At 44.5% G+C, this 72,089-nt stretch overlaps 3 protein-coding genes across 5 annotated transcripts in view; 2 read left to right on the top strand and 1 right to left on the bottom strand.

Annotated features, from left to right (window-relative positions):
* otud6b (OTU deubiquitinase 6B) overlaps positions 1–4,468 on the top strand; it is a 6,119-nt gene extending 1,651 nt beyond the window's left edge. Inside the window, exons 5-8 of the mRNA XM_079750009.1 lie at positions 2,707–2,827; positions 2,985–3,046; positions 3,136–3,242; positions 3,902–4,468. Coding sequence (XP_079606135.1) covers positions 2,707–2,827; positions 2,985–3,046; positions 3,136–3,242; positions 3,902–3,986 — 375 coding nt within the window. The 3' untranslated portion in view covers positions 3,987–4,468. The remainder of the gene's footprint in view (positions 1–2,706; positions 2,828–2,984; positions 3,047–3,135; positions 3,243–3,901) is intronic.
* Positions 4,469–4,657: 189 nt separating this feature from the next.
* On the top strand, positions 4,658–14,061 carry lrrc69 (leucine rich repeat containing 69; the record flags this gene model as incomplete). The annotated part of the gene is made up of 9 exons (XM_079749875.1): positions 4,658–4,903; positions 5,000–5,126; positions 12,192–12,264; positions 12,477–12,672; positions 12,752–12,823; positions 12,989–13,090; positions 13,236–13,415; positions 13,686–13,796; positions 14,014–14,061. Coding segments are annotated over 9 exons (1,155 nt in total), but the record flags the coding sequence as incomplete, so codon positions are not given.
* Positions 14,062–40,867: 26,806 nt separating this feature from the next.
* Positions 40,868–68,535, bottom strand: runx1t1 (RUNX1 partner transcriptional co-repressor 1). 3 transcript variants are annotated; one of them, XM_079750003.1, is made up of 10 exons: positions 68,403–68,535; positions 65,057–65,298; positions 60,201–60,290; positions 54,897–55,078; positions 51,274–51,536; positions 49,435–49,523; positions 48,685–48,883; positions 45,980–46,051; positions 43,238–43,494; positions 40,868–41,574 (listed from the first exon to the last, which is right to left on the bottom strand). In XM_079750003.1, exons 1-10 carry the CDS (start codon positions 68,515–68,517, stop codon positions 41,239–41,241), a joined length of 1,845 nt encoding a protein of 614 aa, XP_079606129.1. In that variant the 5' UTR covers positions 68,518–68,535; the 3' UTR covers positions 40,868–41,238. The 3 variants fall into 3 exon arrangements, with proteins under 3 accessions (XP_079606129.1, XP_079606127.1, XP_079606128.1); XM_079750001.1 differs by having other exon boundaries at positions 43,238–43,470; positions 68,403–68,523; XM_079750002.1 differs by having other exon boundaries at positions 43,238–43,428; positions 68,403–68,523.
* Between the last annotated feature and the right edge of the window lie 3,554 nt (positions 68,536–72,089).

Genomic DNA, 72,089 nt, shown 5'->3' with positions numbered 1-72,089 from the left:
TTTAAAGAATTTATTTGCAAATTATGGTGGAAAATAAGTATTTGGTCAATAACCAAAGGTCATCTCAATACTTTGTTACATGCCCTTTGTTGGCAATGACAGAGGTCAAACGTTTTCTGTAAGTCTTTACAAGGTTTTCACACACTGCTGCTGGTATTTTGGCCCATTCTTCCATGCAGATCTCCTCTAGAGCAGTGATGTTTTTGGGCCACACGGACTTTCAACTCCCTCCAAAGATTTTCTATGGGGTTGAGATCTGGAGACTGGCTAGGCCACTCCAGGACCTTGAAATGCTTCTTACGAAGCCACTCCTTCGTTGCCCGGGCGGTGTGTTTGGGGTCATTGTCATGCTGAAAGACCCAGCCACGTTTCATCTTCAGTGCCCTTGCTGATGGAAGGAGGTTTTGACTCAAAATCTCACGATACATGGCCCCATTCATTCTTTCCGTCATACGGATCAGACGTCCTGGTCCCTTGGCAGAAAAACAGCCCCAAAGCATGATGTTTCCACCCCCATGCTTCACTGTAGGTATGGTGTTCTTTGGATGCATTCTTTCTCCTCCAAACACGACGAGTTTAGTTTTTACCAAAAAGTTATATTTTGGTTTCATCTGACCATATGACATTCTCCCAATCCTCTTCTGGATCATCCAAATGCTCTCTAGCAAACTTCAAACGGGCCCGGACATACACTGGCTTTAGCAGGGGGACACGTCTGGCACTGCAGGATTTGAGTCCCTGGCGGCGTAGTGTGTTAGTGATGGTAGCCTTTGTTACTTTGGTCCCAGCTCTCTGGAGGTCATTCACTAGGTCCCCCCGTGTGGTTCTGGGATTTTTGTTCACCGTTCTTGTGATCATTTTGACCCCACAGGGTGAGATCTTGCGTGGAGCCCCAGATCGAGGGAGATTATCAGTGGTCTTGTATGTATTCCATTTCCTAATTATTGCTCCCACAGTTGATTTCTTCACACCAAGCTGCTTACCTATTGCAGATTCAGACTTCCCAGCCTGGTGCAGGTCTACAATTGTGTTTCTGGTGTCCTTTGACAGCTCTTTGGTCTTGGTCATAGTGGAGTTTGGAGTGTGACTGTTTGAGGTTGTGGACAGGTGTCTTTTATACTGATAAGGAGTTCAAACAAGTGCCATTAATACAGGTAACAAGTGGAGGACAGAGGAGCCTCTTAAAGAAGAAGTTACAGGTCTGTGACAGCCAGAAATCTTGCTGGTTTGTAGTTGACCAAATACTTATTTTCCACCATAATTTGCAAATAAATTCTTAAAAAATCAGACAATGTGATTTTTCTGGATTTTTTTTTTTTATTTTGTCTCTCATAGCTGAGGTTTACCAATGATGAAAATTACAGGCCTCTCTCGTCTTTTTAGGTGGGAGAACTTGCACAATTGGTGGCTGACTAAATACTTTTTTGCCCCACTGTATGTGTGTATATATATATATATATATATATATATATTAGTGCTGAGAGTTTAATGCGTTATTAATGGCGTTAACGCAAACCAATTTTAACAGCGTTAATATTTTTATCGCGCGATTAACGCTCTTTTGGCTTGGCAAACGTTGTCAAGCCAGAAGAGCGTTAGAAAAACTAGAACACCATAGCGGATCTACACCGGAAACAAAGCAGCAAGCACGCCGCACAAACTTGTTGGGGCAAGCAAGGATACGGAGCGGGTGAAAAACCCCTTAAAAGTGTGTGTGTGTGTGTTTGTGTGTCACTCTGTTCGAGCCTGCACGAGAGTTCAATGTTGTCATTAGCTGTTATGTCTTTCTGACCAATCGCAGTTCAAGGCCCACCTGGGCTGTACCACTTCGGGAGGGGCCGCTCAGTAACTCCCCTCTAGACAAAATCGACTTGGTTGCGATGTTGACAGTTTGTGAATGTCGCGTCTGTAGAGTGAGTGAGAGGTTGCGGGCGCACAGCTCAGGCTGCCGGACGGCGCTGCAAGGAACTTTTATAAACGCAATATCGTTACCCCCAATAATCAGCCCGACAGCCCCGAAACGTTAACGGCCCACCGGGAATTCTCCCGACTCTCCCGATTACCACTCCGCCACCGTGTGTGTGTGTGTGTGTGTGTGTGTGTGTGTGTGTGTGTGTGTGTGTGTGTGTGTGTGTGTGTGTGGCGTTATTCGATAGCCTGGTAATGTGTATAGGCCTACGTATGGTAGGAATATTCATACTGGTTTAAATAATAAATGTTATAGTATTTACCATCTTTGCTGAGCAAGAGTTTTGTTCGAAAGTTCAGTGATTGAAACAAATAAAAGCCTGGGCTATTGAAGTTTTACGGTAGGCCTACCACTGTCCTACCCGATGTCACGTTAACCGGGTTGAATTCACTGCGGGTCTCTCTTCTTACTGTCCTTCTCAAAACTCTGATCTCACTAAAAGGCTAGCAGCATGAAATCAAGGGATATTTAGATTATAAAAAGAATGTGCGATTAATCGCGAGTTAACTATGACATTAATGCGATTAATTGCGATTAAATATTTTAATCGCTTGACAGCACTTATATATATATATATATATATATATATATTGCGATACCGATTTATTATTGACAAATGTATACTGCTTTTTCTGCCATTTGTGATGAATTGTTGCCTTCATAAATTATGAGATCTCAAATGTGTTGACAAAAGTGAACATCCATGAGACTGAAGCTGTTTTTGTATTGTCTTGAAGCCAGGCTTAACCCTGAGCCTAAAGGGACTACGATCGCGCACCGCCGAGCACATGAGAGGTCATACTGACGACTTCATCCCATTCCTCACCCACCCCAACACGGGTGACATGTACAGTGCAGGTACAACTGTTTTAACATGTTCATTTTGTTTTGAATCCTTTGTTTGTGTGTTAGAGGCATGTCAACTGTTTCACTAAGACATAAGAAGGATTAACTAAAGTGTGTGTGTGTGTGTGTGTGTGTGTGTGTGTGTGTGTGTGTGTGTGTGTGTGTCCAGAGGATTTTGAGAAGTACTGCAATGAAGTTGATCACACTGCAGCTTGGGGCGGACAGCTGGAGGTATAAGCACAATGTCAATTTGGTGTTTTACCATGAATGTAGTTTGTAGTAGTAAAACATGCTGTTCTGTTGTTTTGTTCTGCCCCCAGCTGCGAGCGCTTACTGAAGTCCTTAAGCTTCCCATAGAAGTGATCCAGGCGGATGCGTTGGATATAAAAATAGGAGAGGAGTACGACAGTCCCCCTATCACGCTTGTGTGAGTTTATTTTGGTCTAATTGATGGAAGTCATGTTGCATTGCTTGTTGGGTTTAATGACGCAGACACACCTAGTGACCATATTGGTTCTAAATGCTAGCTGGGTCAGGAACTGAGATAGCTGTGGGTGATTCCAAGGGCCCATGGATGACAAATACTGAACATTTCATGTTTAAATTCAAACTAAGACTGTTACATTTCTTGGCAAAATAATGTTTATAATAGATCCGATATCATCAGTTTTGACTCGCATGGACAAGAAACATTCTGATGTAATGGCTTATACAAGCAATTTTAGATTTACATTTCTGGGCAATATTTCCGTAGCCAATGCTGCAATTTGGTATTGGTTGGTAATTCTATCGAGGTCTAGCGAAAATAAAAGCTTCAATAATACTCCTCTCCCTTCCAATTACTCTGGTTATGTGCAGATGATTCCCTGAATCCTTTTAATTTCTATATTTCAGGTTTTAATGGGTTATTAAATAATAGCATTCACATTCCCCTTCCTGTCCTTTTTAAATGACTTGGTTAATGAAAGCTATCTTACTGGCCAACAGATGCAAATGGTATTTCATAACAAGGAGAGCTTTTGTTTTACCATTCGCACTCTGGTTGAATTGTACTTATTATAAAGACGTCTACTTTTTTTTTTTCAGCTACATGCGTCACGCTTACGGCCTGGGAGAGCACTACAACTCTGTGGAACATCTGAAGGAGCCTGCCAACGAAGAAGATAGCTGAGCTACTAATATATCAGTGCTTCAAAAGTTACTACTGTGACACTTTTGGAAGCATGGCATCTCAAGGCAGTGTCTTAATGAGGCTTAGTGTGTTGCATTAGGAGAAAAAAAGTGTATCGCTTGCTTGGTATAAAGGGAACAGTATGTATAATTAACTTTCCCAGGTTGTATCAGATGAGTGTGACTGAATCTAGCTGAGGCTTAAGATTAAACATTCAATGGATTTTTTGTGAACTCATGGAGAAATCCTAAAAAAAAACATTCTACCATTTATGAAAGTGTAAGGCATGTTGAAAAATTGTATTTATATTAGACACTGACTGAGATGTTTAGTTTATCGCTAAACAAACTTGAGAATGAATAGATAGTTCCTTCTATTTTGTGAATGTGTATAGGCCTACTAGAGGTGCGTTGTGTTTACGGCCAGAAGATGTAAGTGTATGTGTGTGCACAAGGATTTTGTGAACCCATCATTGTAATGCATAAAATATAACGGACATTCGTGTATTATTTGGATCTTTTAATGAAGTTTAGTTATGTTGAATTACACGTAGAGTAAAGTTGAACCATAACCTTATATAATATTATATATATATATATATATATACGCCATAGAATCATATATATATATATATATATATATATATATATATTATATATAGTTATACGAGGTTAGAGGCCGCCAGTGTCCACATTATGAACACCTCGGGAGTCTCCATGGGAACATCACCTGCTAAAACAATGGCTCATAAGTTGGTTATTAGAGCAATTCGAGGAAATGCCAAGTCTTATGATTTATCTGGTAAAGAGATCACCAGCGTGCCAACATCGATTTCGGAAATACAAAATCTGTGTGTCCTACGTCTCCAGAATAACTTCATTAGAGCCCTGCCGGAAGAGCTGACGTTCCTATATAATGTGAGTTATAACGTTAATACTTCAAATAGACAATGGAAAACGGTTATATTTCTGAACTTAAATACAATGTTTCCCTCATTACATATTGTCTTCAAGCTGACTGAACTCCATTTGGATAACAATGCGTTCGGAGAGATCCCGTCGGTTTTGGGCCACATTAAGTGGTTAAAGAAGCTGTATCTGTCCGGTAACCAAATCACGGCCCTGTCACCACTGGTTTGTGGTGAGTAACATTAACATTAACTTTACAACTGTAGGTAACATTAACATAAATAAAAAATGAACATGGTGAGTAAAATTAACACACTACTGGTCTCGCCAAATTTTAATGCGTAGACAAAATATCACAGCGCGCTTTACGGGGCGATCAACGGGCGCATCTCCACGTGCGTGACGTAAACAGCGCGTTCTAGCGCTCGAGCTGCTCGGACCTCCCCGTGGGTTTAGTTCTCTGGCGATAACGTAGAGCAGGCATCTCCAAACGGCGGACCGCGGTCTGGGTCCGGACCAAGTGACGGTCCTATCCGCACCCATTACCAATTTAAAATAATATTTCACTATACAAAGCATGATTATGTTAATAAAGACATTTCTCACTGAAATACAAATTGAAAGGCATAATAGTCCGTAATACAGCATAAAAACAGCAAAAAGTAATGATCTTCACAGAGCGAAGATCATGCATTCGAACTCCCCCCCTCCCTCCGTCTGTCACGGCATGTGCGTAATAGCGTCACTCAAAAAATAACCAATCAAATCGTTTATTTACCGGAAGAGCGATTTGGAATGAAAAAATGGCTTGCTCGAAAATTAGGAAAGTTGACCACGAAAACAGACATTTTAAAGATGAATGGACTGACCAATTGCATGTTCATTCTCCTTCTAGGCAGTAGTACTAAACCTTTGTTGTGTCTTTTAAGTGTTGAAACCATGGCACTGATAAAAAGCGGGAATATCAAGCGGCATTACGAATCCAAACACAGATCCTTCGAGGAAAAGTATCCCCAGAAGTCAGAAGTAAGACCATGGAAAATATCCGAGCTGAGAGATCAGTATGAGAGGTCTACGCTAGTCTTCACACACTCATTAACAGGCCAGCAACGTGCAAATTAATGCTCACTTAAGATTGCATGGATTTTGGGGTAACATAAAAAACTTTCAGTGACCGACTGTTGTGAAGGAGTGCTTGAAAGCCGCTGCCGAGACGTTACTTGAAAGTAAACAAAGGAAATGAATTGTGTGAAAAAATAAGCAAATCCCGATGTCAGCTGCAACGACAACCAGAAAATCCGAAATGTTATCAGATGACGCACTGTCACAGCTTGATGCGGCTGTTCAGAGTGCCCCATCCTTAGCCATTGATGAGTCTTCAGATGTAACGGATAATCGCCAGCTTTTGGTTTATGTGCGATTTTTTCATCAAGACAAGAAAGAGATCTGTGAGGACCTGTTGGGTCTAACACCATTTGAGGCACACACAAGACAAGAAGATATTTATGAGGCTATTAAGGAGATGCTGTCAAAGAGGGGGATTGATCTAACAAAGGTTGTCTCAGTCACTACAGATGGGGTACCTGTTTTGCTTACTTGAAATGTAGGCCTAGTGTACCTGTTTTGCTTATTTGAAATGAAGGCCTAAAAGAGCACAACACAAAAAGAGCATTCTTTGTGTGTTTATTTGAAATGTAGGCCTGGTGTACCTGTTTTGCTTATTTGAAATGTAGGCCTGGTGTACCTGTTTTGCTTACTTGAAATGAAGGCCTAATGCTATTTTTGTGTTTATTTGAAATGTAGGCCTGGTGTACCTGTTTTGCTTACTTGAAATGTAGGCCTAATGCACTTTGTGTTTATTTGAAGTGTACGCCTAGTGTTCCTGCTCTGCTTACTTGACATGTAGGCCGTATGCACATTTTATGTTTACTTGAAATGCAGGCCTAATGTACCTGTTTTGTTTACTTGAAATTTTAATATGCGTTACATGGTTACTTTTTTCATGGTTAAAAGTAAGCTATTTGGAAATTGAAAATAAATACATCTGAAATTATAAGGAAATATGCTGTGTTGATTGTATTTGACAAAAGTAGGCTATTAAGACGTGGTAGGTTAGAGGAACGGACCTGTCTTGGAAGGAATTTTTAGTAACTGGACCTTGTTCAATTTTAATTGAAGACCCCTGACGTTGAGGCTCTGACTCAGCTCTCTCTACTGCCGTCACTCCAGCGCAACACACGCACGCACGCACGCACGCACGCACGCACGCACGCACGCACGCACGCACGCACGCACGCACGCGCGACTAATTCCGCCGCTAATAACAACTGGTGGCGTGGACTCTGGAGAGTCAAGGTCGACACTCGCCGCTGATAGATTGAAGTCTTTGGAGACTTACGCTTCACACGCACACGCACTCTCACACAAACAGGCAGACAGACAGACAGACAGACACACACACACCACTCCATCGCTCTCAACGCTAATCGGTGATCCGGTAGAAAATATAGTAACGCACATGTGTATGTGACTTTGATGTGTACCTTTAATCTGATAACTGGTTTGGAAATAGTCGTTACTGAAAAAAGTGGTCCGAGGCCAGTAACGCATTATTGGCATCACTGCTGGTCAGTAACATTAAAGGGGACATATTATGAAAACAACACTTTTCCTGGGATTTGGGGTGTTGTTTTGGGTCTCTGGTGCTCCCACACGCATAATATCTTTGAAAAAAGTCTGTACATAATTTTTTGAGTGAGATACGCATTTCTGAAAGCACCCCGCCTACAGTTACCAAACGAGCGAGTTGGCACACTTGAATATTACCTCCCAATTCCCCACTTCCCTCCAATCAGAGCAAAGCTAAGATTTTGTGGACCAGCGGACGAGCAGCTCCGGCGGGTAGTAATGGCAATTTCGGCTCTATTCAGGAAGCCGGATCATTTGGATCAGCTCACCAACAAGAGCCGGCTCTTTCGGCTCCCAAACGGCTCTTCATATTACCACTTATACCTTTTACAATTCAGCCAAATGTAGCCCGTTTTGACTTATGATCCGTATATGTAGGCCTATATATCTCTCAATTATTCAATACATCGTATTAGTATTTAAAAGTAAAAATGACATTTTCTAATATGATAATCAAGTCAGCAAACACCGCCTCGAATGGGGTGGAAGGTGGTGAGGATGGTAAGGGGGGGCGTGGCTGCCTGTGACGGAGCATTGCGGTTACAGTCCGAACATCCATACCTGGTGGTCCGGATGTCCCTCGACATCCCAGGCCAGAAGATGGTGGCACGGACGTGCTGCTCCATCGCAGAAGCTCCTTGGTGGGCGGCGTAGAGGTGCCGAAAGACTCTCTCATGGAGGGACGGTGGAACCACAACATGGTCGTAATATATGAGTATGCCATCCTGCGCGTAGATGGACCCACAGACTGGCGACAGACTCGCTAGGACAGGGTCATTAACATCAACCCTACCCTCATGCTCGATCAGGTACAGAAGGCGGCCGAGGCACGCGTCAGCTGCCGTCTCGTGCGAGAAGGGACCATGAGATGGCTCCTAGTCCTTGTGCATCGTCACGGATGGAAGCCATAAGTGCTGATTCGTCAGTGCGGCGTCAGGTACGCTTAGCGATCCCAACGAGGATCGTCAAGCGTACGTTTGCAGAGCCCGAGAGGGATGGATTCCTCGAAGTCGCATCAGCGCCATGGTTGCTCTTGCCAGGCAGGTACACAATAACAACGCCATGGGAGCGCTGCTTGAGTCTTAACAGGCGTGAGTTTGTTATCTCATCTAGCGTGCGGTCGCCGAAGATCTTCACAAGGGGCTTATGGTCGGTGACTACGACGAGGTTGTCTCATCCTTGTGTGAAATACCGTGTCTGCTCCAGGCCCGAGGCCACGGCCAGGGCCTCTCCTTCGATGGCCGCATAGCGTTGCTCCCCCGAGGATAGGAACCGTGAACCGGCGAGTGTGATCCGCCATCCTCCTGGGCAACATTCAGGTATGCCAGAAGTGCAGCTACAATGTTGTTGGAGCAGGAAGTAGCCAATGCCACGCCTGGACCAGTCAGGGCGGAGGCAGGTGCGCCTCCGCATGTCGTAGACCTCCACACCCTCATGGATGGCTCTAATCATGGCTTGTTTAGACGCTTCGAAAGCTTCCTCCAGTTCAGGGGACCACGAGAATTTGCAGTGTGGGCTGAGGAACGGCCTGAATAGCACCATAGTGTCGCACAACTGGGCGTAGTTCGCCACCTGGTTGATAAGGCCAAACCAGCTTCCGATATCTGTCGTGGAGTTCGGGGTGGGGAAGTCCCGGATGGCGTCCAAGTACTTCAGGAGTGTCTATGGTAGCATCTGACACCCTGAACCGAGCAAAATCTACACTCCTCTCCGCAAATTGAAACTTATCTGGGTTCAACACAATGCCCGAACGGCCGACACATGTCAGGGAGTCGATGGTCCTCCACCAGTGATGCTCTAGGTCAGTGTCATAGTGGACAGTGTCATCCACACAACGTTCTTTGCGCTCGAAGTCCGGAGAGGACAGCGTCAAAACGACGTCCCCAGATGACAGGAAACCTTGCGGCGCCCTGGTGTAGCGCCAGCGGCCGAAGGGCGTGATAAAGGTGGTCAGACGACAATCCGATACACGCAGGGGCACACTATGGTAGCCCTTCCAGGCGTCCGTGACGGTTTTCCAGGTGTCCCCCGGGATGCGACGCGCGAGGTGGAATGGGTATTCAGTGGCGAAGGTTTCACGTTGGCAGAACTTGTTGAGAGGTGAGAGGTCCACGGTCCTGTGGGGGTAGCCGTCATGCTTCCATGTGACTACCATACGATGGCACCATGTCACTGGTTCGCCATATGGCACACGTTCAATGACTCCAAGGGCTTCATCCCGAGGGGGTCGTCATAGACTCTTTGCCGCCAGTGCAGAGGCACAATGGCCGCAGTGTGGCATGCCTTTGGCGTGGCTGCTGGGTCCATGTGCATCTTGATGGGTGGCCCCACCATGCAAGGCAAAGCTTGATGAGGGCAAGTGTTGAATGTAGATGAGGCGTATCTCTCTAATAGCCAATCTCTCATCCGACCGTTGTTCTCCGTTGTGCGAGGGAACGGCATTGCCTGAGGCAGTGGTGGAGGGGCTGTACGCTCGGGGCATGAGCACTGAGCATCCTGGGGATTACTTTGGTCTATGCAGCCACTGTCGGCAGACCTCGTAGCATTCACATACAAGGGCTTGATCGGTGTGTCACGAGCGCCAGGGCCATTCTCGTCTCTGGGTCCTTCTCAACTGTTACTCGATGGGAAGTCCGCAGTTAAGAGGCCGAGGTTAAGCAACGGCTCGTAGGAGAGGTACATTGCCCGAACTGAGCTGCTCACGTACACCATCGAGCCGCAGGATGTAACACCACTGTCGCTGGGGGCTGTTGAGAGCCTAGCGAAGAATGCTCCCTCAATGGCTATGGGGGAGTGGTTGGCAGCTGACTAAGAGGCCAACCGCAGTGAATGGTGCGGTTGGCCTCGCCCTGGCCACCGCAGTGTCGGCCAGGGCGTGCTCTGAGTAGAGAACATTGCGGGCCATTTCCTTGTTTTCAATGACTGCAATTACATTGTTCACTGGTTTCGTCAGAATGTCAGGCATCCCCAGTGTCTCACGGCATATGTCTGAGTCATAAATCCTGTTGATCAGAACATCACGGATAATGTGGTCGGTATAGTCTACATCCTTGCCACACTCGCATACCGCAATGTAGGCACATGTCTCCGCCTTCTCTCGCACCCTGGCGGTGAAGGCACGGAATGCTTTATCACGTCCCTGGTGCAACTGAAGCAGCTTGGTGCGTAGGACACATGTGGCAACCAGAATGACGGCTAGTGAACGCATGGCAGCGATCAGATCCACCAAGGGTCCGGAGGCGATGTTGGGATTGGCTTTCAACATGCTGTCTCTAAGTTCAGGCCCAGCGCACTGAAATAACTGATGACAGCGAACTGGAAAGGGGCTTGGGCAGCTCCGACGCCTGAGCCGGTCGAAAGACATCCCAGCGACGGATGAACACGTTCCATTCCTCTATCGTTCGCCAACATCGACCTTAGGCCGATCAAGTTTCGGGCCATGTGGAGTCGGGATTTGGGCCGGCGGGTTCCGATGGACAAGTCTGTGATTCGCCAACAGATCAATGGCGAGTGCTTCAGACACATCCCCAGTCTCGAAAGCGCAGCCAGGAACAGTACATCCAACGACATCCATGGCTTCTTCATGAAGAAATACACTCCTCGATGTCAAACTTCTTATTCAATGACAATGATGAAGAAGCCCTGCAGACATGTTAGACATGTTAGACATGTGCAAGTAGGAATTACTGGTTGTAGCTTATGTTGTTATCTTGTGTATTGACACAAGATAACGGCGGGTGTACTCCGGTAGCTGAACTGCCGTCGAAGCTGGCAGCTCCGGTGTGGGGAGCTCGGCGGCAGTCCGGCAGCTCAGCTCCCGCAGTACAATCTCCTCCCGGGCCAAAGTTCCTTTCCCCCAATTCTTCTCAACCATGGCCGAGATATCCCCCACTACAAGTCTTTACTTGTTGTGGAAGTACCAGAGACGTCATACGCAGTCTTTATGATTCATAATATCATCCGAGGCGCACATAGCTTTTGACCGTGATATTAGATATAATATTATATAAATACCCATGTATAATATTATTATTATTATGTTATATTATATTATATAGATATAGAGCTCCAGCAGTCCCCAAACGGCAACAATCCCTTCTCCTCCATGCTGTGGTTCAGTCAGACAGCTCATTGGTCTATGGGCAGCAGCTCATTTGCATTAAAGTTACACCAGAGACACCAGAAACAGCGCATTCTGAGGGGAATAGCGGTAGGTACGATTTTTTTTTCCTAAAAGCTATTTCCAGCAAACAGCTTCAAAAACATGTTCTACGGAACTCAAATGCTATTTTCACTTGTTGGGAAAACACCATAATATGTCTCCTTTAACATTAAAATTATCATACTACTGGTCTCATTAACAAACGACTGGTTGCATTAACACACTACTGGTCTCATTTACATACTACTGGTAACATTAACACATGACTGGTTTCATTAACACATGACTGGTCTCAGTAACACACTACTGGTCTCATCAACACCACTGGTCTTATTAACGTACTACTGGTAACATTAACACACTACCGGTCTCAGTACAACTGTCACCACGAGTCTGTGGTGAGTAACATTATTGGCTGCAACATAAATGATTGTCGTCTCATTTCAGCTGGTTTGCGAAATCTTGTTGTCCTCAATCTGAACCACAACAAGATTCAACATCTTCCGCCTGAGATTAAAAGGTAGGTTTATATCTATGGAAAAGGAAAATGGCCATGTGATATTTTTTTGGAGTTCTGACTTTAATCACAAAATTCTGAGATTAAAGTCAGAACAGGAAGAGTTCTGATTTTTAAGTCAGAATTCTGAGATAAAAGTCAGAACTCCAAAAATAGAATCACATGTGGCCCTTATACTCTTCCGTTTATAACGTACAACTCTTATTGTCTTTTAGTTTGGCTAAACTTGAGCGTCTCACCATGACTGACAACAAACTGGAAGCTCTTCCTCCAGAGTTTGGACGGCTCTCTAACCTGATCCAACTGAACCTGAGCAGAAACCACTTGTCCTGGCTCCCTGGGGAGCTGTACAGCTGCAGAGAGCTCACCAAGTTGTATGTGGCCAGAAACCGAATAACGGTTCTTCCAGAGGTATCACATCTTTTCTTTTCTTCTCCAATTGTTCGGAAAAACAAATGCTGTATCCCTGAATTGATGTCTTCCACGACAGGGTATCAGGGCATTAGCGAAGCTGAAGACTCTAGACGTTGCTGGAAATGAATTGTCCATGTTCCCTGTTGAGGTAGGCCTTTATCCTCTTATGAGTCGGTCGGTCTGTCGCTTTGTCCTCTTAAGAGCACTCACATTTTTGGGCATTTGGGTATATAGTTGATTAACTTCATGATGGAATAAAATATGGCCTTTACAATATTGTAGTAGAGTAAAATGTGTTATTGTTGTGTTACAGTTTCATATGCTGCCGCTGCAAGAACTTTATTGTGAAGGGAACCAATTTGTCCATCAACTACCAATAACTTCTGTGCAGGTTAAAACCGTTTTTTCATTAAAGGTGAAGCAAAACATGTCTTTCTCTTTCTTTGTATATTTGTTTGATTTTATTGAATGTGTACAGGTCACTGGATGAAATTATATTTATATCAATGAATTAGTAATAATTTCTCTTTTACCTCTAAATATATAACCTGCTGTTGTAGGAGCTGGCCGCTAGATTGGTGCTGTTGGAAGACAGAAACAAGCATTCTATGGTCCATAGGGCCCTTCCTATCTACCCCTGCCTGGAGGCCATATTAGCTGACTGGGGCCACTGCGCTCTCTGCCTGGGCCCCATCCTCAACTTCTGGTTGGAGTGTGTGCACTTTCTCCCTGTAAGAAAGGTATGGGCCCCTTGCCACTACTCATCAATGTACGCAGGAACAAAAACATAAAAACAAGGTTGTCTTCTCTACTTTGTCTGGGTTTCCCCCTGGGGTAAGTTTGGAGACAAATGGCTTTTCAGAAGAGAGTGCGTGTGTGTGTGTGTGTGTGTGTGTGTGTGTGTGTGTGTGTGTGTGTGTGTGTGTGTGTGTGTGTGTGTGTGTGTGTGTGTGTGTGTGTGTGTGTGTGTGTGTGTGTGTGTCTTTTTGTGTGTGTGTCTTGTGTTTCAGGGCATGAAAATGAGTTTGCGGACCGTTCCGGTGAGAGCTGTACTATGTTCATACAAGTGCTTCAACAGGAAAGGCCACTCCTACTATGGCGTCTCTTTGCATAGTGATGAGCTCAATTAAAAGGTAATGAGCGTCAAGGTTAGTTTTATAGTCCCAACATTTCTAGCATATCCTCGTAAATTAGTTTATTTGCAAAGACTTGATACATTTGGTGAGGAATGTGACTATATTGTATCATGACATTATTATTAATTCACAAAAAGTTATGTATTATTAACAATTACCAATTGAAATACTGAGACTAAGGAACATTGTTTTATGATTTCAGAACTTATGCCAACCTATGCAAAGATGGTCACTAGAGGGCAGTAGATAACCACCACAGCGCTTCTGAAAACAACATAGAATGTATATTAGCAATAATACAGCATGTACAACACAAATGTATCACCTAATATCAGTTTTTAGTTTTGTAAACCTGCCTTTTTATTTGGGCAATGACTATTTTTTGCGTTTTTGTAAAAATAAATCAATAATTAAAAATGAAAACTATTCATTTATATTTGGTTGTGATTTGTTGTAGAAAAGTTCAATTGGGGCTTAGTAGTAGTACCCAACAATGAATAGCTACGATTGCAAAAAGTGGCATATTGCAAAAAAAAAAGGGCTGAATAGTTTTCATCATGATCCGAGAATAGTCAAACCATTCGTCAAAATGAAATATAATGTATTGGTCGTAATGTGTGTGTGTCTGAAGGGAACCCTGTACTGATCTACCGCCACAGAGGTCCCAGAGATTCAAACGCCCTCTATCCAGAGATAGGAGCATCTGTTCAACCTGCCAATGAGAGAGAGACATAGCAAGAGGAAGAAGGAGAGGGAGAGACATAGGGAGAGGGAGATGGAAAAAGAGAGGGAGAGAAGAGTGAATGGGAGAGAGGGAGGGTGTGTGTTTGTGTGTGTGGATGGGTAAGGAGGAAGGGAGGAATGGGACGGGAGGGAGAGGAGGTGAGGGAGGGTGAGAGAGTGAGGAAGGGAGGCAGAGGGAGGAAACAAGGAAGAGAGGGAGAGAACTTCATTTCAGCAAATTAATTTCCTATCCACGCCTCTAGAGCTTGCAAAGCTTCGTTCCGTAGCCGTGGCCATGGCCGCCGCAGAGCGCCGGAGCCTCATGCATTATGCATCAGGTTTAATTGCAAACCCAGAAACTAATGACTTTGGACTGGTTAACAGCAGGGGATCCATACATCTCAGGCAAACTGAATGAAAAGTCTGCTTGGAGGAGAGAGGGAGTGAGAGAGAGAGAGAAGGGGAGGGAGAAAGGGATTGAAAAGAGAGACCGGGCCCTAATTGATGAATAATTGAAGCGGCAAGCTACAGGGCATAATTGTGACATTTTGTTTCAATCAATTTCCAAGTGATGTGGGCGAAAGAGCACTTAGAGGGAGCGGTGGTGACAATGAGCGAGACGGAGAGGAGGAGAGACAGAGCTGCGGCCCTGATGGACATGGACATCAGGTCCTCACTGAGGACCTGATGTCCATGTCCATCAGGGCCACTGTGACTGAGGACTCCTCAGTCACAGTAAAGACACATTCTGGTTGGGGGGGGACAACGGACCAGGTACAAAGAAGGGCACTCTTTTCCTTCCTCTCTCCTATTCTTACTCGGGTTTCCATATTTCTTTAGATGATGTAGATTAAACTCCCTGTAGGGAACTTGTCCATTCCGTGCTTAAAGTCTGCCATTTGTTATTTGTCTTTTTTTTATATTGTTTTTTTTTTTATATAGATGTCCAACATAATGTTTTAAACAACCAAAAGATATGCGATTTTGCCTGACTTCAGTTGTCTGTAGAACTGAATAATGGCTGCAGGGGCAAGGTGAGACTCAGAGACGACAGACAGAGGCTGATGGTCATCATTAAGAGAATGAGGGATATTTAATGCTTGTGGTAAATAAGTTAAGTGTTTGGATGCACATCTGATGTACTGTAACTGTACATTACACTAATTAATTTGACATGTTTCATCCCCTTGATCACAGAAAAGGTATCTTCAAATCCAACTTGACAAGGTCACACATCCTCTTAGCATTAGCGGTATGCTACGTATGAAAAAGTGTATACTAGTGTATACTATTAAGACATTTAGATTTATTTAAATGGACTTACAGTTGATTATTTCCTCAAAAGTCTTGACTTTATTACATAGTTGAATTAATATGATTAATTGATGTTAACTGATGATGATAACTTTGCCATTCACCTCCATGCCCATTTAGAAATCAGGTACATCTTTTATGATAATTTTCATTAGTATAGGCTACTCGTGGCCCTCCTAAGATGGCGCAATTTGATTGTGTTTGCTTTCTTGGGATATTGGGCAATATCCCATGATTGAGATCTCAAACTCAGGATATTGGGCAATATCCCATGATTGAGATCTCAAACTCGAGATATTGTTTTCATCGCAAAATATCCAGCTTTAAGAACGAATAAACTGCTAATAAAAAAAAAAGAAGATCCCAGCAGAAAGTGTTATCTTGTTTATTTTTGCAGTGCTCACGTGTTATATATTCGATAACAATTATTCACCACAGGCTCCGTGAATAGTGGGGAATAGCCCCTATCGGCTATTCCCCACTATTCACTAATTATGATCATTTGGTCAGAACTCATCTGCTTCCGTTTTTTAATGATACCATTTTTGAAATAATGCATTTTATCACAGATTGATGACTGCTTCCTGTCTGTGTGGGGCAATATGACTAATAAAATGACCTAAGCTGGAACTATGGCATCAAGGCAAGTTGTTTCTATTTATTCAAACTATTCATGCATCATTGTTTCTGAACAGAGAAACATTCTACGTTCACAACACCATTCATTAGCTGGATTTAGCTTGGTGTTGGAGATCAACGGTGCTACACACATAGCATATGCACCCTTAGCTGCTGTAAATAGGTCAGTGCACGGAAGTGTCTCCGTGATAATAGCTGTGGGGTTGAAAGGCCACCAGATCTGGACGGGTCCTCTTGACGCCAGATGCTGGGTTCCTCAAGCGTTCCTGGGGGGGTGGGGGGGGAGGAGGGATCGGGCACTAGCAGCCCGATGGCCCCAGGCCGAGCCTGTCGTCTGTCGCTTTGGTGTCCAGTGTTTTGTGAAAAAGACTGAACACAATCATACACCCACAAACACTCTTTGGGGACACTCACACCGATTTATTTCCACACAAACAAGGTCCAAAACTCACTTTTGAATGAGGTATTTTTGACTGCCAGAGTGGAAGCCATTGTTTTCATATGTAACCCTGAGATTTTTAGATAATGCCAAAAGGACAAATCTATTCGCAATTGGCTGGTGGCGGGCGTCCATTTCGAATTCTGGCCGCACGCACACACACACACACACACACACACACACACACACACACACACACACACACACACACACACACACAGGGTCAACTATGTGCACATTTGGTGTAAGCCTAATGCCATGCTCTACAAGTTGGATCGAGAAAGGACCTCAAATACACACAGTCTCCCATGAGCATGCATTATAAATAGCCACGCACACGGATAGCTACACACTAGCATGTAGAATAATGCCTAAATCCATTCGAGAACACTTTAACTAATGCGATCACAATCAGTTCCAGGCGGCGACCGCCCACGCTGCCGGGATAATGACGGTTTGCTAGCGCTCCCCTGGCCCTCCCCCTCCTATGCATTGTGTCTCTCCCATATATTCGACACTAACATAAACACTGGTGTGCTCTTAAACACATTCACCTTCTACACCAGACGACCTTCCTGACCACCACGTCCAGAGGGATAGAGAGCGGGAGGCAGAGAGAGTGAGATTGTGCTTTTCGATAGTGTGTATCTATAATAAACAAATTCTGGCTTGATTGACGTGTATGCAAATGAGGAAGTGGCGTCCTCAGAGGAGGCGGCATAAGGACGAGCAGCACGCTGACAGCGTCGACAAAAGGGGCGCTTGTACATTCCTGACATGCCCAGCATATGTTAATGAACTCATTCTCCCGCTCTGATATAATTACTGGGAGAGGGGAGGGGCGTGGAGGTGGGGTCGGGATGTTGGAGGGGGGGTCAGGGGCTGGAAGAAGATCTCTCACATGATGCTACCTCACGGGATGGTGGTGGTGGTGGTGGTGGATGAAGGGAGGAAAGAATGATAAAGTAGCTGGTGCATAAATTGTCATTTACCATGGGTGGCGCAGCGCGGAGGGGGCGAGCGTTCAATCAGGATGATGTATGGAAGAAGAGCGATGCCGCGGTAGCTTCATTACATACCGTCTTTGTTAGAGTGTTATCTCCGCACCATGACTGCTATTATCTTGTTGGTATGTGGGTATTTTGTTTTTCAGTCTTGTCACTGGAAAGGCTTAGTGCTAGAAAGTCTTTAGAGTGATGGGTTTCAGATTCATTTTGGTGCAATAGCAGGAGATGAAGTTCTCAAAGGTTTTAAGAGCCTCTAAAACACAAGATCTTTAGCGTTTACGGTACGGTTCAAAAGGACAACGTTTCCTTTTCATCATACATCGATATTATGACTACATTCAGGCATCTGGAAGGCAATTCATCTCTCCAACGGAAGCTCTCGGATGAGAACAATCAAAGCATACAATCAATAATAATTAAAAATAAACAACCAGCCAGAGTGCAGAGTAGCTTCAGAACTAATAATCAAGGTTATGATCATTTTAATAAGCAATATATGTGGGTTATTGACAGAAACTCAAGGCCCAAAGTTGAATTTGCTTAATGGAGAGAATGGAAAACACTTCTTAGCAGCTTCAAATATTAAGGTGACGTTCTGTATTTGAACATTGGTAAATTGTGTTCGGCTGCAGTCAAGATGTCTTCCATAGGCCTCTGATTTCAAACTGGTTTCAAACAAATGTTTCTATGGAGATGGTTGACCTTAATGTATCATTGGTGTGTACCTCTGCTACCTCTCCGGTAGGCACATTCTTATTTACCAAAAATTTAGCAAGTACGTATATTGCTTGTTTGACACTCATAAGCCGGGGTAATACGTTTTTCTTATCAATAATATGTCTTAAATGGGACATTTAACCTCTCCCTTTTCAGATAGACCCTTGCGGGTCCCCACACAAAACAAATCTATGATTGCTGACTTGACTCTGGTCTCTATGTATCTATCTGCTATATTCTCCTCTCCTCGCACACATGCACACAAAAAGACACAAACACATAAGTGGTGCTTTTCAAATGAGTAGCATTGATTGCTGTATTAGCTGCCCTGTGGCTCTGAGGAGGATGAGGAGGGAAAAACAGCCATTCGATTTTCAGAGCTCAGAGCCAGTGTCACAGCCACAAGAGTCCACCACTCCAATCAGGGGAATCTATTGTCTCGCTTGGCTGCCTCTGACGTATCGCTGTATCGAGCCGCTGCTGGCACACGGCCAGGGTGTTGTCTGTTTGACGGCTACTGGCGTCAATTCCTTTGTGTTGGTTTATCGCACGGCCGCCACTCGAGGGCAGTGTTGCTCTCTCGCTCGCTCGCTATATATGTATATCCCCCACCCCTCCCTAAAAATTGAACAATGCGCGAAATCGTTGAGGTATGTCTGATGAACTGAGGCGATAATGCATGTGGCGAAGTCAGGAATAATTTGTCCTTATTACAATTCATAGGCATAAATAAATTCTAAGCATCTTATCAGATGGGTAACAACAGATGTGTGACCATTAAAGCTAATAAGTGTAACCAAATATGAGAAAGGAGATGAAAGGACCAACCCTCCCCCCTTTCAGTCCTTGATGCATATCAATAAAGAGATGGCAGAGATTGTGCAAGACAACAACTCTTCAGACTTCCCTTCATCAAGCTAGCCTGACCTGAAAGTTCTGACCTGAAGCAATAGTGACTATCTCATACGCACTAGCTATATCTTTTTTGATTTTATATCTATTTTCTTCCCCGTCCCTATAAATAATGGCCCTGAAAGAGAGCTGTCCTCTAAGGGTTGGGAGGAGGAAACGGCGCCATTATGGAGCCATTGCTCATTAAGGGGAGCAAGGGGACTAGAACCCGGTCAGCAGGACGGCCTCTCTCTCTCTCTCTCTCTCTCTCTCTCTCTCTCTCTCTCTCTCTCTCTCTCTCTCTCTCTCTCTCTGGCAGTTTTGGGTCAGTACCACTTATGTCGCAAACACACCACCCTTACCATCCGCCCTTTGTTATCGAAATAACAGCAACCAAAAAATATATTAAATAAACACACACAATCACGCATCGCTGAGACTTCAAATGGAACACATCTGTTTATCTTGAGAGGTCTTCAAATATTTTTAAAATTTCCCCGGGATTTGATATTATTAGGGAAGGAGTAATGTATGCTGCTGCTTGTTTTTATGAGAGAGCTAAGTGATTATTCTGGGAGCAAAAGCATAGGCATGGGAAGCTGAAAAGGAGGACTTTTTGATGTTAACCTACTTCAAAATTATTTTCCCCCTCTGTAAGAAGGCGTGTTGCATTTGATTGTGTTGGGATTTTGCAGTTGACATTTCTCCAATAATAGCACCTTGCTCCTATAACTATCATCTCTTTTGTGTCAACATTTTTCGAAATGTTAACTCTTTGGACTTGGTTTTCCTACCTTCCGATTATCAAAATATACGATTCCGTACTCGATCTGTAAGTGGAAGCACATACAAATACTACACCTACAAATTCTCAGCTCTCTAAACGTCCGGATGGGTCGTCCCCATGAGCTCTCTCTCCGGCTTACGTCCCGAACGTCTCCATCGCAGTCGCTTCGTCAAGGTGATTGACAGCAGCACACAATCTGGAAGCCCAGCATGTGGGTCAGGTGACCTGCCGTCGGTGCATGGCCAGCGTTACGGAGCGGCAGGCGGCCGGGGACGCCAGGTATAGCAACATCTGCTCTACAACACACAGTGCCTGTGGCGCTGCAGGCTTGGCTGGCCAAACATCTGTCCCTGATGCGGCATGGTGCAAGACTAGCGAGCAGTCAACCAACAACTGTACACATGTCCTTTTAGGAGGATATGGGTTAAGGCACGCTTTAGATTGGTAGTTTCAGTTGTTTTCTCTCTTTCTCAACTTTAAGTCTATTTCTATTTTTTTGCATGGACTCCCAGTGTTTGTACCGCTGTATGGTCTTTAGGACTATGTCGCCTAATGTCCTCCTCAGACTTTAGCTGCCACATTTTAATTTACCAGACTGTTACCTCTTGGGGTATTTTTTGGACAATGAAGTTGCTTTCTTGATTTTTGGAACCCTAGTTTTTCTAGTAACATTTGTAGAGATGTTCTTCAGGAAATTTGGAATAGCATCCTTGCTTCTCTGTCTTTAGCTGCCACGTGTAGAATTTGTATTTTGTATTGTTTTCACTTAACAATGAAGTCGATTTTTGTTTGTTTTATGTATCCCTAGTTGTGCTAGCATCCCAATTTATCTTTTCAGTAAGACATTTTTACAAGGCATGAATGGTGGCACTGCTAAAAGGTTGAAGATTTAAACTCATTACGCATTACTCATTTAATGGTCTTTACCAGTACTTACTTTCTTCTGTGTTGATTCATTAAACATAGACCCAGCACTGTCAAAAGCTGTATATTACACATTTATTTTTTCTTCCATCGCTCACATTTTTTCCCTCCATATATTATTAGGCTTACTAAATTGAATTTGCTTTATTGCTTTTATCTAAGTGAAACAGTTCCACAAGGAACAATTAAGGCAGTTGTATTTACTGCAACTATCAACTACTGTCAATCGACAAGTGTTTTGCATGTGGAACATGATTATTGTCACGATCTTCACACCAACTCATGTTTGTCCCTTCCATAAAAGCATAACAAATACAACTGTAAAGTGCTAATAAACTCCTAGTATACTGCCTGTATAAAATGAACCAAAGCTGGGGGGGGTGTCTACATACAGGTTCAGCATGCATATATCAATCTGACGATGCGTGAATCGTCATTTAAAACTGTGGGATGCAAGGATCAACCGTGTGTATACGACGGCGTCATATACATAGTAGTGTGGAACAGCAACCTTGGTTAGAGCCTCTGGAATGCGCGGGGACTGCAGCGACATAGCAGCACAACACCTAACACGGCAGCCGCCAGCAGAATGAGCAGCTTGATGCCTCATGCCCACTTGCCCTTTCCAATCCAGCCCCGGTGACAACAGATGGTCGTCTCTCCCACAATGCCATGCGGTCGCAGATGCCAACAGAAGAGGTGACAAACACTCTGCATGTGTCTGTCCCTCTGCGTCCGCTGGGTGTCGGCCGCGTGTGGCTGTCTGTGTGTACAGTACCTGTGTAGCTCGGTGTGTGTGTGTGCGTGTGTGCGTGTGTGTGTGTGTGCGTGTGCGTGTGTGTGTGATGGAGTACAAAGAGCACCTTTCTTGCAGGGAGGAAAGAGTGTAATTGATAGCAGAGGACAAGCTGGCATCCTGTGCCAAGTGCATCGTCTGCCTGCCCGCCGCAGACTGGCGCAAGCTGGTATGGAAGTGGGAAGCTGGCGCTGCTAGATATTCTGCATTGTGGATTAAAGTGTGATTATGTTGGGAGTTAATCTCTCAGCTGATGCAAAGAAAAAGATTGGTGTGGAAATGGAGAAATTCTTATTGTTTGGCTGGCAAAGCCATCTTTCTATCATTTCATCTGATGAGAGTCTATTGAGGCTACAAACTATCACGCAGCCAGGAGTTTAAACTCTCCATTATTTCCCCCTGTATCTTGTTAGACTTTAAACTTTGAGGTCTACCAGGTGGATTTCACAAAAAACAATAAAAAAAAACTGTATAACAGTTCTTTAGTTTGTCTTTAGTGTCTCACAACATACCACAGGTTTGTTGCTGTCTTCCCTGCAATCTGTTTCCCTTGGCTGGGTGCTGGCCCCGGCCAGTTGTGGAGGTTGGCAGGGGGCGGTGGGGGCCAGGTGAGCAAGCTGCTGGCCAGGTGCCCTCTAGAGGGCAGGGAGGCTGACCAGATACCAGATGGTGGTGGTGGGGGCAGTATAATGCAGCAAGCCCAGGAATACACTGAAATGTGCATATGCATACACACATACACATTCAAACAAGCCAGCAACCACATGTATGCGCGCATAAAAAGAATACACACGCACGCTCGTGCCCACAAATACACACACATGCACACGTCAAACACATGCAAACACTCACACACACACATACACGTAGTCAAAGTTATTCCAAAGACAATATGTAGTACATGATTATTTCAGTTAACATTACATAAAAAGGGAACATTTGCATGCTCTTTAAAACTATGTGATAAACATGGTTGAACTTATCAATATCTACAGTATAGCAGCAGCCATCCTTTACATAGTGTGACATAGCATCCACTCTTGCCACAGCCATCACATTGGGTCATTAGTTGTATATATTCATACCAACAGATACAAATGATCTGATGTTTGCTGAAAAGCTCCTGTATCCTCAACTCTATCAGGGAATCCGCTAAATATCTGCTTTGTATCTCCCATCATGCTCACCCTTTATTTCCCCAAAGTACAACACCAAGCAAATACAACAACTTAATATTTTGAAAACAATCTCCAAAAGTTACTTTCGGTGAATATACACAAACCCTTCCTTACTTTTTTGTTTAATGTGAAGCCAATGTAAGGTTTCGGTTCAGGAACCATCCAATGAAATCTTTCTCTTCAAAAACCTCAGGGGGATCCAAATGAATACTAGGCTAGTCACATGGTACTGCATGCATCCGGCCTCCATACAGAAACAGTGACAACTGCTTTTCCACCTCTGCCATCAGCACCGACTGCTTTATAAATCACAACCGCAGGGCCCGGTGTCTCCGTGAAGACTGATCGGCCATCTGTAAATATTTATTCAGCATCTCTATAATTAAACAGAGCCCATGCATCATGTCAGGCCGACCGAGGAAGAAGGAGGCGGCGATTGAGCTGCATAACACAGTGGGGGACAGCTTGGTCAAACATTTGTTGTGGATTGGAGAGAGCAAGAGAGAGACAGAGAGGCAGAGAGAGGTATCCAGACAGATGATCGACAGACTAGAGACTTATGAACGGCGTATCAATGGGACCAAGTTGTCACTCGACAATAGCGAGAGAATGCGATGGCACAAAATAAAATTAGTGGGTAGACTTGGATAAAAATGTAAGATGTTGCAGCAGCGGGGGAGAGAGAGAAAGAGAGGGAGAAGGATACAAACACACACACATGCACGCACACACACACACACACACACACACACGCACGCATGCACACACGCACGCACACGCACACATACACACACACACACACGCAATCTATTAGCATTTGAGAGAGGATATACCATACCCTGAATCCAGTAGGATAGGTGTTTTTGAATCTGTCTGCGGTTTATTATCATGCAACACATTGCTACTGTGTTAGCATCTGTCCAGGGAAGCTGGCTGCCACTGCTTATCTGAAGCATTTAAATCAGATAGAGCAGAAATTGTTTACTCTGATCCCCCGGACCCCCCAGACCCCCTGACAGCTCACCCAACACTCCCCGGACACTCGCCGTCCATCCATCGGCCATCTATAAACAAATCACTTTTCTTTTTTTGGAAATACTATACAGGGAAAAAAAGAAACCTGCATATTCAACAAAATATCCCAAGCAGTGCTGACTTGACAATGTCGAAGACTTTTGACATTTTCAATGAAATTTGATTCCATGAATGAACCGCTCAGCAATAAAGAGCTTTGAATCAAGATGATTGGTTTGCGGGTTCCTGGACTTGAGTCAGTTTTTGTCATTTTGTAATTATGACTAATAAATGCATGACTTTGCAAATAATCCATTGTATACTGTCCTCTAATGCCTTATAATGTGCAGCACTGTAAACACTTGAACTTATCCTATCACACCCACAAGTAATGTCGGTGATCTGGTGCTTTGCACCACAAACATTGTCCCTTGCATAAAGTAGGCACCTTGTTCGTCTTATCTTTCAATGCATGGACATGTAATAGTCCTTTGATGTACCAGTAGTATTCCGTATATGAATGCTATGGAATTAATGACTATTCCTGGGCTCATATCAGACTTCTCTTCTGGCTGAAATGGTATCTGGGATTGACCCCTGTTAGAGCGTTTGTTTGGCCTCATGGAAGACCAAACCAACCAGGCCCTGATAACGGGGACAAGCAGGCAGCTGATAACTGCAGCTGGACGCATCTGCATCGTTTGGTTTAGTGGACCCTCGATGGTGCTACGCTCCCAAATCACCCGTAGCATTACAGAGTCACGTTAGACGCTTGGCTGGCGCTGTGCTGCTGCTGCTAACCTACAACCATACACACGCCTCTTTAAAGACCCCCCCCACGACCACACCAACACACTCAGCCCCTTTTGTCTAACATACCGCTTATTTTCGCCTCTTTTCCTCTCTTCTCTCCTTTGCGTCCATCCGCTTCTGGCACCCCCTCCCCCCTGTTTCTCCTCTCCTCCCCCTCGTCCCCCCCATCCCCGCCCAGCACCTCCCTCCCTCCCCCTCTACCTATCTTGGTCCTCCTCTATCCCCCCAACTGACTCCTAGTCCCTCAGAGAGATGGTTAGAACACAGCCCTCTCCCTACCCCACCTCTCTCTCTCTCTCTCGCTCTGTCTCTCCCTCTCTCTCTCACCCTCTCTATCTATCTCTCTCTCCCTCTCTCTCTCAGCCTCTCTATCTATCTCTCTCTCCCTCTCTCTCTCACCCTCTCTATCTATCTCTCTCTCCCTCTCTCTCTCAGCCTCTCTATCTATCTCTCTCTCCCTCTCTCTCTCACCCTCTCTATCTATCTCTCTCTCCCTCTCTCTCTCACCCTCTCTATCTATCTCTCTCTCTCTCTCTCTCTCTCCCTCTCTCTCTCACCCTCTCTATCTCTCTCTCTCTCTCCCTCTCTCTCACCCTCTCTATCTATCTATCTCTCTCTCTCCCTCTCTCTCTCACCCTCTCTATTTATCTCTCTCTCTCTCCCCCTCTCTCTCACCCTCTCTATCTATCTCTCTCTCTCTCTCTCCCTCTCTCTCTCACCCTCTCTATCTCTCTCTCTCTCCCTCTCTCTCTCACCCTCTCTATCTATCTATCTCTCTCTCTCTCCCTCTCTCTCACCCTCTCTATTTCTCTCTCTCTCTCTCTCTCCCCCTCTCTCTCACCCTCTCTATCTATCTCTCTCTCTCTCTCCCTCTCTCTCTCACCCTCTCTATCTCTCTCTCTCTCCCTCTCTCTCTCACCCTCTCTATCTATCTATCTCTCTCTCTCTCTCCCTCTCTCTCTCACCCTCTCTATTTATCTCTCTTTCTCTCTCTCCCTCTCTCTCTCACCCTCTCTATCTCTCTCTCTCTCCCTCTCTCTCTCACCCTCTCTATCTATCTATCTCTCTCTCTCTCCCTCTCTCTCTCACCCTCTCTATTTATCTCTCTCTCTCTCCCCTCTCTCTCACCCTCTCTATCTATCTCTCTCTCTCTCCCTCTCTCTCTCACCCTCTCTATCTCTCTCTCCCTCTCTCTCACCCTCTCTATCTATCTATCTCTCTCTCTCTCTCTCCCTCTCTCTCTCACCCTCTCTATTTATCTCTCTCTCTCTCTCCCCCTCTCTCTCACCCTCTCTATCTATCTCTCTCTCTCTCTCTCTCCCTCTCTCTCTCACCCTCTCTATCTCTCTCTCTCCCTCTCTCTCTCACCCTCTCTATCTATCTATCTCTCTCTCTCTCCCTCTCTCTCACCCTCTCTATTTCTCTCTCTCTCTCTCTCTCCCCCTCTCTCTCACCCTCTCTATCTATCTCTCTCTCTCTCTCTCTCCCTCTCTCTCTCACCCTCTCTATCTCTCTCTCTCCCTCTCTCTCTCACCCTCTCTATCTATCTATCTCTCTCTCTCTCCCTCTCTCTCTCACCCTCTCTATTTATCTCTCTCTCTCTCTCCCCCTCTCTCTCACCCTCTCTATCTATCTCTCTCTCTCTCTCTCTCCCTCTCTCTCTCACCCTCTCTATCTCTCTCTCTCTCCCTCTCTCTCACCCTCTCTATCTATCTCTCTCTCTCTCTCTCCCTCTCTCTCACCCTCTCCATCTCTCTCTCTCTCCCTCTCACCCTCTCTATCTATCTATCTCTCTCTCTCTCTCTCTCACCCTCTCTATCTCTCTCTCTCCCTCTCTCTCACCCTCTCTATCTATCTCTCTCTCTCCCTCTCTCTCTCACCCTCTCTATCTCTCTCTCTCTCCCTCTCTCTCACCCTCTCTATCTATCTATCTCTCTCTCTCCCTCTCTCTATCACCCTCTCTATTTCTCTCTCTCTCTCTCTCTCCCCCTCTCTCTCACCCTCTCTATCTATCTATCTCTCTCTCTCTCCCTCTCTCTATCACCCTCTCTATTTCTCTCTCTCTCTCTCTCCCCCTCTCTCTCACCCTCTCTATCTATCTATCTATCTCTCTCTCTCTCTCTCTCTCTCAGCACCCCCCCCCCCCCCCCCCCAGATGGGGTCCAGGTGCTGTACAGCTGAATTCAGTTGAAGGAGGGAGAGGGAGGGAGAGGGAGGGGGAGGGAGAGAGGGGAGAGAGAGGTGTGTGTGTGAGGGAGGAAAGTGGGATGATACCACAAGACAAAGGGTAAAGAATAAGGGGTTTGGGGGGTGGGGGCTGTGTGGGCAGGAATGAGGAACAGGGGGCTCAACAATAATATAGAAATTGCTCTAGGAGCTCTCCAGGTGCTTGTGGGCATCCCGTTGTCCACCCGCCCAACCCACCTAATTAATCAACGGCTGTGTCCGTGGCAACCAACCAAGCGACCAACCGAACACCAGTCCTCGCTGGTGCACTTACTCACCCTCACTCGTATCTCTCCTCTCTCTCTCTCTCTCTCTCTCTCGCTGAGCGATAGTTCTGCACTCTCCTGCTATCTCTCCTGTTCTGTCCTTCCCTGACTAAATGAGAAAGAGCGAGAGACAAAGATAGTATGGAGAGAAAGAGAGAGAGGGAGAGAGAAAGAGAGGCAAATCTATGAATCCATACGAGCCGAATGAGAGTACAATTAGAACTGGTTGGGACAGCGAGCGAGCGAGAGAGAGAGATAGATGGAGGGACAGAAAGAGATATGTACGGAGAGAGGGAGAGAGATGGAAAGAAATAGAGAAAGAGAGCGAGATAGATAGATGGAGAGAGAGAGTGGGAGAGGCGAGGGAGTGTTTTTTCTTCAATGATTTATCACCCAACACAGACGCTTCTCCTTGGCTGGGGAGAGATAGATCACGAGTCACTTGATGTTGGATCAATCTTCAACGCTCCGTAAATGTTCCGCGGGCCGGCCCTCAGTCACTTTCTATTTTTGATATGTGGCCCACGCACCTAATTTAACATTATCAATTATCTGTGCCTTCACCGCCAGATGAGTTATAGGCACACACCCACCTCCCCCTACCTCATTTTGAGCAATTCATATTTTACTTCACACAGAGAGGGGAACAACCATCACTTGTGAATAGCACAAAGTCACTTGGATTATTTATTATTTAAATGCTGGCAACATGACAAATAATATTTGAATGATTCATATGCATCTTAAAACTCCTAATACCTAATTACACTGTTATGTGAATCTATATATCCATATATATATTTGTTTATATACATATATGTATATATATACATATATATTTGTCATACATCAGCCCATAGCATAGACAGTGAATGTATAACGTTGGGATGATGGACCGACGCGCGTAGGCGGGGGTCTTAAAGCCAAGTGGCACGCACACAATGTCACAGTCAAGGTCAAGTTTAACATACAGCCTCATTCATCAGGCATCACACTGCGCCGTTGAAGATTCAATGCATCTCCATCAGCTCTAATCCATATGTTGCCTGGATTCAGACGAGGCTTCCCGCAGTGTCTATAGGCTCTCCCCCACCCACCCACTGTCGCTGTGGTAATGGTATGGGAAGGGATGGAAATATGGGCATTTGAGGCGGAAACAGTGGGACGACTGTATGAGTGACAGGGGTGTGATGCCCCCAGCTGTGTGTCACGCTAAGCTGTTTTCTTTGAGGAGGCTGCTTTGTGGGATCAGTACAGGAATCAGCTCCGGTGGCACGGGGGACACATGAGGACGTGGGGTGAAAGAGCTCCAAGATGTTCCGAGCTTTGATGAGAAGACTAGATCCGCTGTGGTCTAGGTGAGAGGTTGGCGGGAGGGGCTCGGGGTTTTGGTTGGTTGGCTGGTAACCTGGTCGGCACGTGGCAAGCACACACGCACCCATGAATAAAAGGGGTTGGTACTTGGTGAGTGCATGCATGTGAGTGTGTGTGTTTGTGTTTGTGTGTGTGTGTGTATGTGTGTGTTTGTGTGTGTGTGCCTGTTTGTGTGTGTGTGTGTGTGTGTGTGTGTGTGTAGGTATTTGGCTGTGCTGTCATCCATCATGTGCTGGAGCCCCAGTATAGACAGCCGTGTGTGTTTGGCTTTCTCGCTCACCCTAATTAGGCATCAATCACCTGGCCTGCCAGGGAGCACACCTCCTGACCGCGGTGCAGGCTCCGGCTTGCCGCCTCCGCATGCTGGCTGTGCACGTGCACCTGTGGACGTGCACACAAACGCATGAACACGCCTGAAACTTGAAGGGAAGAAAGTTGTCGGATTGTAGCTAGCACACACTGAGATTGGTATGCAAGTACATGAACTAACTACACACCTACACACAAACGTGCGCGAACCGGGAAAGTGGGAAAGTAATTGAATGCGAGACACTCACACACACATGCTCAAGCACACATGCACAAAGATGACGACACATGCAGAAAGATGACGACACATGCACAATGATGAAGACACATGCACAAAGATGACGACACATGCACAATGATGAAGACACATGCACAAAGATGGCTTATGGGCCCGGTGTCAAACGGGGGAGTTAGTGGAAGTCCCGCTTGCAGGGCGGTGCGAGAATACTTTTTAGCAAGTCTACATTTCTTGAGTTTCACCCAATAATCGTTTAATTATGCACGCTCTAATTGATGTTTAACGAAAGAACAGAGAGAATACTCCCCCCCACCACCGTTTGTAGCAATTCATATTTCATTTCACACAGAAACTTTAAGCTCACTATCCCTTTCGAAAATCAAGACGGTTGATTATTTATCAATTAAAATAATTGACTCAAAACTAAGTTCCTATATATTTAAAGATATATATATATATATATTTAAATGTATATATGTTTATATTCATTTATATTCATCGTGTTGAATCACTGTGAGGTATACTATTTAATATTTTTCGGGTTTCACCCATTTTTTTTAAATGATATGCATTCACTGTAATTTACGTCTAATGAAAGAAAAAACCGAATAATAGTCATGAGGGCTAACATTATAAAGTATAATGTTATTAGGTTATAACAATACCTTGTGAGACATTATAATTGTGCAAAATGTGCTGTACTCCGGAGAGCAAAACAAAATCAGAGTACAAAAAATAGTTTTAAAAATATTGAAACGTTGTTCATAAGAACATTCACACGTGCATGTTTGTGTTATTCAGCAGGCGCGTACGTGTGTTTGTACGTGTGTGTGTTTGCGCGTCCTGAAAAACAACGGCAGCTGTAATTTATCCAGAGCTACAGAAAGGTGGATCATACAAGAATGAGGAGGTGAGGAGGAGGAGAGTGGGAGACGGCAGGAGGAAGGAGGAGGTGGGCAGGGAGCAGAGCATTGGAAAGAAAAAGGCGAGGGAATCTTTTTCTTTTTTTGAATTCTCAAGACGAGTTTTCACCAAACCCCAGGAGACATAATGAAGCGGTGTGGATCCTCCTTATGCCTTATGTCCCTTCCTCTCCTCCCCTCCCCATGGCACACCTGCTAAGCAGCATCCAGGGTTTGACTTGACATTGAGAGCTATGCATGGGCTTTTGTCCTTTGTCTATGCATTATAAATATATAAATATATATATATATATAAAGTGATTGTTCGGGCACTCCATTACTTGTGTATACCCGACACACCCCTCTCGCTCTCATTCCTACTGTGCTTTCCATTGTAAGTAGATGGCACTTGGGGCTACAAGTTATACTGCAAAAGATTTGGGCAATGTTGCATGAATTACTTGACAGATGGCTAGGTGTTTCATTTTGATTTTAGGCCATGGCCCGGCCCAAACTGTCCTCTGCCACGATTATCGCCAGCGTAGCGAGGAGCCACTCTGAAGAACCCATTATACATGATCTGCCAAATACTGAAATCCCCACATGGCCACATCCAATAGAGAGAGAGGAGGACGCCTTCTTCTCTTGTTTGGCACCCACTGAAACACTAGCTTTTCCATTACGCATCACAGAATTAAAGGGAAGGGTAATAGAAAGTTATAGAATTAAAGAAACAACAAAAGAGGGGAAGTAAAGTAACCAAACTGCCAACATAGAAAAATTGGGAAAAACAAAGAAACAAAGAAAGATTGGACGAAAATGGACTTCTAACTAACATTACGTCACGTAGCTCAAGCATATATCGGAGCAGGAGTTCAGAAGGAGTACGCCTAACTGTTTATGATTTGCTTTGTTGAGTTGTGAACAAGTCAAGATGTTAACGGCTTTGCTAGACATCTGCAATGCATTTCAGCCAAAGCTCTGAGCGTCCAAACCCAAAAGGCCTGTCTTTCTATGTTACATTCTCATCCTTCTCCTTCTCTGTGTATCAATCCTCCTCTCCTCCTGCAAACCTGTATCACTCTGTGTGCAACTTCATCTTTATTCTCTCTCTTTTTACTGCTCCTATCACTGCTCATGCCATCCCTGCATATATCAGCATCTCCCACTATCGCTGTCCTGCCGACAAATGTTAACCACATGTGTATTGTTATTGTGTGTGTGTATATGTGTGTGATTGTGTGTTTGTGTTTCTGAGTGTGTTTCTAGAGCGAGATTTGAGATGGACAGACACAGAGAGGGAAAGAGAGAGAGAGAGGGAGAGAGAGAGAGAGAGAGAGAGAGAGAGAGAGAGAGAGAGAGAGAGAGACACACCTATAAACCCCCAGTTCCTTAATAAAGTCATTGGGTGGGAGCACTATTAGCAGATTACCCCAACCTCCTCCACCACTGCCACCACCCTGGCCCAGAGCAGGCCAGCCATGTGCAGGAGCTAGATAACCTTGTGTTTTGTAATTTAATATCAACACGTCTCTCCCCCTCTCTTTTCTCTTTCCAGGCTTTAACCTCTTACACACACAGACACACACACACACACACACACACACACACACACACACACACACACACACACACACACACACACACAAACACTCACTGGTTCTTGCAATCCTGTTTCTGAGAGAGAGAGGGAGAGAGAGAGAGAGAGAGAGAGAGAGAGGTATAGTGAGGGAGACTGTGAGAGATATATAAAGAGAGGGGAGATGGAGAAAGAGAGTGAGAGAGACAGAGAGAGGAAGGAAGAGAGCGGGAGAGAGAGGATTACACAATAGTGAATTCCTGAAGATCCCCCTTCGTCCCGTCGTGAAGTGTGGCAAATCACCTTCTCGTCTGCGGCAGCACTGGGAAAAATACATAAACAGGCTTATAGCACAGATTCCATCTGATTTAATGCAGCGAATTTAGCCTTGGTGAAACATCAAAGAGCTCCCCCCATCCCCCAACCCCCATCTTTTAAAATGGAAGCTCCCTAGAAGGACTAATGTCACCCCCCCACTATCCACCGCCCCTCCAGCTTCTCTTTCTCCTCCAGGGCTTTTGTAAGGCTTACCATTTACCACATATCAGAGCAATATGAAAGCGCAGAACGCATTCTGTCACACAGGGGGTTTTAAGCGGGGGGGGGGGGGGGGAATGAGTGTGAAGCTCTTAAAGGGAAGCGGCTTGTGGAATCAAAATCCCACGCTCCTCCTCTCCCGCTCCTGCAGGATGAATCAGAGGCCAGGGCTCGCCTAGTATCTCACTCACTGCACCGGCCGTCTGTCTGCCAGCCTGCCCGTCTGTGCGTCTTCAAGGCTGTCCGTCCGTCTGCCCGTCTGTCCGCCTGTCTGTCTGTCCATCTGTCTGCTCGTCTTAATTAAAGCGATTCGAGGTGGGGAACCAGTCCGGCTGCCGCTCAAAGACGCTCTGTCTCTCTCAAACCTCTCTGTCTTTCATTTTCTCTCTACATTGCTCTCTCTCTATACATCTTTTTCTCTATCTATCTAGCCATCTCTCTCCCTCCCTCTGTCCCTCCCCCTCTATAGGCCCCGCCCCCCATCCTCTCTCTCCTCTCTTTCTGTCTCTCTACCTCCCCCCAGTCCTCTTCTAAGCCTATCCCTACGTGGCTGGGTCCTGGGGGCTACTTTACTAATAACCTCCTGCTTATCGCCGCTCGCCGCGCCTCCTGCCCGTGATCAAGGAGCCAATTAATGGAGCGGTGAAAGGTGAGGCATTCAAATAATGGAGACAGCTGTTTTTCTCTGTTTGAGAAGAATCCATTTTGTATTGTTATCTGCTCGGAGCAGCAAGACCCCCATATCCCGCTCATTCCATCCCATTCCATAACCCCCCCCCCCCCCCACATCCGACCAAAGCTTAATTCAAGGCACACAGTTCTGCTTCTGCCTGGCTTGATAAGACGACGGAGAAAGAGTGAGAGAGGGACATTCGTACAGAGATAGAGGGAGAGAGAGAGAGAGAGAGAGAGAGAGATAGAAGGAGGGAGGGAAAGAGAGAGAGAGAGAGAGAGGGAGGGAGGGAGGGAAAGAGAGAGAGAGAGAGAGAGAGAGAGAGAGGGAGGGAGGGAAAGAGAGAGAGAGAGTCTCCAGCACTGACCAACTCGCTCCTCTTTGCTTCCCTCTTTGTCTTCAGTTTCTCTTCACTTTCCTTGTTTGGTGAGGGATAATAAAAAGGTATCATATTATATATTCCATAGAAGATCCCGGTAGGAATTAAAGGCAAACCTTGTATTGATAAAAGATTAATAGTTTCTGTATGGAGGATTGTGGAATGAAGCATAATTGTAATAAACAACTCAGTGGACCCAACTGAATGTTCTCATGTGTTCAGCTGATGTGTGGGGGTAATGTGACGTCTGGCCTGCAGGGGGAGTATGGGCAGGTTGGGAGCGCACGGGATTGGGCCCGGAGGATTGGACCTGATGGCGAGCAGGTGTCTGCACTCAGGCCAATCAGGGAGGGTGTACTTATGTGCCTGCTTTGTGTTGTAGTAGGGGAAGGAAAAACCCGGAGCATGGACCCCTGAGATCCCGAATGAGGGAAACCCACCCGAAGCCAGAGAGACATTGTTGGAACGGACCCCTTTTCGTTGTCCTTAGAGTTTTTGTGTTATCGTTTAAAAAACAATAAAAGCGATCTCCCGCTTAGGGACGACACCTCTGCCTACTCGCCTTTCTGTGGACCCATTTGCAAGGATGTACGACACTTATTAGACGATTTTTCTGCATTGTCCTAATAAAACAAGGGTTTCAGGCAAGGGATTATCTTTGGATTCAGCTTTGGAGGGTACAAAGTGTGCCTAACAACTTGCAGATGATCTGTAACCTTTATTTTTATCATTACTTTCCACACATTCCTACCAATTACTTGTATTAAGTATTATTTATTGACCGCAGGAATTCTCAAACTTGAGGTCACGACCCAAAAGGTTTGGGTTTTAAATAAAGGTTATAGGTTTTAGGTTTAGGGTTTGTTTTAGGTTGATATAGGTGTATGGGTAATGTATAAATAAATATGGACTTTGAGTAAAAAGAGGAACAAAGAAATACACACATATTCCATTTATCATCGATCTATAACATCTTACAACAGCAGGGAATATCATTATAGTGTGCCTTGGCTTCAGAGGGAATTAGATCAATATTCTACAGCCATGTTAGCCTAATGCCGGTACCCACTGGACTGGAGAGAGAGAGAGAGAGAGAGAGAGAGAGAGAGAGAGAGAGAGAGAGAGAGAGTCATTAAGTCACAGAGCAAAAACTGATCAAAAGGCTGTAGTGACTTGAGAGATGTTAGAATTGTATTACATTTATTCCAAGGCAGCGTTAATAGTTTGATCTTTATCAGATTCTAAATAAAATAGAAAGTAAATACTGCGGTAGACTTAAAGTGTCATACTGGCCCCTAGACTATCAAGTCAGTAGTAGGTTTGTTATTTTACTTAATTTTATATAGATAGTTCTTTAATTTTATATGACGAGTTCTTATTAAGGTAACAGATTACTTTTATTGATAAAAATAACTGATTTCTAAAAACTAATTTGGGATTCTATTTTCGGTCTCACCACCAAGAGTCCAGACTCAATCAGGGGGAATCACTCCTCACAGCGGATCTCCTGGTTCTCCATCTCACAAAGAAGAAATTACAATGGGGTCTAATTAACAAAGCCATTACTGTGCACAAATAAATTAACAAACTAGTGTCTCCTCATTGGAACTCTGTAGAGAACCTTACCTCACACTTTTCTGCCAGCCTTTATTTTAGCGTCATAAATTATAAATACATTTAAAGGTAACACTTTACAATAAGCAGCTTCAATCAAAGCATCTTCAAATAAAGCTGTTTCATTTGAAGATGCTAACATTTGAAGCTGCTCAATTACATTTTAAGTTCTATTTAAGCTTCAAATTATGATGATTCTATTGCAGGACGCTTAAATATATTATGTTTATATACTTTTTTTTTTAAAGGTTCACATTTTCTTTTAGTTTAACCATGTATCCCATAAGAGCAAAGCACATCATAAGCAATCTCAAACAACGATTTAAGCTGTTTCTTACTTCTTTGGCAGCTTGGTTTTAAGCTGTGGCGTAACTTATGAGAACCTATTGGGAATCAAGGTCTCCCGTAGCAGGAGTAAGTTACAGATGAAACTAAACGTCTTACATCCTCACCACCAAGAGTTAAGACTTCAGATGGTGAGGATCTCATGTCCCTGCTGATTTTCTGACTTTGGTGCATTCACCAAATCTATTGATAAACTTTATTCTGCTGAGAACAGATCCTCTTTCTCCTTGTCTGTGGCACATGAGCTTTAAAGTTTATTAAATGAATAGCAATAAAGCAGCTTAAGATGCATTATTGCTGCTTAAAACAGGGTTCCCCTTTAGGGTTATGTTTCAGGGTTGATTTAGATTCCTAAACTCAGGGTTAGGTATAAGGGGTTTGCTTTTTGGCTTTAGAAAATTGACTCAGTACTCTAGGTAGCAATCAGGAGCAATCTCCATTTGCTCTCTTTGGCTGCACCTTGTTAAAAATAAAACAGTATACTGCTACGCACACAAGGGTGTTGAAAAGAGTCTGTTGCATTAGCTCTGCCATACCCACTCTGGGGCAACAACCACTGCTGGCTAATGGAAAACGCGTCACTAACTGAGTTACAACATTCATAATACTGAAATGCAAGGGCTATGAGTGGGCCATATGCTCAATCTCCTAATTTACCTAATTTGTTGAAAGAAAGTGACTCGAAAGACATGTTTGAATTAAAATCTTTGGAGATCTTCGAGATGGGGATCTTTGAGATTGCCTCATTAAAAATGAAGTGTAGGCCTACTTAGTTTTCAATCCAAAAATTAATTTCATTAAATACTTGTATTAATTATAGTTTTGTTTTTAATTTAAAACACTGTTGAGCCCCTACAAATAAGCATGTGTCTGCCACTTAATATGAAAGGTTCTTTACTAGCATTAGTTGTATAATATGTAAGGAATAATGTATAGAACGCCGGTCATTATCGAGAAAATAAGCCCAGACAGGGCGAACCGGACACCTGCTCGAAGCAGAGGTGTTTAGCTTCGCTCTGAAGGGGCTTATTTTCGATAATGATCAGCGTTCTATACATTAATCCGCTCATTACACGGCTACTTGCTGAAACGAAAAAATAACTTGACATACCATTCATAGTGTTGATCAACAGATAAATAGTTTGCAAAAGACGTCGACGTTGCTTAAAAACCGAAAACGCTGGGGTTGATAACTTACCGGGCTACTTGCGGAGTGATACGAAAGACGTGAATCAAAGGCAAAAAATCCACTTTCCTTGACTGCGGTCAATATATGCTCAGCAACGGTCAGTTTTTAAAACACAATTGACTGCCAGAAGTCGGTAAGGCCCATTCAAGTGATTGGAGCATTCTACAGCATTAAGAAGAGCCGGACAATATTTACAATATTTTCTAAATGTTAGAAAATCGCGCAACTACTGAAAAAAAAGTGGTCTAAGTAGTTGATGTCTATCAAGCGAATATAATCAAAACTCTAGCCCAGCTTCATGCTTCCAGGTATCTATAGCGACATGGATCTTTGTGATCCTTGCATAAGGATCAGATGTTTAATTTGTGCTAAGTGTGTTTGCAAAGCAAACACTTGTTTGTTGTAAATTTTGGAAAAACATCATCTGTGTATTTAACAAAAAATTGCTTTCTCAGGAGATAACTCAAATTCCATGTAATAAAAGAAAAACATGAGTCTCCAGTCTCCAAGGCAGGTATTAACATATTTATTACACCGTAAAGAGAACAATACCAGAATTATACTGCAAAGATTCACAGACCAACAGACCATAGTTTACAGCCCCCCCAAAAAAATCAAAATAAATTTGTAAGTAAAAGAAAAAGGGAAAGAAAATTTCAACAAGAAACCACAGCTCTGACATATCCCTCAGGAAATGCTGTCAAGGAGACCTCGACGCTGGCCGTTGTCTCCCTGTTTCAATTAAGTATTGCACAACAACTTCAAATCATTAAATCATTTGAGTTTCCATTTTTTTGACCCTCCTAAAAACAAACTTCTTCTCTAGAGGGCCCTCCCCCACCCCAAAAGCTGTTCTACCCCCACAACCCAGTTGGACGCTAGGCTCCACTGTTTGCTGTTAAACACTGTCCATCCAAACTCCCAAAAGACCGGGAAGTTGAATACCCACTGCCAAACCCGTTCCCTCACCAATTGTGAAAAACAGGCATGCTTAAATTCATAGCCTTTTTAAATAATTTTCTTTACAAGCATTGTCTTTTTAAAAGCCTTCCCCCACTTTGAATCACTTCAGCAATAAGTGAAAAAGCATTGGTTCAGTGCGTGTCTTCACAAACAGAGAGAAGAGTGAGAGAAAAATAAGAAAGGGTGAAGGGGTTTAAAAATTAAATGAGTGAAAGAATTTAAAAAAGATTTCTCATTCGTGACCCTTTTTTCGACGGGACTGAATTTGAATTTGACAGCTCTTCTCTTCAAATTAGCACATATGTTAATTTGTTTTTAAACAATTCAAAACGTTGATGTATCTCAGAAACGCCACAGGCATAAAAGAACATAACACAAGTATTTTTTTATTAAAATTTTTATCTTTTTTTTTGTGTAACATTTTTGTTCCCTTCTGTTTGTATCTATCAATGAGGTCTGCATTGTTACCAAGTAGTGATATGGTTTTGCAGCTGTATGAGCTTGACTTTGGATATTGTTTTATTTTTATTCTTTTTAATTTTTTTATTTTTCCTGTTCTCTTGTGCCCATTTGGTTTCGACTAGACCAGTATCAGCGTGGCGACTGCTCTTATCGTGCTGTAAGAGGTAGACTTGAGACTTGTTTGCCACCGAGGAATTGGCAGCAAAACACACACATAAAGGAGGGAAGAAAAATAAAAACTGTTTATCATCTCCAAGAATTATCGAGGAATAACGCTTGTCATCTGTTCGTTTTTTTGTTGTTTGTTTTTCTGTTGATAAGCCAGATTTTAGCCCTGATGAACGAAAAACGTACGTTATTTGTTGGTATATCTTCGAATACACTGATGTGAAAGACAGCTTGGCTATCTCGTCACAGCTTCTGAGAAGTATGGTGTAAAACACCCTTTTTTGGATTTGGTAACCCTTTTTAAAAAAACAAGCAGGTGTTCGTTTGGTGGATTTAGACAACAAGGGAGAGTTGAGGAAGAGAGGAGATTGTGGGTCATTAAATAAATGCCCAGAACCTTTAATGGCCTCCCATTGTTCCTTGAGGTCAGAATTCAGTGACACGCTTCTGTATAGCACCGAGGTGAGAAAAGGAGCTGTTTTTGTGTCAGGTTGAAGTGCTCTCTCACTGTCAACAAAAAAGGTTTGTTGGATTTAGCATTGGTAGGCTTAAAAAAAGGTTTGTTAGGATAGGCTTATAAAGTGGAAATGTTTGCATCCCCACACTAAAAAGAAAAATTAAAGAAAAAACATATAGAATGAAGCTGTCCCATATTCCCATATTTTGGGATGACAGACTTCACTGCTTGAAAGCTTAAATTAATTTATGATTTATAATTTAACTCAATGGGTATGTCTCAGAAATAATTAGTGTATAAGTGGTAGTGGTCATTATTGCTCCAGTTCAAATTTAACCTTTGCTGCAAAACTTTCCCATAATGCTTTCATCGACACAAATCCAGAACATTTTCAGATATTGTTTAAGTAAGAAAGTGTAACTAATGGTGATTTTTTTTCTTTCTCTTAATGAATAAAGCCACACGTTAACATTATGGAAATAAATAACAAACAGTCAGAGTGAATTTACCTCTTTTGTACATAATCTAAGTCAGGATTTTGGTCCTTGTTGTCGGTCTTTGGCTGTCTTCTGTGGTAATTGTATTTTTTTTTATCTCTTCTGCTTTTATTGTTTGTAACTTGGTGCAATGTTAAAGCTGTCAATCAGATATACACCTTGGAATTTGGAAAGCAATGTTTTTAAGTTGTTTCTATTTTTCTGTTGTTTTTGTGTGGTTTTGTGTTTTTCTAAAAAATAACATATATTTAACCAACGATCATAATGTGCATGCACTGTCAGTTACTCGAAAACAAAAGAAAGAAGCTACGACAGCTTTCATTAGCATGTTGAGAGAAATATGTTTTACAATTACTAAATTTTGTGATTTTACATTTACCCAACTTTACAAAAAAAAAAAAATCACAGATCAGATACACCAGCACTATGTACAAAAAATTGGTCTGTGGAAAATGGCTCTATAACAACAAAACAATTGTGCTAAAAACAAAAGAAGCATGCTGAAATGTCCTCTGTGACAGTGCAAATACATTGATGTACGTCCCTTGTACAAACATTTAGGTTAGCATTCCGCGTGAAACATGCTAGCTTCTCAGAAAAGATATGGGCTGGACTCAAGTAGCAGCTCTGAGATATAGCTTGTCTTTTCTTGAAAAAAATGGGAGAAGGGGAGGATAAAACATGGACACCAAGAGATCCACCACCTATACACAGAATAGAAAATAACTCTTTTTATCTCTTTTCACACTAGCTTGAGAAAGATAGAAGGGTTGAGAAAGAGAGAGGGATAAGGGAAGTTCTTGTGACGAGGTCGGGTGCTATTCCTCGTCACAAATATCCAACACAGATACAGGAAATAACCATTTTGCCACACCATGGGACAAAAGTGTTCCACACCATGACATCTACAGTGGAAAATAGGAAGAAGCAGATGAAGAACAACAACAAAAATCATCTGTTTCCAGAGCATGGGTTTGGGAAGTGACAGGAACATTAGAGGAAAGACATCCTGTTGTTTGACCACAGCAGTTCTGCTTTCCTACTGATGTGAGGAACTGAACTTCTCGAGTTGTCCCGGCAAAATTTGCACAATTGAAACCTGTCCTCGGTACATCCATACACATTGTTGTGTGTTGCTTATTCAAGAAATAGTTCATTTTTACACTGTTCCAAGGAGACAGCTTTGTGTTTCCCGGCCCACTGACCTGGATATTATTCGAAGTCAGAGGGAATAACATTGGGGCAAACATCTGGATTTCCTCGCAATATGCTGCACATCTGCCTTTCCTTGGCAGGTCTCGCTGGGTAAGAGATCCAGTCCAACCCTTGTGTCTTTCTTTCTGTATGTCTGTCCGGCATACTTTGTTTGGCAGGTTATTTTTAGTTTTAATACCTTTCTTTACATACAATGTCAGTCGCTAAAAGATTAGCTACGCTAGCTAGTCAAAAGTCCTTGGTATATTGTTTGGTAAAGTGTCTTCTTGAGGTCAACATGTTTCATGTCCCAGGTTTAGGAGAGAAATAATAATAAAAAAAATAATAATAATAAAGGGTCGTTCTTCTCTTGAGCTCCCTTAGTCTCTTATGTTCATATTTACACCAATAAAATGGAAGATAAGCAACAATGATGTCAACAATAACCAGAACAGCCACGACAACGACAAACAAAGACAACGATAATCAGCATAGTAACAATTAAAAGGGACACCAATAATGAATAATTAAAAACAAAGAATATCTTTGTGTTTCTTTAAAGTCAGGGCAAGTCAATATGACCCGAGTATGGACCTTCTCTTCCTGCGGCTAATGACAAAGATAGCGCAAAATAAAATCGACCGTTCTGTTCCTGTTCCCACCTGTTCAGCGTCTTTGAGAGGCAAATTGGGAGCGTTGTGCTGTTTAGAATGGCTTGGGGGGTTTCACAGTCAAGAGCACAGGGCCGAGTTTGGGCGTTTTTTTATTTTTTCTTCTTTTCGCCGCTGTCCGTCCTCCGTCCTCCCGCCTCTTTTAGCGCGGCGTTCCATCCAGGGCCGTGGTCAAAAGGGGGCCCGGAGGGGCCGAGCACAGGGCTGCGACAGCCGTGGCGGGCGGGGTGGCCGCCGGGCTCCCGGCACCGCTGGTGGGGGTGCAGGCGGAGGAGCTGACAGGGGCCGGAGTCTCGGGCCCGGGGCCGCCCCCCCCTTGCTGCTGGCTGGCTTGCTGCTGCTGCTGGGCCTGGAGGGTCTGGCCGCACACGTGGTGGTGCTTCTCCCAGTCCTTGTGCTGGCAGAAGGAGCCGCAGTAGCGCGCTGTGTTGCAGCCGCTGCACGTCTCGCTGGCCTTGCGACCGCAGTTCCAGCAGCTCTGGAGGATCAGAGACAGGGATCGTCAAGCAAATGTGTTGATGTACCCAACAAGAATGAAAGCTAAAAGAGTAATGCTAAATGTTCCGTGAACACATGAACACAAGTATGAATGAAACCGATAAAGGAAAGTGCGGGAATATCAAAGTGATATGTGGTTTAGACAGAACATATAATTAGCATAAACTATTAAGGTGGCGCATGGCAGAAACAGACATATGTTCCCGAGACATTTAAACAAACGACCAAGGGCCAGATCTTACGAAATCCATCTTGAATTACACTTAAGGCCACTTAAAATATATCCTGAAACCACAGAGAAACTTCGGAGAGGCGGCTGCATATCCCCAGGAACCAGGAGTCCACTGCTACAAACAGCTCACAACGCCTGCTTTTCCTCTCTCTTTATTTCAGACCTCCCTTTTCCTCCGTCACATAAACATCCCCTCCTGCAATTAATGTCAGCTGTGAGCCACACAGCCCCCAACCACCCTTCACTTTACTGATTAAACGTCAGGGCCTCCCATCGTGATTAGCAACCCAAAGCTCCTTCCCTAATTTCCTCCCAGCTGAATTGCTAACACCTCTGTAAACATTCTAGCAGATCCTCTACGGGAAGACGAAAGGGCAGAGGGAGACGCCTGACTTGACCAGCCCACGCTCTGATCACATGATACAAGGCAGAACTGGCCTCTGGAAACGGGTTTGCTTTCTAATTCTCTTCATTTTTATAAAAGCTGATTTGCGAAAAGAGATTTAGTGTTAAGAACATTTTCTAGGAATTAGATCAATTCTAGTGGCTTTCTATGCATCTTTTTTCATTATGAAAGAGTGAGATAGACAGGTAGGTATGGGAGATAGAGGGGAGGACATGCAGCAAAGGAACTCAAGCAGGAATCGAACCCGGGTCGTTGAGATCAGAACTAAGCCTGAATGGTACGCGCTCTACCTGGTGAGCCACAGGGGCACCCATTTACATATGTGTTGACAAATTTGATGACAAACCTCATGCAAATGAGAAATATGCTTGTTTGTGGGTGTATGTGTGGTGTGTGTGCCATGTATGCATGCGTGCGTGTGTAAATGTGTGTGTTATCGTTGTGTAATCATGTGTGTGAGTTTGTGTCTATCTGTATGTGTGTGTGTATGTGTGTGTGTGTGCGTGCTTGCGTGTCTACCTGCCTTTGGATCTGTGTGTGTGTGTGTGTGTGTGTGTGTGCGTGCTTGCGTGTCTACCTGCCTTTGGATCTGTGTGTGTGTGTGTGTGTGTGTGTGTGTGCTTGCGTGTCTACCTGCCTTTGGATCTGTGTGTGTGTGTGTGTGTGTGTGTGCGTGCTTGCGTGTCTACCTGCCTTTGGATCTGTGTGTGTGTGTGTGTGTGTGCGTGCTTGCGTGTCTACCTGCCTTTGGATCTGTGCGTGTGTGTGTGTGTGTGTGTGTGTGTGTGTGTGTGTGTGTGTGTGTGTGTGTGTGTGCGTGCGTGCTTGCGTGTCTACCTGCCTTTGGATCTGTGTGTGTGTGTGTGTGTGCGTGCTTGCGTGTCTACCTGCCTTTGGATCTGTGTGTGTGTGTGTGTGTGTGCGTGCTTGCGTGTCTACCTGCCTTTGGATCTGTGCGTGTCTGTGTGTGTGTGTGTGTGTGTGTGTGTGTGTGTGAGTGCTCACCTCGCTGGAGTCCTCCTGCTGGTTGATGACTGACAGTGCGTCCTCGGCCGCCTGGCGCTTGGCCTCAGCCACCGTGCGCTCCATCTTGGCGCGCTCGGTGCTGATCATGTCGTGAGCTTTACGCTCTGCCTCCGATACGGCCTTCTGCAGCTCTGACATGGCCTGCCGCTTCACCTCGTTCACCGCCTCTTCTGGAGAGAGTGGGGCAGCGGAACGCGTCAGCAACACGTCGTCTAATGGGGCGATGGCGGATGTTACTGTCTTGCATGACGTCATACGTGTATTGTGACAAAAAAAAAGGCCCTTGGTTAAACGTTAGCGACGTTAACCGCATGAGCGGCTAACGACACTTAAAACATTTGTTTTTTAACATTTATTACATTTAGTAAAAAAAGCATTTAGGAAACATGGAAGTGACAGCAGCATCGGACTCTCCAATGTGACGGAATATTTGGATGTGTTATTATATTCCCTAATCATTTGGATTTTTACGAGAGATAATTGTTAAATTATTGTTAATTATGGCTCACAATTTGGCTTTGGAAACCAGAAGAAATTGTTGTAAATGTAGAAATGCTTAATCTACATCTCAGGCCTCCTCTTTGCGGATACTCCTATTCAACACTGATATCATTACACACCTGCAAATAAATCAGATGTAAATAGTCGTATATATCGAATTCGGCTCCATGCACCTGCCTCATCAATGCTCTGACTTGATTTGCAAAGGCATCCAAAGTTAAATATGTTATGCCAAAGTTAAATCTACCGCAAATATTTGCCTTGCAATAACTCCTGACTAATTAGAGCACTTTTATGTCAGTGATTGTGACATGTTTTATTGGTTACATCTATGGAGGACGCAACAACTCTTTGCCATGCCGTAATTGTAAAAAAAAAAAAAAAATTTAATTTCTTTTTAGGGGGGGGGGGTTGTTATTTTTTTGTTTAAAAAAATAGCTTTCCATAAAACCAATTCATCGCAGGTAATTTATATATAGATAATTTTTGCCTGAATAGCCTCGACACATTGAGCAGCGCACAACTCCACACCCTACGTCAAGGCAACGGGCTTTTGTTTGCTCCTATCAAGCCTGTAACTTGACTAATTGTATATGCAAATCAGGCAATTTATATTTAAATTATGCATTTTCCATTGTGATCCCAGAGGCCCGTGCAACAAGGGACCGAGGGAGGGAATGGCGGCAGGACACTGTGCAAGGTGCTTGAATATTTATCACCAACTGTAAACATTTTGCCCGTTTCAAACAGATGTATTCACCGCAGCATTCCTTTGTGTGAAGGAAAAAAAATCCTATTTTGAAATCTCCCTGGGCTATATTTAATTCAGTCTGGCCTCAGCCTGACAAATATAGACCTACAAATGAAGAGAAAATAACACAAAAAAAAGACGAACACTTGAAATAGGAGAGGACACCAAGGGAGGGAAAATAGTGAAAAGATGAACCCAGTTTTAAGCGACTCATAATGTGCTTCATTGTCTTCCAAAAACGAGTGTTATTCTCAGTACCGTAGGGACTCCCCAGTCCAGTGTTTGTGCTACTTTAAGCACACACGTTTGTTATCCTCCATGTTTTTTAGTTAGTCGAATCACACACACTACCTCATGGCTAAGATACGTTTCCTCTCACGCTCTCAACCTCTCTCCCCTGTCTCTCTCCTCGTCTGTGAAGGAGCCAGGTTGTTAAAGCCTCGTGGTTTGGTTCTTAACCCGCTGCGCTGCGGCAGCGTTCGTGGATCAGATTGGTCCCTGGGTTTCCTGTGATACACGCCTTGTGCATGGAATTGTGATTACACACAGCAAAATGCTTGAGATGGAAGATGGATATGAGCTGGTGGAGGGCTGACCAGAGAGAGAGAGAGAGACAGAGAGAGAGAGATAGAGAGCTGTATGCTGTCTGGACCGTGATACTCAATTCAATTTAAATGCATATTACTTGTTCTGAGTATCTCAAACATCATGCTTGGTCAAGCAAGGGGACAATTTATTTTCTCCAAGGGGCTAAAATAGCAGATATACTGTGTCACTGACTGTGAATACAAAGTGGATTTATTCAGCATTAAATTTATTTTTTCCTATACCACGCCACTCCCTGTATCGTTTTTTTTCCAGAGAATTCTTCTGGTCTCAGAGCAAGTGATGATGGTCATTCCAGGGTTTATGCCAAAGACTTTTTTTATTTAAGACACAAACTTCTATTCTCAAGGTGGCCATCGTTGTGTGTGTGCAACATTGTCAGTTACTTTTTATGACATAGGTTGAAAGATAAAGAAATGGGGTGCCTGAGTGAGTCGTGAGTTATTTTATGGCTTTACCGCCGGATCAACTGTGATAGCTGCATATTTATGTCGCCAGCCAGGGTAGTTTCTGTTTAACATCATATTTGGAGTAATTTTGTGGAGCGCTGCAGCCTCTTTCAACTGACTATGGTACAGTCGCAATTATAAAAAGGACATATACGAGGAGAGCACTGCTCTGACAGGCGTGTCAGCGGTGGGCACACAGAACCAGGGCTGGGATTGCGGGAGCAGAGAGGAAGTTTGATGGAACAAAACGGAGCAACATTTGTACCTCTAGAAATCTCTCGGGATAAATAAGGTGGCCTTGATGTCCACCTCAAAGTAGAAGTAATGAAAAACACTCTAATAAGATGTGTGTGTATTTTTGTCTGCGTCCTGGTTTGCGTTTGTTGTGTTGTGGGACAGGGAAGCATGTCTCACCAGCTTTCTTCCAGATCTCCTCAGGGACGTAGCCAGTGGAGACAGGCCGATGCAGCATCTCTCTGTGAATCTCTGTACACAGGCACGCACGCACGCACACACAGACACACACACACACACACACACACACACACACACACACACACGCACACACACACACACACACGCGCACACACACACACACACACACACACACACACACATACACACACATCCGACTGTCAGAGGTCTGGTGGTTATGTTTGATGAGTGTATATTCAGCAAATAGGGCAATTGGTGGAAGCACAATCTAGAGTGGAGTAAAATAAAACAGATGGAGACATTTCAAAATAAACCTTGTGCCATTCACACATGTGCAATAAGACCTAGGGAGGCACCCATTCCTCTTCTTCTTGGGTCAAGTACAAGTACTTTCATTTGGGCACTTAATAATACCATTACAGTTTAAAGAGCCAGTAAACCCACGTTTTCTGCAGGAATTTGAACACTATGAGATTTTAAAAAAGCTTTTCGGGCTGAGAGTTGTAGGAAAGTGGAGAGCGTGTTATTGCCATTGTTGCGGCTCACGGCAACTTTGTGATACTTTTTTAGTACCGTCGTTGTCTTTGGGCATTATGAGCGATATTGTACATGAAATGCGCCACTCGCTGTAGTGTTATACTAAAGGTGTCTGGGAAGCCTAACCCTCGGACACAGGTATTGAATAAATCACGGCTCAGACTGTGCTTCACCATCCACACACACTTGAGCATTATACAATACATTTCTGAAAAGCTAAACTTTCTATCCGCAGCAATAGCTGCCCAGACAGAGCTTCACCCTCAACACACACCGTGGCGTTATTCTGTATGGTTTAGACACCCAGACTATCTCGGAATAGGTCTGACGTCAGGTAAAGAGTGGGGAGTTCACAAAGTGTTTTGGGGAGATTTGCAAAAGCATGGGATTTACCGTTTTTCAGTAACAGTGATAAAATGTAATAGATTACTATGTTGACGATCATATAAGAGAAATTACTACTTAACCACTAATACAAAAAGAAATTGGGTTTACTGGTTCGCTACGTCACATTGTGTAAAGTGGTATCGGGTGGCTGTTTCTGAGAAGATTGACGAGAACATGAGCATAGTTTCCGGCCCGAGTCTAAATACTGGTATTGGTGCATCGCTAAATAAAACCCATGCATATGAGGCTACACTATTGAAGTCACAGAGTATTCAATTACCATTGAATATATATAAACATGTCATGTTAAATGTCTAAATCAGGAATGTAAGTGTAGTTGCTGGTGTGTCTGATCAATATCATGGATACAATGAGCAAGATATAATGTCATGCATTAAGTCAAGTACAAGTCAAACACATTTCAATTCTATAGCTCTTAATCAAAGTATCAGTCACAAACGTCAAAAATTGCTTCACAGGCCATTTTCTATGACGCTAACCCTAGCTGTCCAAAGAGTAGAGAAAACCTCCCTTAATTATCAAGCAAGAAACCTTAAGAAAGGAGCTCTATTTACGGCCTAGTCCCTTTGGATAAAAGTGCAGACTCAATGACTCGAGCACAGCAGTAAATCTATATTCCAGAATCATCCACAGGACCAGAGAATATCCCCCCAGTAACAATTGTGACCGTACCAGAGAACGTCCCCCAGTAACACGTGTCCCCAGAGAACGTCCCCCAGTAACACGTGTCCCCAGAGAACGTCCCCCAGTAACACGTGTCCCCAGAGAACGTCCCCCAGTAACACGTATCCCCAGAGAACGTCCCCCAGTAACACGTGTCCCCAGAGAACGTCCCCAGTAACACGTGTCCCCAGAGAACGTCCCCCAGTAACACGTGTCCCCAGAGAACGTCCCCCAGTAACACGTGTCCCCAGAGAACGTCCCCAGTAACACGTGTCCCCAGAGAACGTCCCCCGGTAAAATGTGTCACTGTGCCCGAGAACGTTCCCCCCCAGTATTGTAACCTGTGTGTACCTGGCTGCGTTGCGTTGCCAGGGTAACAGTGCGTACCTGGCGCTGCGTTGTCATGGTGACAGTGTGTACCTGGCTGCTTTGCGTTGTCAGGGTAACAGTGTGTACCTGGCTGCTTTGCGTTGTCAGGGTAAAAGTATGTACCTGGCGTTGCGTTGTCAGGTAAACAGTGTATACCTGGCGCTACGTTGTCATGGTAACGGTGTGAACCCTGGCGTTGGGTTGTCAGGTAACAGTGTGTACCTGGTGCTGCGTTGTCAAGGTAACAGTGTGTACCCTGGAGTTGCGTTGTCAGGGTAACAGTGTGTAGTCAGTGTGTACCTGGCTGCCTTGTCATGGTAACAGTGTGTAGTCAGTGTGTACCTGGATGCGATGCGTTTTTATGGTAACAGTGTGTACCTGGCGTTGCGTTGTCAGGGTAACAGTGTGTACCTTGTGTTGCGTTGTCAGGGTAACAGTGTGTAGTCAGTGTGTACATGGTTGCGTTGTCAGGGTAACAGTGTTTCGTCTGTGTGTACCTGGCTGCATTGTCATGGTAACAGTGTGTAGTCTGTGTGTACCTGGCGTTGCGTTGTCATGGTAACAGTGTGTAGTCGGTGTGTACCTGGCGTTGCGTTGTCAGGGTAACAGTGTGTAGTCAGTGTGTACCTGGATGCGATGCGTTTTTGTGGTAACAGTGTGTACCTGGCGTTGCGTTGTCAGGGTAACAGTGTGTAGTCGGTGTGTACCTGGCTGCGTTGCGTTGTCCGGCCCCGCGGGGCTCTGCTGGCGGGACTGCCCGCTGGCCGCGCCCTTCTTCATCTCCTCGGCGTCGCTGTAGCGGCGGATCCAGTAGTTGAGCTCCTCGCGGTCGGCCTCCTGGCAGCGCCGCAGCACGGTGAGTGACCGGCGCGTCTTCTCCACCATGTCCATGATGCAGTTCAGCAGCTGGGGAGCCAGAGGGAGGCAAGGAGGAGGGCAGGATTAGATTGGTTTATATAAAGGTCAACTGGGCTCGATCAAATGAAGTGAGACCAGATTAGATCAGATTAGATGCGATCTGATGAAAACAGATTAGCTTGGATTAGGAAACACTGGGTCATATTAGATGAGATAGGATCAGATTAGATCAGATTAGATCACAATAGATCCAATTTGGTTGGATAATATGGGATTAGATGAGTTAGATCAGATTAGGACCTGGAATTAATCTAATGTAGTAACAATGTGATGTTGTTCCAACCTGGAGGGTTGGAACAACATCACACTACTAATTGATAATTCAATATTTCAAAAGTACAAATACTAAATATGAATATATGAACTTGCAGACCCACTAAACCATACATGCAAAACACATGTACACTATACAAAAGGAATACAAAATAATGACTTTATTATAAATATGAATACTATAATACAATAAAAATGCAATTTTTATCTTCCTCACAGACAGAACTTTAGGGTATAGTAATAAAAAGCGTTATTACTTTTCTTACATGGTCAAGGTGCTTCCACTCCTCTGCCCACTCCCTATCTGTCAGTCGGTGGTCGATAACCTCCTCCTGCCGGGCGCCTGTGTGCATACCTGACACACACACACACACACACACACACACACACACGCACACGCACACGCACAGACACACACACACACACACGCACACGCACACGCACAGACACACACACACACACACACACGCACGCATATGCACACAAACATACGCGAACAGACACACGAAGGGAATTGCTCACACGCACACACACACACACACAAGCATGCACAAACGCATGCAAACACGCATGCATTGACAGACACACACACACGCATACACACACACACACACATTAACATAAGAGCGAGCGGGAGAGAGAGAGAAGACAGATAGACAGACAGTTAGAACATACTAAAGCCAATGTCAGTTTCCCCCAAAAAGTGTCCATCTCTCTCTGTTCTCCGGTCCCCCTTCGCTCTCTTTCCTCTGGCTGTCATCCCTCGTTAAGGTATTCATTTCCTCCTTTTCCGTTGCCTAGGTTTATGGAGCCTTTCCCTCCATCTCCATCTATGAGAGCCTCAGGCCACCAGACATCCATCAACGGGGCCAGACACAAATGGTCACTGTCTCTACTATTTTTAGTGGCAGCACCGAGTCCACATTACGGCTTTATCACAGGCTCCTGGCCCCGCCCACAAACGTTGAAAACATTGACTCGCTGACTGATGAGTTAGCCCCGATGCTGGGCGTCCCTAGAAGGGCCGTTTAGGCTGGTCACTGCACAGGGCGCAGTGGATGGGGGGTGGGGGCCGTATTAGGGTTTTATACTGACCAAACTCAGTGATGGCAAAGCAGTGAAACTACTTTAGTGCCTTTGAGCGAAATTTAGCTAACTAACTTTGATGCTGAGGCACTTGGTTGTAGTTTACACTTAACGTTTTTACACTGCCAAATATGCCTTTTTCCCGGCATGGTCTGCGCGTTTACACTGACCAAGGTCATTTACCGACTTGATTTCGTAACCCAATTTACCCTCTCGGACGCTACACATATTGGGGGTTTAATTTTGATGTAAATGTGAATAGACGGCTTCGTGGTTCCAGGGGCGGGACTTGGGTAGAGGTGTTGCTGCGTTGTCTCCAACAAAGACAACGCAGCGATATCAACATGAGTAGCTCTAACTGGAGAGGCGGTGAAGTTGCTGACCATCATGCGAGAGAAGGTGATGCAGTCACATTCAACGAAGATAAAGATAGATGGGTGCGATCTACGTGAAAGTACCTGAGGAACTTTCCTGACGGCGCTTTTGTCGGGATAAAAAACAAGTGGTCAACAAATAAAGAATTTGTTGCCGTTTTTGCACTCTTGCATGCAAGTGTCTTGAATCATAAACAATAGAAACATTCAGAGCATGCAAATTATTCGAAAGAGATCTACTCTAACCCGCCTCCTCCAGTGAACCATGAAAGCCGGCTCCTTGACGAAGGGGGATTATACCCCCTCGGTTTTCCACAGGCAAGACTGTGAAATTGCAGGGCGTGCCGAGTGACCGTACCGGCTTGGCAGTGTAAGAATGCCAACTGATGTGTGCTGCTGTCGCCTTTTCTATTTGTTTATAGACAGATTGAATCAGGCTTGCTATTGAATCAGGGGAATCACCACGACCAGGTCAACAGAAACAAATATAAAAGTAAAATTGAACAATGTTTGACGTGCTATTTATAAATCCCTTTGACTGTCCTGTATTTTTCCGGTCAGGTTGGTCTTCACTTAAACAGGGTTACCCCCAGCCACTGCACGAATAAGAGCCCCCTCATTCAGCAGTGATACCTAGGGACTCACCGATGGGCCGGGCCCGGTCCCTGACCTCCCGGTGGTTGGAGGCGGGGTGTCTGTACGTGTCACGGTAGTGGTGTGCGATGGCCATGTCGTCTAGCCTATAGTGCTGAGGGGGAGGCGGCCCCGGGGGCTGGAGCCCGTTGGGCTGGTAGGCGATCCCATTGGACGGGCTGAAGCGCTGGGCGGGGCTTACGGTGCAGGGCCTCTTGCTGGGGTGGTGCTCGGGGTGCATGCTGCTGTCGCGGTCGAAGCCGTTCTCTTTGGTTCTGGGTGGAGGGAGAGACGGGAGGGAGCGCGATAGGGAAGGGAAAGAGAGAGAGAGAGAGCGTTATTAGATCTTCTGTCCCAGGAAACACGGTTTCCTGTGCAGCAGCTATGTCTCCATCTCACTACAATTTTACAGACAATCATTTTGATAAACATTAAAAAAAGAAAAAGAATTGATAACTCGACATGCAATTTTCGGATTGTACATCCTCTTTTGAATGTGTTCTTTGGGGGATCTCGTTACAAACTCTTTTCTAAGTATGCCCTCTCTTCTGACTTTGATATTTTACATTTAGCCTTACTAGCATTTTGAAGATAGAGCCAAATATCTAGTGGTAGACATGCTTTTTAACTGATGGGAGAGAAAAGATATCAAAGAATAGCTATGATCAGGATAGGGGGAGACAGAGGGACCAAACACAGATACTGTTGTTCAATGCACAGTTCTCACATTATACATTTATGTACGTATTTGGGTTGTGCATACGACAGATCCATATTCATGAAACACAACGAATACTAAAGGTAATTCTGAAAACATTCTATCAGTATGCTTTATTTCTAGCTGTCTTCATTTCGATATGAAAGGTGATTCTAGAAGTAGATGGGAGCACATTTACAGCCAAAATAATGCATGCGCATAAACACACGCGCTTGCATACAAACACACAGGCAGGCACATGTATGCACACACACACACACACACACACACACACACCCACACACACACACATACTGGCATACACAGCAGCAGCTTCTAAAGTATCAGGTGGACTTTTGTTCGCCTGTTTCTGAAGATTAATGTGGCCAGGTGTGTTTGTGGGTGTGCGTATCTTTATGAGCCTGTGTCTGTGCTGTGTGTGTGTGTGTGTGTGTGTGTGTGTGTGTGTGTGTGTGTGTGTGCTGGTTCCTACTGTAGCTTTGTGAGTTGTTGTTGCAGTGTTAAATAATTCCGACCCCCAGCTACCCCATCTGCATTTCCCTGTTTCCTCTTCCTCATCATCACCGTCACCGCCTTCTCCATCCCTCCCTTTCTTTCTCTGTCACTCGCTCTGTCTTTCTCCCTCGCTCTCTCCCTCCCTCCCTCTATCGCCGTCCCTCTGTGTTATTCCTCACCCTTCTCCCCCTCCCTTCTCTTGCTCAGTCTCACTCTCTCTGACGAACAGATTGAACTTCTTAATGAGCGGTTTTTATGGGCTGCTAATGCTTCTCCACGGCCGTCCATATGCTCCTTCCATTCTCTCTACTGCCTCTCCTCCATTTCTCCCTTTTTCCATCCCTGGGCTCTTCCACCCCCCCGCCCCCATCAGCACCACACAGCCCCCCCATCACCACCACACAGCCCCCCATCACCACCACACAGCCCCCAGCCCCCCTCTCCCAGTCCTCCTGCAGAAGCCATTGCTCAAAACCACTGACTGTGTGGAGCTGTGTGGACATCCAGGTAGTGCAGGTAGTTGGCGTGCAGCATGCAACGCACACACACACACACACACACACACACACACACACACACACACACACACACACACACACACCCACACACACACACACACAAACACACTCACCATGAATTACACCAATAACTTTCTGGACGAATAGCCAACATCATCAATTAAGAAAATTTCCTCTGCTCGTTTTGTTCTACCATGATTTGTTTTTTTATGTCGCAACAAATGATTATTCCTAATGCAACTCCAAAGAACAGCTGTGTTCATCATTTGTGTTTACTTATGTATTACGTGTCTGTAATTGGGGATTCCCATTGAAACAGGGATGTTCCAGCGCGTCCTTCTAGCAGTGTGGCGGGAGGCGGAGGTAAGCAGAAACAAGAGGTGCTTAGCCAGCCCATCGCGGCCAGAGACTCATCTGTTTGTGATACCAGCCCACATACACACACTAGCAAATGCACACACACACACACACACACACACACACACACACACACACACACACACACACACAGTGCACATTATTACTGAATGCAGATTGCTGCTTTATTTTTCTCTTTATAATATCTCTCTCTCACACAGACACCTTTCCCCTAAAGCCCACTCCCTGGGCGAACAAGTCTGCTTGAAAATATGCGGGTATTACAGAAAAAGGCTAACTAGCCACTGGGGGATAGAAAGGTGAAACAATTATTAATATCACATAAGGTTTTTTTGTCCCTCAGCAAATATAAAAAAACGAAATATAATTTTACACGGTGTCTAGAAGCTCTTTCATCTATTCCAAGAAAAATAACCATGTAACCTTCTGTATGTTTTCTACAAATTGCATAGACTGCAAAGAAATAGCGGACACACCGAGAAACACGCACACACACTCATGCAAATATACCATGCTTCACATCTTTGGTCTGTACCTCCTTTATATCTTCTCTCTCCTGCCATTGCCATCCTCCATTCCTCCCATTGTCTCTCCTCTCCTCTCATCATCTCCCCCCATCTCCTCACCCTCCATCACCTGTCGTATCTCCTACCCTCCCAACCCCCCTCCACCCATCTCCCCTCTCCTCCTCTCTCCCCCTCCCATCTACCCTCTCCTCCTCTCCCCCCTCTCCTCCTCTCTCCCCCTCCCATCTCCCCTCTCCTCCTCTCTCCCCCTCCCATCTACCCTCTCCTCCTCTCTCCCCCTCCCATCTCCCCTCTCCTCCTCTGTTTTCTCTCCTCTCCTCTCTCCCCTCTCCTCTCTCCCCCTCCCATCTCCCCTCTCCTCCTCTCTTTCCTCTCCTCTCCCCCCTCTCCTCCTCTCTCCCCCTCCCATCTCCCCTCTCCTCCTCTCTCCCCCTCCCATCTCCCCTCTCCCCCTCTCTCCCCTCTCCTCCTCTCTCCCCTCCTCTCTCTCCTCCCCTCCTCCTGTTTCTGGTCCATTAAGAGAAGAGACAGACCAGTGGAGCACATCATGACACCACCTCCTCTACACACCCTCCACCCTGCGTCCTCATCAGCCATCCGGCCTACGTCTGCGGAGGGCTGGTTTCATTGGGCTGGACGAAGGCAACAAACTAACAATCAAACACATCAGGACCGCCCTTAGGGAACCATGAGATAGAGCTAGGGAGTGAGTGTGAATGCAAAGAAATAAAAATATTATTTAGAGTAACCTGGCAGACGTCTTTTTTTAAGAGAGTATACGGAGGGAGTTCAGAGTAGCTTTTTATTTTTTAACAATAATCCTAGTACTAGGATCTATGCATCATCATCATACTCACACACACACACACACACACACACACACACACACACACACACACACACACGCACGCACGCACACACACACACACACACTAATCTCCCATCCAAGAATGCCCCTCCATTGTTCCACCTCCACCCTCCTCCACCTCGCCCCCCTACCTGTCTGGGGTCCTCCTCTTGCCGTTGTCATTGACGTCCAGCAGGAGCTCAGAGGAGTCCACAGGGGAGGTGGTGCTGGTGTCCAGCAGCAGCTGTTCGTGCTGGGCCAGGTACTGGGCCGGGTTCTGCTTGGCAAGCCGCGCGCAGTGCAGCAACTCTCTCTGCAGCAGGGGCAGATTGGCCTGGTAACACACACATCATCAGGGTTAGGAGTGCTGGCTTTATCCAGAGAGTTTCAGAGTGAACTGACGGTGGCTAATCCCAGGGTGTTACCCGGCTCCGGCATGCCTACAGGTGAGACTGGGAATGCTGAGATTTGAAGCCGGAATCTTTCGGCTGTGACATAAACAGCCTCTTTATATTTGCATTCCTGATAGTATTCTAAGTAATCATAGAGATAAGGCAGCATAGATAAGCATAAATTAACCTTTTTTTGCAATTCAATTTTTCATTTAATTAGATGGTATCGTTCGACTTGAATAATTTTGCTCTGAAAAGAATCCCATTCGCCACCCACTGAATAGAGAGTAAGCTCTGACCTAGAACAAACAAAAGCCAAAAGACAACGAGAAATAATAGCAAAACTCAAAACAAACTGAATAAAAGTCCTGATCAAACCATGGCAACAGCACAATAAGTGAATCCTCAGAAGATACACTCCGTCTTAGTTCAGCCACCGTACCGCCACCATTGGGAAGGGTTCAAACTATTTCAAACTTCTTCAGGGCCAACTGACCCTTGAGCCCGGTCCACCCGGACGAAAGCCATCTTTTCCCAAAACGTTTGTTGGGGAAGGTTTAACAAGGTTTAACAACCGCAGCTGTTAAACCTTGTAGATTGAGCAGAAAATCCTTTTTAATGTACAGTTGGTAATTAAATTTACCAAGGGGCTGTATTTAAAGCTACAAAAATAATACAAATCAAATCAAACAAAATAAAATTTGACGGAAATCTAACGTGGCCCGCCTGGTGGGGGACCGATGACGTAATAGTTGACGTATCTGGCGCCCTCACGAATCCTCACACGAAAACTCAGGGGCAGTTTTTCTCACCTGGTGCCTCATTTATCAATCGCACTTATGCACAGATTTGTGCGTAAGGAGTGCTTACGAACATTGCCATGCAAAGTAGGAAATTTACCAAAATGTACTTGTACTTAGGAATGGGTGTAAATATAAGCACAGCTCTGGCCATGCGTACGAACCAAATCTAGTAGTAGAATAGCGATATTACAAGCAAAAAGCAAAGCATTAATGTATCAAGCAATCAACATCAACATGTCCTGTGTTTCCTTTAATTAGAAAAAAATAAAGTCTAATTTTAAACAGACAAATTGGTGTCAAACCCTATAAAAGACAGCTGTGAAAAATGTTTGAAATATAGTGCAATGGCTTATCTTGCGTTATTTGAAGATTTGGCACACCATAGGCTCTCCGCAGGGAGCACGTTTTCAAAGATGGCGTTGATCTGCTTGGCGAATTGCTGACGTCTCACGTCTGTGGGCTGTGACTCCCGACCCAACTGAATTAACTGCATCAGTCACTTTTTCCCAAGTAGCAAGCTCCCTTTTATTTGTAATGCCTTGTGCACTAAGTTAACCAAAAAGTAGCTTTTGGTTTAATTCAACCTCGTTTCTGAGCGTTAGTGTTGGAGAAGTGTATTTTCTTCGCTCTTTTTGCCATTATAGTGATTAGGGGAAAAACACATTCACTTGGTTGATAAAGGGATGCAGTGTGACCTCATCCGCACATTCAAACCGCTTCTCCAGGTTCGGATCGCAGGGTCAGCCCCAGTCTTCCCTTTCCTTGGTAAGGAAAGGGAAGTCTGTGACCATATATGGTTAATTGGAGGCATTTCAAAATGCAAATGGTCTGAGCGTGAACGCGCATGGCACTTAAGAACAGGTGGGATTTATCAAGATTCATTACTTACTGATGTGCGTACGATTGCTCTAAGCACGTTTGATAAATATCTATAATTCCGCATCCTAAATTTAATTTGTTAGAGAGAATTTAGAACCCTTTCTATGCACGGTTGATAAATGAGGCAGGCTTCCAAAAAGTGCGTTTGCAGGCACCAAAAACGACGGTCGGCCGAAACGTGCAAGACGTCTGTGTGGACAGGGGCTTAGTGTGTGAACACAAACTCACAAAAACACCCCTAAGTATCACTATCATGAAGGAGAGGGCCACCTTCAATGATGAATACAAATATATATATTATTATTATTTTCTTTTCAATTTTCCAATTCTCTAGTATAACAGGGGGTGGACAATCTTGCATGGGCATGGCAGGCATGTCCGGTGCACTTCAAAGACACATGGTTGGCTGAGTGTTTTGAGGGGGATGATGAAAGTGTTGCGTTGACGTGCACCGTTGTTGGCGAGTGCTGCGAGTAGGCTCAGTGTTTCATGAGGCCGTGTTTAACGTAAGAGCTGGACGTCTGGGTTTTTCTCCTTTAATAAAATATTTTCATCTCGATTATATCCACCCTTTGCTTCTTCCATCCTCCCCTCCTGCCTTCCCGTCTTATTTCCATTAACATCATCTGAATGAAAGGCAAATCGATGCAAACAGAACCATTACTGCTGGTTCTAGTTGTACTAATATTCCTTCACTTAAAGCCTCCTTTGACTACATGTATAAAAGCTCAGATGCTGTCCCTCACCTCAACTGTCTGAGTTAATGGTCCCTTAATCTTTGATTATCATAATTACCCTCAGAAAAAAGGATTCCTTTGACCACAGAGAATCCATCTTTCATTAATTGTAGGTCGTCCTAATTACCCCAGAGATAGTGGAAGCATTTAAAAATAGCCTCGGTCAAGGAATATATAACAGAGATAAGGGCTGGAACCTTTTTCATACAATGCAGTACAGTGTTTTTGCTCCTGTAGGCTTTCTAACAAAATGCAGGTAACACTGAGGCAGCATTTCTTGGATGTTGATTGGGTACAATCACCTTTTGCCATATAAAAATAACATAATACTGTTTCTGCTCGGCAGAACGGTTATTCCATGATGAAAACATTCCTCACAACGTCACCACAAAAGAGAGGGGCTAGACAGAAATTCGCGCACAGGGGGAAGGAAAGGAGAATAAAGGAATGATTTGAGAACAGATGAGCATATTGTTATTGTTAGTTTGTCAGACGGGCGTCCCGTGTGGAACGCGTTCCAGTGACAGATGAGGTCATTCCCGCTGCACGGGTTATGATTTCCCCGCTTCCAGTAAACAGCCGCAACTAAGTTGTGGTTTGGTATTAGAGGAGGGAGGGGGGAGGTGGAGAGGTTATTAATCTCACCGTTTGATTGGGTGTATGTATGCGTATGTGTGAGTATGCGTGTGTGCGCAGAGGACGGTGCAATGGAATTGCACCGTCCAATGCATAACAATAACATGCATTGTTGCAGCTGTGCTGCTGCGAACCTATAAAAGCCCCCCCCCCCCCCCAACATCCTCCCACTGCCAACAGCTCTGTGCTACCATATGGTAGCTGGCATTAAAGGCCCCACAGAGGGAAGGCACTAAAATTAGACTGGGGAGGAAGAGAGACTGATAGAGAGACTGAGAGAGAGAGAGAGAGAGAGAGAGAGTGAGAGAGAGAGAATGAGAGAGAGAGCGACAGAGGGGATGAGACGAGTTGCATCTTTGATTTTGCAGTCAGTGATGCACTAACCATCTGGCGAGGGAAGGAGATGGAGAGAAGAGGAGACAAGAAGACAAGATGGGGCGGAGCGTTTGAGAGAGGGGAGGTGATGATAGTGGAGGATGTAAAAAAAAAGAGAGAAGGAAATGGAGTAGAGATGAGGTGAGGAGAGGAGAGGGGTTTGGAAGGAGAGGGGTGGAAAGGGGTCAGGAGGTAGCTTTATTTTATGCCACTTTGCGAAATAGACAAGACGAGATATGGAGAGAATAAGAAAGTGAGGGAGGGATGAACCTAGATATTGACAAAAGAGAGGCTTGAGAACAGGGGAGTCAATGAGAGGAAGGGAGAGAGCAAGACGGGGAGAGAGAGAGAGAGATCGCCATCATATTGATCAGAGTTTCATCCCTCAACCAGCCCCCCTAACTGCATCCCTCATCAGGCCCAGACAAACCGCTGCTGTTCCTCATCCAAAAACACACCGTTAGATTCACCTCCAGAGAGACGCATTCTAGAGACACCAATCAGAGATAGACACACCCACCCACACACACGCACGCACGCACGCACGCACGCACACACGCACACACACAGACACACACACACACACACGTTTGACCAACCACACACCGTTCCACAGTCTGAATGATTTGATCCCCTCAGCCCCCCTTAAAGTAAGAACACGTACAACACAATAAACGCAAAAGTATGGCTGCCACTTCCTCTTCTTTTCCTCTGGGTTCCCGCCTCCCAGCAGAGGCTGTGGAGACGCCAGGCAGCTGGCTGGGATGAAGCCAACAGCCCAGTGACAAATGGGCAGTGGTGGGCAGAGAGGGGGGGGGGGGCGAGGGTCTGCCCATAGCGCCCCGCTAATGGCTGCAAATGGGAATGACTCGCCACAAATGTGGCTGAGAGGCGAAAATAATATATAATCTGTTCCTTTACATAGGGGTCTGAGAGAGAGAGGAGGCAGGATCAGTGTGTGTGTGTGTGTGTGTGTGTGTATGTGTGTGTGTGTGTGTGTGTGTGTGTGTGTGTGTGTGCTTGTGTCTTGGTTTGGGCCAGGGGATGAAAAGGGGGACGTTGTCTTCTACCAAACACTGCCCTACTACTTGGGTAGTAGGAAAATACGGGAAAGAAACACAGTGTACATATCACTGCAACTGTCTAAATACTACGGTGGAATTATGAAGTGAGCTAGCATTAACACAATGGTCCCATTTAATCAGTTAGCATAGAAGATAGATGGATGGATGGATGGATGGATGGACGGACGGATGGATGGATGGATGGATGGATGGATGGATGGATAGAAGGATGGATAAATAGATAGATATGTGCTTGGATATACATATATGGATATCGAAAGAGAATGCAGGACAAGCAAGAGAGTTTGGGATACAGAGAGAGACAGAGAGAATGAGAGAGAGAGAGAGAGAGAGAGAGAGAGAGAGAGAGAGAGAGAGAGAGAGAGAGAGAGAGAGAAAGAGAGAGAGAGACAGAGAGAGAGAGAGAGTGTGGTGAAAAAACAACATGAATAGAGGTATGCACATCTGTGTCTGGGCTAAAGAAATGTTTTCCAGATTTGGTCAGGCAGGCAGCCCGGCCACTCTGTGTGCAGTTGCAGTTCTTCTAGCAAATTGAAAAGATATATTTACCTTGAGAAAGGGAATGACAAAAGGTCGCAGAGGGAAGTTGGTGGCTTCTTGGAGCTTGGAGTGAAATTCCTCTATGGTTAACGTTGAATTCTGCCGCAGAGAGAGAGAGAGAGAGAGAAGAGAGGAGGGAAACAGGAAAAAACACATGAATCCATGTGGAAGACATTAAGCGATAATATAACGTATTGGAAGCTAAACTGTATCCTGGACCAGAGTGAATGATTCGGGCTGGATAATAGGAAGCATATGGCCAGGGCCACAGAGAAAGAGAGCTGCAGAAAAACTAAGGAGAAGCCATCACATCAAATGAACGGGACAACACATCTTCATCAAGAGACACAAAACACTGTATTTAAACATTAATGTAGTTCCTAATTCCTCTTTTTTAGGTCACTGCACAGAGCCAGACAATGTGGATCTGCAGATAAAGAAACAGAACCGCATGCTTCATGATGAATCTATCAAAGGAACAAAAGTAATTTGTAATCAATCTTCGACACACCACTAAACATTTCACATAGCTCCGCCCGATTGTTGTGATATTGCTTTATACTTAACTTTCCAATGTGTTTTATCTCTTGGTTACAGAGTTACTAACAGGGTTTCTGTTTAAATTAGCCTTAAACAAAAGGGGGCTTTTAAAGTGGCAGCGATAGCAAGCAGAAAAAAGAAAAGTCACATCTGAAGTGAACTGTACAAAAATCTGTTGATTGCGTCTGACAAAATAAAGAATACGTTTGATGCAGTTAATGTTCAAATTCCAAGGCTGTTGGTAGTGCACCGTCTCAAACTGCTGCCCCGTCAGTGATGAACATGAACGGATCCACCCATGATCGTAAATAATTTGCACGGACAATAATAAAATATATTTTTGAGTTGGTATGGAATGGACTAGATTTCGAGGACATAAATAATGGATTGAAACTGGGCTGCATGTTTTTAAAGTTTTTCTCAATCGTTTAAACACGTTTTCTGAAACTATAGCTCAATTTCTCAAAACTCTAAACACAAAACTGAAAAAGGCTAACCATTTTGTCAAAACTCCACAAATCTCTTTCAAAATGAAACACTGCACTGAAAACCATGTTCTCTCTTCTCAAAACTGATTATTTTAACCAAAACGATTAATACAGCTATCATATGAATATTTCTTACAGAGCGTCAACACTGGTGTAATAAATTTAAAACATTTCCATCAAAATAGTGTTTAAATATGTTTTGGCTTCATGAGTCCATGTTAAATATTCAAATGCATAAAATTGTTTAGAAATAGCTTCATTTTTCAAGTTTAATAGGTTGCAATGGTATAGTACATACAGTATAAATAATGTTGCCATATTGTTATACAATATTATGAATATATCATATAAATATTGCATTTACACAATCATATCAGAATAGGATATAATGCATATTTATCTATCCAATGAGCTCCAATTGGCTAAACTCAAAATCCCAGCTTCCCAGAGTCATACTGTACACCTATAGTTGATACTGCAACATTGTTGGAGTTCTGAGTATGCAGCAATGTTACCTATTTTTGCAACTCACAGTACAGCAATTGCACTGATAGGTAAAATGAAAAAAAAAAAAACACTACCGTAAATTAAAATGTTTAGACTGTCTTTCAGGGAATGTAATGATGAAATCAGTGCACAATTACAAACAGGTAACAAAGCACATATTTATTTGTTACTGTAATACAGTAAAATGTTTAGCTGAACTGACTGCAAAAAAAGCTTTTTGTAGGCCAAAAAAAAACAAAAATAAGAATATAAATGCAGTGAAACAGATAGATGTAAATCAGTCTGTATCCCACCTCCGATCCTGACCAGGAGCTCATCTACATCACAGTAGAGCTCACCTGAGGCCTCTTTTATGCTCTAACACATGATTGAAGTATTTTGCCAGTTGAGTTTGAACAGGTGAGAAGTGAGCGAGACCAATTGGTAATTGGGTGTGGCGTTTTGAAGGCCAGTGTTTTCCAGGTGAACCAAGTGTGCTAAATGATGAGATTTGTGCTCAGAGTTTTGCAAAAATGTGATTTAGAATTTCTCTATATGTGAAAACAATGGAATTGTGCTTAAAGTTTAGTAGTCTGGAGTCTTGTAGATGATACATGAGCTTCAAGTTTTCAGAATTGTGTGCATAGTTACATTTTTAGAGTGTATACAATCGCGAAAAACTGTAACATCTCCACTTGATTTTTAAGTTTTAATATTAAGGTGTAGGGTATTTATGGTAATTCTGTATCACATGAGGTGATTGAACTGAATTGTTTTTTAAAAATGGGAACCTGGGCTTCAAAAAATAGAATCAGGCCTTACCTAAAGATCAAAAACTGGAATACTATTGGTCAGCCTATCACTCAACATCCACAACAGCATACACAAGTTACAAGTCTTTTTCTATTCATATCTTCCTCCTTCTTTCTAAATAGCCCCACCCTTAGGCTTAAGCCATGCTGATGGGATGTTCACAGACAGCCATCTCCCTGTCTCTGTCGTCTCCCTATCGGTCGTCCATCATCAGGAGAACACAACCACTTAGAGACACATGTTTACCTACCAGTAGAAGCCAAGCAACCGGCTGCTTGTCCCCCCCACACACACACACACACACGCAATCAGACCGAAGATGGCACTTATAAGAAGCATTACTGTAACATTGAATTGGATTTTGTGCTTTTGATGTGTGTGTGTGTGTGTGTGTGTGTGTGTGTGTGTGTGTGTGTGTGTGTGTGTGTGTGTGTGTGTGTGTGTGTGAACATGTAAGCTAGCTCGGTTATATTTATCTCCTGCTGGTTCTGATGAACTGGCAGACAAGGTGACGGTGTGTGTGAGAGGTAGGCCCCCAACTAGACTTCAAACCATCTCAAAAATAAAACAACAGCAACCGTAAACGACATCACCACCGGGCTACCCTCTCTCTCTCTCCCCTCTGCCTCGTCCTCTCTTCCACTAACAGGCGTGAGGTGAGCACTAACACCGTTGTACATTCTCAACACAACGCATTTCCACAAAGCAGATAAAAACTAGCATATTACCAAGCAAAAAAGAGAGGAGGCGACAGAAATAGAGAGAGAGAAATAAATGAGCTATAAAACAAGCACGAAATCATGCAAGGTACAAAAAAAGTGAAAGAAAAACGAGAAACCAAGCGAGGAGGAACATCTAATTATAATAATGTTTTTTACTCAGACTCTCTCTCTCTCTCTCAAGTTATTTCCCAGAACTGAGTTTTGTTTCGCTCAGCCTTACATCTGTCGTCCCAGATTGCTCACAGGAGCTGTTTTTCTGACAGCTAGCAAAGCCTCCTGAGTCGCCTTCCTCCTGCTAACACCAGGACACAGCTAGCTAATTAACCATGTCACTCACTTCAAAAGGCGACGAGGGGGACACAGACACAGGGAGAGAGAGAGAGAGGGAGAGAGAGAGAGAGAGAGAGAGAGAGAGAGAGAGAGAGAGAGAGAGAGATTGGAGTAAAAGGAAATAAATAAGTAGAGAGCCATAGAGGCAGTGAGTGAGTGAGTGCGAGAGAAAGAGAGAGTACCTGAAAGAACACAGGAGAGGCGATGAAAGTAAACATTCTGAACTCAAATTGAGGCTATGCTCTGTGCGGATCATTAAATAAAAACTGTCTTTGTTCCTCCTCCCTCTCTCAGTGCAGCGTTCACTCACTATTTCTGTTTTCCCTCGTTTCCTTCCCTCAAGTATCTCTGATGAATCTCTTTTGTTGATTCTTAATACATCGTTTGGCATGACATCTGTACTTCAGCTAAAGAATCATGAATAACCTGGTTAACATTCTGTTTTAACTCACCTAAAGACAGCATATTGGTTTACTATATATGTAGAATAATTATGCAATTATTGTTTAATCATAAGTAATGATAATATGATTATGATAATTATGATTATTATATTGGTGGGCTCATCATGATTCCAAGAGAAAATTATATTCTTCTATGTTTTAAGCTTCAAAATATTTTAACATCAAATGTTTTAGCATGTGCCTTTTGATTAATTATTTTTGTATGTTTTGCGCTTAGCTAGGATCAAGTCTTCTTGGGATGTGATGTATTGTATATGTCTCCATGAATTTGTCTTGTTGAACATGTCTCCATGTGGTTGTCTTATTGTACATGTGGGTGGGTGACCAATTTTCCCCTTTGGGCAATCGCAGAAAAAAAGTCCAATCTCCAATGGACTGGTTCTGTGGGAAAACGATCTGTGTGTTGTTGGAAGACGTATTTGACCTGCATTCTTTTTGATTTCGGAAACTCCTTTAAGCAATTGTAGGCATCGCCTCATCAAAGACAAAAAGTACTTCATCAAAAGCTAGCATTATATTGATCTTGATTGAGACAGTAAGTTGAAGGAATCGCCAAACAGATGATTGTTTGGGTGTTTTGTTGACTAGTCGAACGGTCTGAGTTTATTCCATCCTGCAAAAGACTTGGGCAAGACCTCATTATGTTACTTGCCCTTATTGACCTTTCCCAAATCCATATAATGTTCCATATAACGTAAAACATTCATGATGAACGACACATCTGCTGAAGAACTGAAGCACACGTTGTGAACTCACTGCTAGGAAAAGATTCTATCGCTACGTCTCAAATAAGCAGGCAAACTGCTTTGGTCGCACAACAGATGGCAAATTGAATACCACATGAATACGATCATTAAAATTAATTCATAGGATTATTCAAAAACGGGCATTACCATATGTTGATTGAAACAATAAAAATAAAAAAAGCAAAAATATCTTTATGCAACTCATTCCTGAGAATGAGATCGTAAAAGACCTCCAGTGGGATGCTAGGTGGTCCGCTCCTGGCCCGCCCCACTCACCACCAGGCCCAGGACCAGCGTCCGGACGCGCTCCCCGATCTCAGGCGAGATGTCGTTGCCGAACTGCTGCAGCGTGGTGAGGAAACGCTTCAGCTTGCTGAGCTGCCGGGCGCCGCACGCCGGCGGCAGCTGCTGATTGGCCAGCGAGGACGAGGACGATGAGCTTGGGCCGTTGCTGTAGCCGTTGGGGGGAGAGGGGGCGCCATTCAGCGCCGTCGGGGAGTGACTGCTGCCGTTGGTTACTGGAAGACACAACAGAGGGATCTAATAAAACCTTATGCGATGGATTTAGAGGTAGACCCTGGACGTAGAGGGCCTGCTGAATGTTTAGCAAAAGTATAAATATAGCGGTGCCAAGACATGGCGAAGGCATTACTAGAAAGGCATCTCGCAGGGTGTCAGAATTGGTCGAATGTTCTAGGTTATAAATAAGTGAATACAACCCATTAAAAAAGAACAAGTTTGGGACGTCTTTTCGACGCACACTTGTTTTCAATGAGGTACACACACATCCACACACATAAACACCCCCACACACACAGTCTAAACAGGAACAGGAGGCGGGAGAGCGCTGGAGTGGCGAGAGGCGGAGCAGCAATGAGTTCAGACCCGGAGGAGGCACAAAGCTTCTCCTCTTAATAAGATTAGGGTTGTGAACCTCCCCCTGGCCCAGGTCCAAACCCACGACAGTGAGGAGGGGGAGACGGCTGGGAGAGGAAAGTTAAAGAGAGAGAGGGAGCGATACGTCGCAAGATACTCAAGCTGCATCTGGAGACAATTATGTTGGCGTGGTGGAAATCAAAGCCCGCTGCTTTGTTAAAACCTTTGCCGTGCTTAATGAGACAGCGTGTCTTCGCGTCTCGCGTCGCAGAGAAGCCCTGGCGCTAATTGGGGACAGGAAACCATCCTCGTTTTTTTTTCCGAATTGCCAGAGAGAGGGAGAAGGCAGAGGAGAAGGTTAGTAAACACAGACGAGATCAAGGGAGGGTGGCGAGCAACAGATATACAGAGGATAGGAGAGGGAGGGAGAGAGAGACAGAGAGAGAGAGGATAGGAGAGGGAGGGAGAGAGAGACAGAGAGAGAGGATAGGAGAGGGAGGGAGAGAGAGACAAAGAGAGAGAGGATAGGAGAGAGAGGATAGGAGAGGGAGGGAGAGAGAGACAGAGAGGGAGAAGATAGGAGAGGGAGGGAGAGAGAGAGAGAGAGGATAGGAGAGGGAGGGAGAGAGAGACAGAGAGAGATAGGATAGGAGAGGGAGGGAGAGAGAGACAGAGAGAGAGAGGATAGGAGAGGGAGGGAGAGAGAGACAGAGAGAGAGGATAGGAGAGGGAGGGAGAGAGAGACAGAGAGAGAGAGGATAGGAGAGGGAGGGAGAGAGAGACAGAGAGAGAGGATAGGAGAGGGAGGGAGAGAGAGACAAAGAGAGAGAGGATAGGAGAGAGAGGATAGGAGAGGGAGGGAGAGAGAGACAGAGAGGGAGAAGATAGGAGAGGGAGGGAGAGAGAGAGAGAGAGGATAGGAGAGGGAGGGAGAGAGAGACAGAGAGAGATAGGATAGGAGAGGGAGGGAGAGAGAGACAGAGAGAGAGAGGATAGGAGAGGGAGGGAGAGAGAGACAGAGAGAGAGAGGATAGGAGAGGGAGGGAGAGAGAGACAGAGAGAGAGGATAGGAGAGGGAGGGAGAGAGAGACAAAGAGAGAGAGGATAGGAGAGGGAGGGAGAGAGACAGAGAGAGAGAGGATAGGAGAGGGAGGGAGAGAGAGACAGAGAGGGAGAGGATAGGAGAGGGAGGGAGAGAGAGAGAGAGAGAGGATAGGAGAGGGAGGGAGAGAGAAACAGAGAGAGAGAGGATAGGAGAGGGAGGGAGAGAGAGACAGAGAGAGATAGGATAGGAGAGGGAGGGAGAGAGAGACAGAGAGAGAGAGGAGAGGGAGGGAGAGAGAGACAGAGAGAGAGGATAGGAGAGGGAGGGAGAGAGACAGAGAGAGAGAGGATAGGAGAGGGAGGGAGAGAGAAACAGAGAGAGAGAGGATAGGAGAGGGAGGGAGAGAGAGACAGAGAGAGATAGGATAGGAGAGGGAGGGAGAGAGAGACAGAGAGAGAGAGGATAGGAGAGGGAGGGAGAGAGAGACAGAGAGAGAGAGGATAGGAGAGGGAGGGAGAGAGAGACAGAGAGAGAGAGGATAGGAGAGGGAGGGAGAGACAGAGAGAGAGGATAGGAGAGGGAGGGAGAGAGACAGAGAGAGAGGATAGGAGAGGGAGGGAGAGAGAGACAGAGAGGGAGAGGATAGGAGAGGGAGGGAGAGAGAAACAGAGAGAGAGGATAGGAGAGGGAGGGAGGGAGAGAGAGAGAGAGAAAGGGGATAGGAGAGGGAGGGAGAGAGAGAGAGAGAGAATAGGAGAGGGAGGGAGAGAGAGACAGAGAGAGCGAGCAAAGGACAACAAGCGAGGAAGTGATCAAGAAGGAATGCACGCAAGAATACCAGAGTGAACAAAAGGAGAGAAGAAAGAGAAAAATAAGGTAAGGAAGAGAAAACTAAATACAGCTTCCATGGAAAGGACAGAAATAGCTCTTCAGAAGAAGACTCAGAGTTCTGAACCACAGGCCTGTGAGTGTTTGATTCCAGCACTCTTCGCGCAAGTGGTTAAGTGTGCACTTCTAAGTGAATACCAGGGGGTAATTTGCTCGGCAGGGGCTGTGTGTGCATCATACAAAAGCTCTTGATATCTCCAAAGTGTGGGAGTTGATGGAGTTGTTCTTGGAAACGTCTGGATTTTTTAACAAACTGCTTGATGCAGTTTGTATGGAATCTGTGCGTATTGCTGCCATGAAGAAAGGTTTCTTCATTAAAGCATGTCAACACACTTAGCACCATGCATCTTTCTCGGGTGTTTGATGTAGATACTGCTCCTTTATTTGTATACGCCTCTGCTTGGATGGTGAAGTGAGTGTTAAATCTGCCAAGGCGAATGAATGCATGGGTGGTGATGGGTTTAGAACAAGAGTTAAACAAATAGACAGGTGATACCTGTCCAAAATGAACCTAACACCATCCAATGGTACAATAATTTGACAATTTTGATTGTATTGTCAGGTCAATACAATCAGGGCTCATGGTAGAACAGTTGTTGTCATTATGCAAACAGCTTAACCCACAACAGCGAACATAACCACACTTGTTTTTCTAATGGCATATGCTGTACAAGAGCTTGTTATATCACTTCCGGCGGACAGCCTATACCACAGCAAACTACATTATATACCTCGTTGGTGAGGATTATTGACTGATTGATTCTTTTCATTATAGATTAACAGTGGTGGGGGTGTGGGACGAGGTGGACTCACGTGTGGTGGGGGTATAGGAGGTGTTGCGGGGCGCTCCCTGCGTGCTGGGTGGAGGAGGCATGGTGGGCGGGGTCAACCTCGACTGTGTCTTGACGTCTGCAGGTGAGTCGGGCATGGTGGAGCGCTGCCCAGTGCGATCTGAGGGGGGAGAGAGAGAGAGAGAGTGTTAGGAATGGTATGTAGGAAAAGAAAGTGAAAGTAGAGAAATAAAAAGTGGTTAAAGTGGATGCTATTGTAATTCTTATTCATACAGACACACACTGGTTAAAACCTGTGTTTAACCTGGCTCAGGTATAGAAAAGTTGTAATGATATATAACATATCCTTATATCCCAAAAGAATCTATCCATGTAAACCGTATCAGTGGCTGGTTGATGTTGCCAGTGAAGAGGTACTGATGGAGAGGGGGAGAGCTAGATACCTTACCATGTCTGAGCCAATGTCTTCGTAAAATGACATACATATGTTTGGTGATAACACACACACACACACACACACACACATGCACATGCACACGCACATGCCTGCACACACAAATACACACAACCCCCTAGAGAGAAGGGTAAATCTGCAGCGAGTATGGGTGCTCATTCTGCCACCATCTGCGCTATCAAGAGTTGTGACACAAACACCCTTCCTTTACTAATGACTGCAGTGCTCATTATACACACAAACAGACGCACACGCACACACACACACACACACACAACAACACACGTTGATGGTGAACATATGCACACCAACAGACACAGTGACACACTCCCCTGGCGCTTGTATCTCGCGGTATTAAGCTCACATCTGCTCTAGACGCGGCCAAAGCAAAGGAGCCGGCGAGTGAATGAACTCATTTCAGTGGGAACAACACCTCTACATAAGTCCTCACGTGCACACACACACACACACGCTGAATCAACAGCCCTGTCGCACAACCCGCTGTTTATCGTTGAACGGGGACTCACAATAATTCATTATGATCACTGGTGTTGTATCTAGTCATGGAATTACCCCACCGTCATAGGCTGCAGTATCGGTAGTAGTAGATCAATTATAATGATACGGAACATATGCTGCACTGTATCCATGGTAATATGGCTTGCAAAACGATATGGTTACATATTTTATATTCTAACTTGGAAACAACAGCAAGGGCAAGAGAGCGAGAGGGAAAGAGAGAGAATAGAGAGAATTGATGCACAATATATCTAGATAATCTGCGTTTATATCAGACATAATTAATAGGAAATAATAAAGAACAGAGGGAGGGCAGAATGTCTTTAATATGTTTTTAAATATTTGCCTTGGCGGGGGTGTTCCATCTAGCTTAAACAACAAACACAACAACAACACTTGTGTTGAGGTTATCAGACCTCAACAGCCAAGTGTTCTGCATGTCTGAATTAACACATCAGAGTAAGTCTATCACAGAGTCCACAGGCAAGCCAGCCAACGTTCACATATTGTGAAAGGGAGTTTAACACACACACACACACACACACGCACACGCGCACACACGCACACACGCAGGAATTGAGGTGGGGGATGCTGTATTAAAAACAGGGGGCAGCTGTTGTATCACACAAAGTTCTCCACATGGATGGTCTTCAAAAGTGTATATTCATTTGTGTCTGCCATTATTGGTAACGGTATGACGCTAGACACAAATCAGACATAATTGCATTAATTTTCTTGCATTTCCTTTCATCTGTTTGAGAGTGGAGGATAAAGATATGCTAAAGCGAGGGCAAGAGTGACAGAGAGAAGCTAAGCCTTTTAGCTAGCCCGTACCACAGTAGTGCAGCCAGGCAGTGCTGCCGAGGTGTTTGCCGCTAAGCATGTCAGTCACGCTAGCTCAGGGGAGACCAATGCTACGGAGATGAAGATGAGGTTTGAAGAGATGAAATGCAGACCATAACTCCATCTGAGGAAGGACGTCGCTCAGCTTCAGCTCCTATGGTTGCATGTTAAATGACGCACTGTGGAAGAAATTCTAAAACAAATTTTCTCGAACTGTTCTATATGAGACCAACCGTGGAACGTTTGTCATTTTGAATTTGCAATGTTTACTTATGGAGTTCATACAACTATGTATTTTCATTAATCCACTGATCATGCATTAAACATAAATTCAGTCTAGAGGGAGTGAAAAAGACTTTTATTATAATAAAGATCTTACTACTATTTAACAGCAGGCCTGTCGGACAAGTTACTCCTCAACACTTGGTCAAGTGCCCGCAGCTCAAACAGCACACACGCACACACACGCACGCACGCACACATGCACAAACACGCACACTGATGAAAAACTATTTCAATCCTTTGTGGTATGGCCCTGTTGGGCTAGGTGGGTGGTAAATGTTCAGCTACTCTAACAGAAACACGAGGTAAACAAGCTTGCGTTCTGGAGGTGGTTCATGAAGCACCTCTCGAACACAGGTAAACAAACAGTTATATCGGGAGTGGGCGGAATGGCAAATAAGCCACGCCTAAGTGTTCTAATATACCCAGGTAAACCTTTGGTCTGTCTTGGCTTAAGCGGAAATGGCAAAGTAGCCATGTTTGTAGTCTTTAACTCATCTATACAATCAATAAAACCTTATACGGTGTTGTCCATTATGTGGTGAAGAAACCATTCATAACTGTGGTTAGCTTGAAAAATGTCATTAGCAATAGCTCAAATCATTTACATCAACACACACAAACACACACACACACACACACACACACACACACAGCGCAGACACACCGCACACATGCGCACGCGGGCACTGACGTTGCAAGACAACGGCAAGATCGAGATAACAGCCCCGCCGTCGACACACTCTCCCAGCTGAGACGTTATTTCTATACACTTTTATTTTCTATTAAACTTTTTTGGAAAACTTTGTTTATTTTATAATATTACCTACCTCCTTGAGCATCCCGCAATGTCTTGAGATATTGCCCCCCCCCCCCTTCCGACTGTTTTTGACGACCCCACCATCGATCAAACTCTCACAGGTAAGACGTTCTGTCAATAGACTGTAGAAATTGCGAAAAAGAAGTGAAGAGAGAATTTCTCATGTCGACAACGCAACGGCAGGTTGTTTATTTTATCATATATAAACCCTTAAATTCAAACATCGCGCAAACCGGCATATCAACAAATAAGGCGCAAAATCGACGAGAGTGTGTCGTTGTCCCTATAACACAGAATACAAACATGTCAATAACAAAGTATGATGAATGATGCCTATAGAGTGTATCACAAAACTACACTTTGCAGCTAAAATGTAATATAATTCTCCTCCTTGAGCCTCCCGAAATGTCTTGCGATATCGATATCCCCCCTCCCCCCTGCCGACTGTTTTAGTTGTTTTCTTTTTCTAATGTTTTGTGTGTAGGCTATGTGTGACTATAGGCTACTGCTGCCTGTCTTGGCCAGGTCATTTGAGATTTTGGGTTTAGGCAAGAATCGGGATTGAGCCCCAAGGAAGAGATTTTTAATCTCAATGACGTAGTCAGCTGGTAATTTTTTTTAAAAAAACATCTTAAACTCTCACATCAGGTAGCCAATGTAAAAGCTGCAATCTTGCCCTCACACCCCTTCTCCCTCTTCCCCTCCCCCACACAAGCCGTGTTTTATTTCACTTTATTACACAGCTCTTCTCAATGCTGTGGAACGCTCCGTTCACTTGCATGGGCCTTTCC

The sequence above is a fragment of the Pollachius pollachius genome, assembly GCF_949987615.1.
Source record: "Pollachius pollachius genome assembly, chromosome: 13".
Classification (NCBI taxonomy): domain Eukaryota; kingdom Metazoa; phylum Chordata; class Actinopteri; order Gadiformes; family Gadidae; genus Pollachius; species Pollachius pollachius.
Note: the sequence above shows the minus strand (reverse complement) of the source record. Positions and strands in the feature narration are given on the sequence as shown.

Coding starts and splice junctions, on each gene's coding strand:
- runx1t1 (XM_079750003.1), bottom strand. CDS start 68,517: ATGCCCGACTCACCTGCAGACGTCAAGACACAGTCGAGGTTGACCCCG. Junction 51,537..54,896: donor AAGAGGAGGACCCCAGACAG/GTAGGGGGGCGA, acceptor CCCTCCACCCAG/AACCAAAGAGAACGGCTTCG. Junction 41,575..43,237: donor AGCAGGAGGACTCCAGCGAG/GTGAGCACTCAC, acceptor CTGATCCTCCAG/AGCTGCTGGAACTGCGGTCG.